The sequence below is a fragment of the Cannabis sativa genome, chromosome 4 (assembly GCF_029168945.1).
Source record: "Cannabis sativa cultivar Pink pepper isolate KNU-18-1 chromosome 4, ASM2916894v1, whole genome shotgun sequence".
NCBI lineage: Eukaryota > Viridiplantae > Streptophyta > Magnoliopsida > Rosales > Cannabaceae > Cannabis > Cannabis sativa.
Genome location: NC_083604.1, coordinates 72,343,320 through 72,415,097, shown reverse-complemented (window position 1 = coordinate 72,415,097; position 71,778 = coordinate 72,343,320). Strand labels below are relative to the sequence as shown.

The following is a 71,778-nucleotide window of genomic DNA, read 5'->3' as shown; positions in this document are numbered from 1 at the left end:
GTCAGCTGCTCGCAACCCAAAGGGGAGACCAAGGAGAATCCTGTGCCTCTTTTCAATTTCTGAATTTGGAACAGGTCTCCTCGTAACTGATGTCAGTACAACACAAACAAAATTAGTAAAGGCCTACATTTATTAAAATTAACATTTAAAACAAAGTTTTTGAGAAAAGGCAATACTTACGTATGATTCCAAATGCAATTATGCTGATGGGAGAGAGACATGATGTCCAAAAGAATTCATCCTTGAATTTGTTCTCGTTGGGTAACCTCACGATAATCCTTTGGTCATTGGTGTGGGTCGTAAGGTAATAAAAACCACCTGCTCCTTGCTTCCTTGTGGGACAGGCCTTCACAAAATAAAAATAAAGGATTTTAAGTGGGGCCAGGCACTCCCACTTCAGAATGTGATATAAAACTTTTAAACTGGCCAATATTCTGTACAGATTCTGTACCAGGTGGAATGGAGCAACACCAAGGTAGTTGCGAAATTCCTTGAAATAATCCTTAAGAGGGAGTACTGCCCTGGCTCTTATATGTTCGAGGCCCCAAGTGCCTATTTGAGATGGCTCGCTAGTGCTATAGCCTTCTTCTTGAGCCACTCTTTCAGAAGGAAAGTAACTGAACTCTCCCTTGATAACGGACCTAACTCGACATCCTTGTTTGTATTTGATGCCACATGATTTTAATACTTCACTGACGTATGATCCAATGGATCTAACTTTAGACTCGATCAGTTTTGCCTCGAAGGTAGCTGCAGGGTCTTGAGAGGTCTTTGATTTGCGTGCTTTCTGGGCCATAATCTCAAAGTCTAAGTCACCTAGCGAAAAAGCAACATTGACTGGAGGTAAAAACAATGGTCTTTTTAAAGGAACATTAATTAATTTAGAAAGTTTAGGCCAAGCTGCTTCTCGCAAATAATGATGCTTACCCTCAATTATCTCTTGCAAAAATTTCCTATAGCGACTAGAAGTTTCATCTTGGTTAATTTTTACGAGGTGATCCCTAATTTTCTCATCATTTACCTTAAGAATGGTTTTGGGTATATGAATTTTGGGTCTAAACTTTAAGGCAAAAATTTGAGGACAAACTGATTCTAAGGATTTTGGGATTGTGATTTCTGGGACAAATTGGACATGATTATGATTAATAATATCCCAATTTCTAGAATAACAGAGCACAAATGAAACCCATAAATTTATGAATCGTAAAACCTAAAATATTCTAGCCCTAAAGTCATTTAGATAAACAAAATCAAAATTACCCAAACATTAAAATAATGCAGATAAGGAAAAACCAACCAAGGAAAAGAAATTATAAAGACAAAGAAAAATCAATAAAGAAAAAAGAGTATATCACTTACTGTTTTGATGGGAATTTCTGGATAGAGGGAAACTTGACGATTGAAGTTCTAAAGGTTGTAAAACTGGGTTTTGATGGCCTCTGGTACAAGAAATAAAATCAACTGAAATGCACAGGAAATATGTAAGAGATAACGAGGGCATGCAAGTTTGGAAAGGAAACAATCGAAGTTTTTTGCAAGAAAGCTCAAAGGTTTGAAAAACAAAAATTGCGAAATAAGATGCTCAGTCTCAAATTTATACTCAATAAATGAACACTGTTTTTTTTTTTTTTTGAGAGAAAAGTAGTTTATTCAAATAAAGATAACATAGTTGGGAATCACAACAGGGGACCCCTCCCTAAGTTTAAAGTCAAGAAAAAGATCATTACTTCTAACAGACTTTGCTAACTTATCAGCTTGCATATTATCTGTTCTATTCAAATGGACAAAGGTACAATTGAGAAACTCCTCTATCATACTCCATATCTTGACCGTTATCGCCCTCGTTTTCAAGCATGGTGGTAATTTACGATTTGCCATAGCTTGCACCAAAAGCAGTGCGTCAATAGCAATGGCAATGGATCAAAAACCACACTCCAGACTCAACTGTATAGCCCAGTGAATCGCCGAAGCTTCGGCTTCCATCGCAGACTCAGCCTCAATCCTCTTAGCAGACCAATACCATTTCTCGATTTGTCTATCCTGGCATCCCACTGCTATTTCCGCTTTCCCATCTTTCCAAGAGGCATCCGTGATCAAGAACCCCTGGGTTGATATGGGAATCTAAAATCTCTCTATACTCTATTATTACTTTCTAATTTTTTAACGCAATATCAATTTAAAAAAATACAAAAATATCAATCCTATAAACCGTGTATTTAAATAAAACTCAAATTATACTATATATAATATAAACTCTAAACTTAATCTAATTAATTTACACGCTCAAATTTATTATAGCCAGGGCCGGCCCAAGCATTTTGGGGGCTTTTTGCGAAATTTTAAAATTGGGCCCTTTAGAAAAAAAAAAAAAAAAAAAAACTATGTACATTAAAACTACAATTTTGTTAGTAGCTTTTTTTTAAAAAAAATTGCTTCATAAAATTTTAATTAATTTTTTTTATTTATGTATAAATAATAGGAAAAAAAAAACATGAAAAAAAAAAAAAATTGGGCCTTAGAAAAATGGGGGTCTTGTGCAATGGCCCAAGCTGCCCAATGCTTGGGCCGGCCCTGGCTATAATAAAAACTCAACTTAATGTTTTCTCACCAAAGATAATTATTTGAGGTCTTCTCTCTTCTCTCTTTTGATATCTTTGTATGAACTTATGATGAGGCTCCAGATCAGGTACCATAATCAGACTTTTCTTAATTGCACACAACACACTTTGTTTAAACTATTTTTTTTCTTCATATCTATGTTTGTATGTTTGGTTAGTAAAATTTTGTAGCCCACCCCAAATTTATTTTTTTATTTACTACTAACAAAATATTATTTTATTTTAAGCTAATTAGGAATTTCGCCCCTGAACTTTAACATGTACCAAATCATGCCCCCTAAACTTGTAAGGTCGTTAAAAATGTCCCTGGCCTGAACTATTGAGATTGTTGCATTTTCAACAACCTTAAAAGTTCTTTATTTTATTATAATACTATTATGAAAATTGTCTTTTAGTTATTCTCTTTGGTTGATGAGAAAATTGGACAGAAAAATAAAACTAACTTTTTGAATTTATGTGGTAGGTCGAAGAAACTTTTGATATGCACTCGTTCATTGTAAATGAATTTTTTTTATAGGGACATCATACGTGCTTTTGAGTTTGGATGAATGGATATGTGGTAAATCGATTATTTTTTTTTACTAATGAATGTATATTGATTGAGTTTTGATTTTTTTTTGGATTTAGTTTGAAATCGAAATTTGAGTTTTGAGTTTAAAGAGAATGACATAAGGTATATTGTTGATCCATTTTTCTTCTTTTTTTTTCTATTTTTTTTTATTTGTATCAAATTCTATTAATTAATTAATATGTTAACAATATATAGATAAATTTCCTTCAAGTATTTTCTTATTAATTTCTTTTTAAGTATTTCTCTAAATTATATAATATATGAATTTTATATATATAAATTAACATTTATCTTCATAATTTTTAATTTCACATTTATAAACTATTATTTTGATATTCAAATTCATACGAAAAATATCTTAATTTAAATTTAAATAAGATATCTATTAGTTATTACTGTAGTTATATTTATTTATTCTCTTTTTAATTTTCTTATTTTTTATTAGGTTTATAAATTCATGTGATATTTTATAGTAGAAATAATTATATCGTCAATTTTTTAAAAAACCTGATTGAGATAGATTTTATAGTCTTGACTTTGAGATTGAGAAAATAGGAGACAAAGATAAAGTTTAGTTTAATAGGATATGGGAAAAATAGTTGTAAATAAGGGTATATTATCAAAACCCATTTACCTATCTACTTACACCTATAAATTTAATTTATAATAATTAATTAAAATAAAAACTAAATTAACTACCTAATTATAATTCTCTAACCATATAATTTGAATATTATTATTTAATAATTAAATAAAACAAAAATCAACCTAATTAAAAATATCTACCTAAGTATAATTTTAATTTATTTATTTTTTATACTCTTTCTTTTTCACACTCAATTATATTACATTTCAATTCCATTTTTAAAAATTTCAGACTTTTTCTTTTTTTCTTTTCTCTTTTTTTTTTGTTGTCGTATAAATTGATTATACGACTGACTTTTTTTATCTGGAAAAAGATTTTTTGGCATACGACTGACTTTTTTAAATTGTATTTATATATAAATATTATTTTTAATTAAATCAAATAAAAAATAGAAAAAAATGAGAAATAATAGTAAAATATCAATTAGTAGATTTATACTCTAATAAAATATTAAAAATTGAGAGAATTAAGGAGAGAAAAAAAAATATCAATTTTAAATTGTATTTATATATAAATATTATTTTTAATTAAATCAAATAAAAAATAGAAAAAAATAAGAAATAATAGTAAAATATCAATTAGTAGATTTATACTCTAATAAAATATTAAAAATTGAGAGAATTAAGGAGAGAAAAGAAAAATATCAATTTTAAATTGTATTTATATATAAATATTATTTTTAATTAAATCAAATAAAAAATAGAAATAAATGAGAAATAATAGTAAAATATCAATTAGTAGATTTATACTCTAATAAAATATTAAAAATTGAGAGAATTAAGGAGAGAAAAGAAAAATATCAATTTTAAATTGTATTTATATATAAATATTATTTTTAATTAAATCAAATAAAACATAGAAATAAATGAGAAATAATAGTGATTAAAAAAAATCACCCAATAATTTCTCATAAACCAAAAATTCTATTATATAGGCACATTTTATATAGAATAGATATATAGATTTAAGTATTTTATAATTTATAGAAAATTTATTAGAATTAGAAAAATAATAAAAGATTGATTTATTAATTTATGCTTTAATAAAATATTAAAAAATGAGATAAATAAGGAGAAAATAGATAGATGTATTTAAGCTAATTTTAAAGTGCCACATCACCGCCTCATACTTCTCCTTTATCTATTCTATATAAATTGTGCGTATATAACAGAATTCTTGGTTTATGAGAAATTCATGGGTGACTTTTTATTTATATTAAAAATAAAATGGTTTATGAGAAATTCATGGATCACTTTTTATTTATATATAATAAAATAAATCTCATTAAATCTAAAAAAAAAATACGATTGGATTTTTGCTGTTGTACATCTACGATAGTATTTTCTTAATTATTTATTGTATTCATTTTCCTATTACAATTTTGACATTCCCATGGGATCACACATAATATTCCAATCCGCACTTCTCTTCTTTCTTCTTCACAACTTAATAACAAAATATATAAGTAATAATAATAATAAAAAAAAAGTGTGACTTTTATCAAAGTTCACAAAATCAACGTTCACAAAACCAAGCATCAATAGCGAAAAAAACCAAACAAAGTTTACAGCTAACAAATGATTGTAAGTGCTCGACATATGCATTAGTTTCTAGGAGCAAAGTTTTTTAAAGTTACGTAATAATTTTAATCGTATAGAGTTTTATTTTAATAAAATATAGTATTTTAAAATAATTTAAATTCAAATAATTTAATAGTATTTTGTTATAAAATACTATCACTTTTTGTTAAACATAATTTTCACTTTTTTGTCGACACTACCATATTCAATTTATCAACGAAAAAATGGACAATCTAGATATATGCGGACCCGACTAGAATGAAAAATATAAAATACAAAAATTACACTATTGTCTCTATCGAAGCAAATGAAGATTGAAATCCACCAATGACTATCATTAGTTTTCTTATCTCCAATTTTTAGACAAATGCTATCTTCAATTATCAACAATTTAGAGATTGATTTTTAATTTTCTTTGTATCTTACACCCGTTTAAGTAATGTTTCTTTAAGTATTGGAACATCAATTTTTAATTTATTTTTGGATTAACTTAAGAACATATTTAAATCATCAAACTTTCTTAAACGCTAATATATTGCATTCGGTATTCACTTTTAATTGACAACATTATAAACTATAATATTTAGATACACATAATAATAATCTCACCTAATAACTAATAATATTTTTCTTTAATTTTTAATTGTTTCACTTTCAAATAACATAGAAAAGAACAAACATAAAATTTAGTATACGTTCCTCGCACGTAGCTTTTTGCTAGTATATATAAATATATCTATTGTATATAAAGTGTGCCTATATAACCGAATTCTTGGTTTATGAGAAATTCATGGGTGACTTCTTATTTATATTAAAAATAAAATGTTTTATTATTAAAAATAAAATGGTTTATGAAAAATTCATGGATCACTTTTTATTTATATATAATAAAATAAATCTCATTAAATCAAAAAAAAATAAAATAATAAACATCATTAATAAAAATAAAAAAATGACTCAACATCAAATCTTCAACTACACGATACATGTAATTACTCAAACATCACATCTTTCAATTATAATAAAAAAAAAATTACTTTTTACGAGGGAAAATATGATTGTCTAATAGAGCTAAAACAATATGTTTTCAGTGTGATGAAAAATTAAAGCAACAATTTTGTTAATATCAAAAAGTTTAATTCAATTAATCTTATAATCTTAATTTTACTCTTTCTAGAATCAATATATGAATAATAATTTGAATTAATCTTATAATCTTAATTTTTTAATTCAATTAATAATTATTTGTCACGTAATTATTAAGTCTTTTTCCTTTAATTTTCCTTTTGTTGATGATGCTAATTTATTCATATTTTGATTTCTACAATTTTTGTGTTCAGACCATTAAGGTAGTGTTCTACTAGGGGATCTAACGAGTTTTGCCTCTTCGCTAATGGCCTCTAAGAGTTCAAATTCCAGTATTGTATAAATCTTCAATTTGTTCTATTTATTATATTAACTGAAATTTTGCTACTTTTTTTTTAATTTACAACTTCATTGTTTATATCTTATTAAAGACATTCATAGAAATTAGAGTTTCTTTGAAATATACAATTAATGAGCATTACTTTTTGATCATAGTGTGTTTTTCATGGCTGAAAACCTCAATAATCTCTATCATTTGATATCAAATAAAATAAAATTATCATGATGTATACATTATGGTTATTTAATGAGTAATTAGTGGGTTAAAATTGTCAAGATGATATTTAGAATTGTTTATAATTAAATTGTTTCTTTGTCAAAATTAATATTAAGTATATTTATATGTTTATAGGTTTATCTATTTTCTCTTAGATGAATCATGCTCATATAGCAAAAAAATCATACTCATATAGACATGTTATTTTCATTTTGTAATTTCGATCTTCTTAGTCATTATTTAGTTCACTTAAACCTTTTCCGATTATGGTAACTGAAGTTTTGTTTCTGTTAGGTACTCTGTTGCTCCTAAATTCGCCCAATATACGTGGACCAGTCGAGAGGGGACACGTGGATCAGATAACTTGGGAAGATTTGCTAAGTCTTTTATGCCACCAGGAAGCGCTATTCGCATGGGTCCCGGAGGATACACCCGGAGTACAAGGTACTCCGGGAAGCTAGCATAGCATGAAGGCACTCCGGGATGTGTCAGGACTCTCCCGAGAAATCAAGTCGCATTTAATGCTGCATGGGAGGAAGCGTGTTGGGACTGTAACACGCAATAAAGTCTGACGGCACAACCCCCGAACAGCAGCGCTACAGTAATGATCATTTAAGTCTAACGACGGCTACTCTGCGAAGAGTCACGTCAATCATAAGGCAAAAAGGACATTCTCCATAAAAACCCTACAGCACCTAGGGATTTGACCATGCATCACCCATGGTATATTCATCGGAAATGCCCAACTTTATGGATACTTACAGACACATGTGTAAGAACAATTCTAGGGATTACCCCACCAAAACACTATAAATACCCCCTCAAAGCTCATTTAATGGGGTAGAGAATCTTGGTTGCTAAAAGAGCAAGAAGAGAACAAACTCACCAAGAACATTCTCTGTATTTAAGAGAAAAACATTCTCTCAAGTGTAGAATCTGTATTAAATACATCCATTAATAGCAGTGGCTCGTGGACTAAGGCTCATTAACGCCCCAACCACGTAAAAAGTCTTCATCTCACTTTCTTACAGCTCGTTATTATAATTATATTTTAATAGTTGCCGAAAACCTCGGTCAACATTTTGGTGCTTTCATTGAGAGCTGAGGAAAGCTGCTTCACAACAAGCATTTAACTTCACGATAATGGTGGAGACAAGAGCTACACGTCATCCTCGCCCTCTAGAAGATGCTCAAGATCCCAATGAGGAAGATGTAGCCTCAAGGGCAGCAGAGGAGTCCGAGGAAGAAGAAGAAATAGTTCCCGAGGAAAACCACGAGGAACACCTCGACGAGTATGCCTATGATGATGGAAGCTACCAAGAGCTGGTGCTCCTCAGACAAAAAGCTATCGATCATGAAGCTGAGATCGAAGCTCAGAAAGTGCAAAATCAAAAAATGCAGGAAGTGATGCTAGCCATGCAGAAAGCCATGGAGGCAGCTGGCATTCACGTGCATCCCAAGGCGATGGCCGCTGGACTCGACGGGGAGCCAGCAACGTCTTCGCCTAATTCCCAGCAGCAAAGGCCTAGGGAACCAAGCCCTATAAGGCACCCTGCTGAGGAAAACCAAACAAAAAACCCTACTTCTGCCCCTGGTCGAAAGAAAAGGGCGCAGGATCCGCGAAAGGTCCGCTCGGATTTCCCTAAAGGGAAAGGTCCGCAGAGGGGCAAGCCCCGAAGAGGGAGTCTTGGCCCTCAGGATCGAGGGGACCGGAAAAGCGTTTCCGTGCACCAGGAACCAGGGGGTAGAGGAGGAGGCGGACAGAGATGTCCACCCGTTGATCTGAGAAATCAAATCAACGGGAATCAAGGTGACCTCCGGGATCACCTTGACCAAAAAAGATACAGACCCGTAGTCTCCTCGGGTACTGTAAACGAAGGGATTATGGCAGAGCTTGCCATACTTCGAAAGGATATTGCTCGAGTCTCCCGGAGGCAGAAGGGAGATGACTCCGACTCGGACAGTGAGGATCGGGAGCCTTGTGCCAAACATATCTTGGAGGCGGAGCTCCCTAAAAACTTCAAAATGCCCGAAATGGCAGCATATACTGGGAACTCCGACCCCAGTGATCACTTGTCACGATTCAACCGGGTCATGACAGTCATGCGGGTCAGCAATGACGCCAAATGCTTATGCTTCCCCCTCACTCTGAGCGGATCGGCAGAGGAATGGTTCAAGAAATTGGAACCAGGATCGGTGGGTTGCTGGAACAAACTCCAAACCAACTTCCGGAGACAGTTTGTTGCTGCCAGGAAGGTCAACCTGGAGGTAAGTGCCTTGACCAACATCAAGCAACTGCCCACCGAGACCTTGAAGAATTACATCAAGAGGTTCCGAGAGGAAGCCTCGAAGACCAAGAAGGTCGACGACGGACAACAGCTTGCGCTTCTCCAAGCAGGAATCCGCACTGGGACTCCCTTCTGGAACGAATTACAGCAAGAAGGCGCTGCTAGCCTTCAGGACTTCCAGAAGCGAGTCCAAAAATATATTAACCTCGAAGAAGCCCAGATCGTGGCTTACGGAGGCTATTATCCTACCGGGATAGCAGGATACATGCCAGGAGTATCGCCCTCGGGTACTGTCCCGACCGCGACCCCTCCGGTAAGTGGCATACAGTTCTCTGCTACTCCCGGATACAGCCAGGGCCAAGTTTTGCCCCCGGCATCTTCCCATTACGGCAACCCGTCCGGGGTAAGTGGACGTACTCCTTCACAAGCTGCCCCGACCGCTAGCTTAGCAGGCCCTACCCAGGGGTCGAGGAGCAAAAGGTCCTCCAAGGGCAGCACCCGAACGGGAGAGAAGCGCCAAAAGAAGGGGTACACACCCCAATACACCCAGTACACAGAGCTCACGGACTCTTAGGAACGTGTATATTTTGCCACAAGGCAGAATACGCATTACCGGAGACCCCAGCCATTGTACAAAGACAGCTCCCGGAGAGATCCGAGTAAAAGGTGCGAGTACCACAACGACATTGGCCACAGCACCAATGAGTGTAAAAATCTCAAAGATGAGATTGAGAATCTGATCCGTTTGGGCCACCTCTATGAGTGGATCAAAAATAGGTTGCCCCACCTTAATCCGGGGCAGGTGGCAGGGGGTATGCCTTTGGAAACACCAGGGGGTACAGCAGGAGTATTGCCTCCAGCTGCTCCCGCAGGTGACACCGAGCATATACCCGGACCACCGCCCCGGCCTAACGGACGGGTAGCCATGATCTCCGGAGGTCCCCATATCGGAGGAAACACTCGAAAGGAGCGAAAGAGATATGCCGAGGCCGCAAGACACAGTGAGGTGTGGGAGGTCGCTCAACTCCCGGCTCAAAGGCCTCAGCTAATGGACCAACCCATAACGTTCACGGAAGAAGACGCCAAGACGGTGCGTTTTCCTCACCACGACCCGCTGGTCATAGAGACCCCCATCGCAAATAAAGTGGTGGCTAGGGTCCTGATTGACAATGGGAGTTCCGTGAACTTGCTCTTCAAAGAAGCCTTCACTGCGATAGGGTTGACCGACCGGGACCTCTCTCCTAGTGGATCGCAGCTCACAGGGTTTAACGGGACGACGCTAATCCCAATGGGAAAAGTCAGGCTCCCGGTTACCCTGTGCCCGGATACCCCCCAAAGCACATTCAAGTATTGCACCTTCGTGGTGGTAGACTGTCCAACAGCCTACAACGCAGTCTTAGGCCGACCGGCCCTCGTCGACTTTGGTGCAATAACTTCAATCCGACACCTATGCCTAAAATTCCCTACCCAGGAAGCCGGAGTCGGAACGGTGAGGGGAAATCAAGGAGAGGCCAGGCAATGTTACAATGTTGCCACCCACTTGCCAGTACTCATGGTCCGGGGCCCCCCTGAAATAGAGAAGGCTGAAGAAGACGAGTTGGATCCTCGCATAGGATCCGAAAGGGTCGTAGAACCAATGGAGGACGTCGAGGAAATACCAGTGTGCGACGACGACTCCACTAAAGTACTCCGGATAGGTAAAAGCCTGGATCCGGAGGAAAAAGATAAAATAATAAAAACACTGAAGGGCGCCATCGACATTTTTGCATGGCGCCAAGAAGACATGACCGGCATCAGCCCTCATGTCATCACCCATGTACTCAATGTCAACCCGGACATGCCCCCTGTACAGCAAAAGAGACGCCCGCTCGACTCGGTAAAAGCCGAGGCCTTGGAGAAGGAGGTGGATAAACTTTTGTCCAATGGCATGATCCGCGACGTATACTATCCGGAATGGCTGGCCAATCCGGTCCTGGTGCCCAAGCCGAACGGGACTTGGCGGGTTTGTATAGATTTCACAGATCTAAACAAGGCCTGCCCAAAAGACTGCTTTCCGCTGCCCAGGATCGACCAGATGGTAGACGCCACGTCCGGATTTAAACTGCTGTCTTTCATGGATGCCTATGCTGGGTACAACCAAATAAAGATGCATACGGCAGACCAGGAGTGCACTAGCTTCAGAACCGATAAGGGGGTATACTGTTACTTAGTCATGCCTTTCGGACTGAAAAACGCCGGAGCAACCTATCAAAGAATGGTTAACCGGATGTTTAAAAGCCTCCTGGGACGAAACATGGAAGTATATGTAGACGACATGCTCGTCAAATCCAAAGCATGCAACAGCCATGCAAGCGACTTAGAGGAATGTTTCGAAGTCGTCCGGAGATACGGCATGAAGCTCAATCCGAAAAAATGCACCTTCGGGGTCAAGTCGGGGAAATTCCTGGGCTTCATAGTCAGCCAAAGGGGGATCGAGGCGAACCCGGAGAAAATCCAAGCTCTCTTGGACATGCCATCCCCCAAGAAACATAAGGACGTGCAGAGTTTGACCGGAAAGGTAGCCGCACTAAGTCGCTTTATCTCACGGTCCACGGACAAGTGCATACCCTTCTTCAACATACTGAAGAAATGCCAAAAGTTCGAATGGACAGATGAATGCGAGGAGGCATTCAAAAGGTTAAAAGACCACATGGCCAAACCTCCTATCCTATCAAAACCCGTCCTTGGAGAAGACTTGTTCCTTTACTTGGCCGTCTCCGAGCATGCGGTCGATCGCACCGGGTCCGGAGGAAGAAAAAATTCAGCACCCCGTGTACTATGTTAGTAAACGCATGGTAGGGGCCGAGACAAGGTACCCGGTTATTGAAAAATTAGTATTCTGCCTCCTGATGGCATCAAGGAAGTTGAGACCATACTTCCAAGCCCATCCGATCAGAATTTTGACCAATCATCCACTCCGGCAAGTTCTCCAGAAGCCTGAAGCATCCGGAAGACTCCTCAAGTGGGCAATGGAGCTGAGTCAGTTCGACTTACATTATGTGCCCCGGATTTCCATAAAAGGCCAAGCCTTGGCGGACTTCATCACCGAATGTAATGAAGCCGAGGCAACAGCCAATACACCGGAGCCACCCATCCCCACTTGGAGAGTATTTGTGGATGGAGCTTCCAATGAGAATGGTTCAGGAGCCGGAGTGGCTATGATATCACCTACTGGGTTGCAGCTCCAGGCAGCACTCCGATTCAACTTCACAGCTTCAAATAATGAAGCCGAATATGAGGCCCTGATAGCAGGGCTGAAATTGGCTAAAGCTGTAGGAGCCAAGAGGGTGGAAGTCTACAGCGATTCTCAGCTGGTCGTAAACCAAGTTTCCGGAGAATACCAAACTCGTGGCGAAAGGATGGCTGCGTACGTAACAATAGTCCGAGAACTGCTCCACGAGTTCACGGACTATAAAATAGAAAGAATCCCCCGGGAAAAGAACGCTCACGCGGACTGTCTGGCTAAGTTAGCCTCGGACAGCGAAATCGAAGAGCTAGGGGTAGTACCAGTGGAACGCTTGGCAGAGCCAAGCATCAAAATAAAAGAGACCACACAAACGGTTGGGCAAGAACCCAGCTGGATGGTCCCCATCATAAAGTACATAACCTCAGGTGAGTTGCCCAAAGAAAGGGCACTGTCTCGAAAGATTCAGTATCAGGCTCATCGTTATGTAATGATGGATCAAATTCTCTACCGGAGAGGACTCAGCATGCCTTACTTAAGGTGTGTATCGGACCCTGAAGCTAGACAAATCATGCTGGAGGTCCATGAAGGGTTCTGTGGAGATCATACGGGAGGACCCAGCCTCTCAAAGAAAATATTGAGGCAGGGATACTTCTGGCCAACAATGAAAAAAGATTGTATAGACTATGTCCAAAAGTGTGACTCGTGCCAAAGGTACGCGAACATACCGAGAGCTCCTCCAAATGAGATCACTTTGATGACCAGCCCCTGGCCCTTCGCGGTCTGGGGCATAGATCTCATCGGGTCTCTACCTACGGGAAAAGGAGGGGTAAAGTATGCAATAGTAGCAGTGGACTACTTCACCAAGTGGACAGAGGCTGAGCCTATGAAGACAATAACTGCTAAGAAGGCGTTGGACTTTGTTATCAAAAACATAGTGTGTCGATACGGCTTGCCTCACAAGATAGTCTCAGACAATGGAAAGCAATTTGATTGCGAGGAATTTACTGACTTTTGCAACCAACACGGAGTGGTAAAAAGCTTCTCCGCGGTAGCCCGGCCTCAAACAAACGGCCAGGCGGAAGCAGTCAATAAAATCCTAAAGGTCACCTTGAAAAAGAAGCTGCTGGCCTGTAAAAATAACTGGCCTGAAGAATTGCCAAGGGTATTGTGGGCCTACCGGACGACCCCCAGAACCACAACCGGTCACTCGCCGTTCTCAATGGCATACGGTTGTGAAGCAATGGTCCCGGTGGAAACATTATTCCCATCCCACAGGAGGACGACTTACGATCCGGCCACCAATCAGGCCCTGCTCCAAGAAGCTCTGGATCAAGTCGAAGAACTCCGGGATGAGTCCCAAATACGGATGGCCGCTTATCAAAAGAAGGTGACCAAGTATTTTAACTCCAAGGTTAAAAATAGAAAATTTGCTATTGGGGATATGGTCCTAAGAAGGGTTTTCCCAGCCACCCAAGAACCCGGAGTGGGGGTACTTGGACCAAATTGGGAAGGACCATACGAAATCGAGGACGAAATCGGTTCTGGCACTTACAAACTGAAAAGAATGGACGGAACTACTGTCCCAAGAGCCTGGAATGTCGATCACCTCAGAAAATATTACCAATAGCGAATTAAACTTAGACTTTGTTCAAAGGGTTTGTACCGTCCAAATGTATGCCTCCTCTATATTAAATAAAACTGAGTGCCTTAAAAACAAAGTTTCTATGCCACTCAGGGGGGTACTAGGGTATACCGCACGGACAAACAAAAACAAACTAAGTAAAATATCCTGACCCAAAGGGCAGGTCAATCTAAGTAAAATATCCTGACCCAAAGGGCAGGTCAATCTATCTAAGTAAAATATCCTGACCCAAAGGGCAGGTCAAAAAATATGCGCAAAAATAAAGAGCGTAAGTATAAAAACCCTGAGCCAAAGGACAGGTTAAAACATATAAGTGTGACAAAAAAAAAGATCGCATATATATAAAAAAAAAAAAATATCCTAGCCCGAAGGGTAGGTCATACACATGTAAATGGCCCGGGGACAGGCCTTAAGATATAACTGTCTCCCCTTCAAATAAAAGCTGCCGCCTATATATATAAATTGTTCTAAGGCAGCAGCAAATATGTACAAACAAAAAAAAAAGAAGTTATAAAAAGAACGGGTAGAATCTGGGTCAGTAATACGGCAGCTCAGTCAGCCCGCGGTGGAAGACGAGGTCCAATCCGTGCCTCAAGCTCAGCATCAAGCCTCTTCCTCTTTTCCCGAAATTTGGCAATCATGTCCTCGGGTTTGGGATAAAAAGTAAGCTTGATACTCTGATCATTGGTGGCCCAAGCCATGTAGACCCCATCATCAAAGCGCTTCGGGCACCGGGCGCAGGAGACAGGAGAAAGGAGCTCGGCCCTCTTGGCCTTCCTGGTAGACTGATCTTTGTAGTCCCTAAGCTCCTTCAACTCCGCAGCTAGAGCGGCCTTGGATTCGATATCCGACTGGTGAGTCTCCTCTAGAGACCTCACCTTGGCGGCCATTTCATCCAAAGCCTCCCTGGCCTCCCGAAGATCTCGCCTGGCCTTCTCGACAGCCTCGGTTTGAGCCCTTAGTTCCTCCTGATGATGGGCCTCCATCCTGTCTCTCCGCTGGGCCTCGGCCTGGATCATGGCCTCCGCCTGAGCCTCCCTCCGGGTGGCCTCCTCTTCCTTGGCCTTGGCCTTCTCTTCCTTGGCCTTGGCCGCTGCCTCCTGGCGCTCGGCAGCCTCCTGGTAGATCTGCCTCTCCGCTGTGAGGTCTTGGAGGACCTTCCTGACGTCGTTCATGTCCCCAAAGTCGGACAGAGCGAAGCCATGATTTATGATGTTCCTGGAGAGGCGACCAGCCTCAGCAGCAAGCTGAACCATAACGAGGTATAAGGAAAAATTTCTCAAAGGAAGAAAACAAAATACAAACAACAAAAAGGAAACGCAAAAAATTGCAAAGTACTTACCACTGTGAGGGAATGGCTGAGGTCCTGGACCTGGAAGATAGAGTTCAAGGAGGCACAAGTGGCAAACCGCTTGGGCGCGCAGCGTGTAAGCTGAGAAGCGAACTCACCGGTCATCTCCGCGGCAAAGGGAGCCAAAGTGGGCCCTAGGAGGGGACGGAACCAGTCCGTTAAAGGGTCCAGATTGAGGTTCCACGGATCATGATAGTCCGGATGGTTGATGCTCGCCTCAACCTCAGCTCGCAGAATCCTCCTAAGAGCCTCCACCTCGGCATACCCCCGGGAGTACTCGTCCATAGCATAGTTGTGTTTGGCTATGCGAAGCTCCTGCCTCACCTCATCCCCCGGAATCGGGGTAAGATCAATGTGGGGAGGAGCAGGATTTTCCTCCATCGGGGAAACCCCGCCGTCTAGGCCATGAGCAGGAGTGTCGGCCCTCCGAGGCCTCTTCGGCTCATCTTGGGCAATCATCTTGCCCTTACGCTTGCGAACCAGAGCCACTTCAGGCTCCTCCTCGTCCTCCTCTGCTACCACTGGATGGGCTTGAGGCTCTCCAGTACCCTCAGCGGCTTCCTCCGAGAAGTCCCACCCTTTCCCTTGGCCTTCTCCCGGAAGCACCTCCTCGTCATCCACTAAGTCAATGGTTTCGGGGGGAGCGCCGGAAGAAACCTTCAAGGAAGGAGCCGGGGGAGAGGGGGTGAAAGCCGGAGGAGCCACGGGAGTATGAACCCCGGCTAGCCGTTCCAGGATGGCATCCATGGAGGTACCTGTTCCAGTAAAATAAGCAAGTGTTAGAAGTTCGTGAGGAACCACTTATAAAAGACGCAACAAATAAGCTACTCCTACCCGAACTCCCTAATTCGGCCCTAGCAAAATCCCGAACTTTAATGCTGGCAGCATCATCTCCAAGATAACTGTCCGAGGGCCGAAACCAGCTGGACGCTATGTAAGCCGACGGACCTAAGGGAATAGGTTCCGGAGGGCCGGAGCCCATCCGGGACCGACCCAGGTAATCTCCTAAGTTCGTAAAATAAAATTCCTTCAAATGATCCCCCCACCGGGTCGACGGCATCTTAAACCTACGGAGACGCTCGTCGAACCCTATGGGCCTATGACTGGTATATTCATCAACGGAAGGGACATAGCGAATTATCAAGGGAGACTTACCACCGGCACCGGAAGTGCTAGCACCGGGAGCACCCGAGTTTGGTTCGGGGGCTGAAGGCTGAGGCCGGGAAGTCTGATTCTCAGAATAACCTTCAAGACGAAGGGGCCTCCCGGCGGAAGGACCCCCAATCTCTTCTTGAAGAATCTTGTCAAAAAATTTTGCCTCGGACTTCCCGCCAATGGCTTGGCTCCTTCGCACCACCGGACTCCCCACGCGAAGCCCTCTCCCAGAGGCAGCCTGGGCCTTAGAGTACGCCTTCTCCTGGGCCTTCCGGTAGAGATAATCTTGGTACTTCTTCTCTGCCGTAGCAATGAGCTCATCCCGGAAGGCCTTCTCCGCAACCGGCGCCCTCACATTAGGGCAGATGACCTTGGAGAGGTTGGAGTCATCCACGGATTGATGAGAAAGGATAAGTTTAGCCTTCCTACAATTCTCCGTGGTGACCAGGCCCCCGACATCAAGATCGGCATGGTCGTAGGAGGCGAAGGCTTGGGCCCTTCGAAGGAAAGCCTGAGTGGGGAGCGTCCGCTGGTAAGGTGGGATCCGCACCCACTCCATGAGAAGCTCCGGGTGGTCCACGGCTCTGAACCCGGACGAGAAGAAAAAGCGGTGGCGGTACTCCTTAACATGAGTCTGCCTATTATATGGAACCACCCCCTCGTTAGCAGGGTGGATCCGGAACCCATAAAAACCATCCTTAAGTTTGTCCCCTTTCTTGGGGACGGATACAAGTTCATAAAAATATAAAATTTCCGCCGGCCGGGAGACCCCCGGCCCACGGGCGGTGTAAAAAATGAATAAGCCTGAGAGCAGGCGGTAAGCTTGAGGAATAAGTTGGTATGGCGCAAGGCCGACAAATACAAGAAAATTCACAAAGTAATCTTGGAGCGGGAGCATGGCACCGGCCATCAAATGGGTCTGACTCCAAGCCCCGAAGCCGTCATAGTTGTGATTAGGCGTCTCCGAGTCACGAGGAGGCCGGTGGAAGGTCCCTGAGGTAGAGGGTTTGATCCCAGCCACATTAATAATGTTCTCCAGCTGGTGAGGGCAAGTCAGGGTCGATCGAAGCTCGGCCGCTTCCCAACCAGTTGCGCGGGACTTGTACCCCTCCTGGGCAACGGGTCCCAGAGAAACCTCCTCCAGGGTGGCTATGTTTTTCCCTTTCTTCCTCGAAGATTTCGAGCCAGAAGCAGACATTTTATGTTCTGAGAAAAACCAAAAGAAAAAACCCAGCAGTTAGGCCCCATACCAAACCCTAAATCAAGAAAAAGGGAGTGGGGGTCCCCTAACCGCTGGAAAGAGGCCCCCTCCGGACACGTGTCACCTGGGAAACTCTGGAGAGAATCCCTGAACAAGTGTCGGGTGCAGTAAAAACGCAGAAAGTGGTTTTGCAAAAAGGAAAAGAAAAGAGAAAAGCCTTCCTATGCCCTAAGCAATTGTTAAACGAAGAACACATGGCCTTCTTCAAACAAAGCTGTGTGCCTATAACAAAGGCATGACAATGGCGACTCTACAACTAACGCAGTAAACATAAAGCAGAACTCGAAGAACTTAAACACTCACACACCCAGAAAACAAACGAAGTAAATATAAGCATGTTATTATCTAAAGATGCAAGAAACTTACAGTCGAATGTTGAACTGGGGGTACTGAGTGTGGTTGAGTGAGAGTTGAGAAGCACAGGCGAAGTCAAACGCTGGAAGGCTGAAAGAAGTGTTTAAGTATTAAAGCAGTTTGTGCTACTTTGAGAAATTTTCTCTCTAGGAAATTCAAGCAGAAATGGCAAGGAATGGAAAGTAACCGAAATGAAGGAAAGGTGGTGGCTTTTATAGGCAAAAACGCATGAGGAACAGGCGTCATCACCTACCAATCGCACGGTGGGGGAGACGCACGATTCGAATTCCTGAAAAATCAACGGATCAGATCGATCTACCATTAAGGCGGTGGAAACGTTTGAGTATCCGTCTGACACCATCAATGCGCCGCATCAATCATGGGGCGTGAAACGAATCGACCTCTGCAAAGGCGAATCGCTGCATTTAATGCCATTATTAGACACACCTCCACGCACCCCCAAGTCGTATCAGAAGACCGAGGAGGCGGCTGGAAACATTCCTGCAAAAAGCATATTGCTGCATTAAATGACATCATTCAATTTGCCCCCACGCGCTCAAGGCTTGAGCTAGGAAAACGAGGGGTCAACCGGAGACACTTGAACAAGCCTTGGTTTATTTTTACTAAGTAAACAAGGCTTGGGGGGTAAATGTTGCTCCTAAATTCGCCCAATATACGTGGACCAGTCGAGAGGGAACACGTGGATCAGATAACTTGGGAAGATTTGCTAAGTCTTTTATGCCACCAGGAAGCGCTATTCGCATGGGTCCCGGAGGATACACCCGGAGTACAAGGTACTCCGGGAAGCTAGCATAGCATGAAGGCACTCCGGGATGTGTCAGGACTCTCCCGAGAAATCAAGTCGCATTTAATGCTGCATGGGAGGAAGCGTGTTGGGACTGTAACACGCAATAAAGTCTGACGGCACAACCCCCGAACAGCAGCGCTACTGTAACGCCCTAAATAATTAGGCACGCTACCCAAAGTGATTATGAAACCCTAATCCCCTAACCGGGATTACTAATTAAAAACAGCGCAGAATTTAAACTTTTATATTAAACAGACTGAAAATAAACTTGTAATATATTTAAACTTTTTCAAACATAGTTGGGATCCCAAAAAATGTTTACAAAATTATTACAAGCTCTTTCTTACTAGCCGACCTAAGCGGCAAAACAGAATACAAAAGTCAACACTGTTAGACCCATAACCCGCTTGGTCTGATGTGGCATGAACATGTACATTCTTCGCCCTGCTCCTGAAACTCATGGCTGATCAGCTAATGCCTTACCCTTTCCTGCACAGTAGAGCACCCGTGAGCCAAGCCCAGCAAGACAGTATAAATCATAACAAATATATTATGCTCATTCACATATGTCTGTATAGCACAGACCTGATCGTTATTTCATCATGCCCATTTATGTCTACATGGCGTAGACCTATGTGTTGCGCTCACACATCTAATTAAATCTACATGACGTAGACCCACGTGTTACTCTCACACGTCTAAATACATTAAGGCCTTAGAAGCGGTTCATCTCGGTTATGAGTACCGAGTCCAACCTGATTATGCCTTGAGCACATAATCCTTAAATCTCATTTCAATTAACATGGCATGGCATTTATACACATATATCACTAGGGTAATAACCCTAGGCTATTAGACCGTTCCTATTAGGGTAATAACCCTAATCCCGGTTACTTAACATTCATGCATATCATTCTCAACATAAGCGCCACTGCGCGTACTCTACGTGCTAATCACTGTCTTACCTGTTGTCCCGCAATAGTAGAGATTCCAAATCCCCGGGTGCTCCTGACCAGGTGCCGGTAATCCTAGTCACAATACCGGGATTTACACAAATAGGGTTAATCCCTAAATCTCACTTCCACAAAAATATAAAATTGGCATCCAAATCACATATAATCACATAGAGCTCGAAAAGAGCTTTCCAACGGTATAAAGAACGTCCCAAACGGAGTCCCGAGTCAAAAGTTATGGCAAAAACAAAAACTTAAAAAAATAGCAATCTGTCATTATCATGGTCGCGACCGCTGGGTTTAAAAACCCAGAAAACTCAGTTTCAGCTTCGAAAATTATGCCCAAAACACCACCAAACCCAAATCAAAACCTAGAACCATCACATAGGTTTTCAATCATTAAAAAGAGAGTTTAAAACACCATTTCATGCATTAAACATTAACAACAAACTCTCCAAATTTCAGATTGCTAATTAACTCATAATCATGCTTCAATTTCACAACTCAACAAGCTCATAAACATGAACTTCAATCTATTCCAACCCACAATTCCAGCTGCAAACTCAACCAAACAATCACATAATTTCTGACCTAGCAAGTACTTAATAAACTCAACCAAATAAACACATATATCCTCACAACAATATCTTGAAATTCATAACTAAGACCACAAGATCAAGCCAAATTCCTCCTATCATGCACATCCAAGATCAACATCCCTTTTCATGCTTATCAACAACTAAAAACCAGCAAGAATCTCAATTAAATTCAAAGGAGGAGAGTTACCTCAAGCCTTAAGCAAGAATTAAGCAAAAACACACCAAAATCCAAGTTCAACTTCAAACAATTCCTCCAAATCAAGAAATTGAACCAAAGAGGGAAAGGGAGGAAGAGGGTTCGGGTGAGGGCATGAAACAACCAGAAAAATACTTGATTTTCTTAATAAAATCCAATTTTCCAAATATAATAGAAAGAGGTCAAATGACCAAAATGCCCTTAGGGCCAATTAATCATGCATACACATTTTCAAGGGCAAAAATGCCATTCCACACTCATTTAATTCCAAATAATTTCAGATTTCATATTATCAAATAAAATGCCAAATAATTCAATTCAAATTGCATTTCGGACCCGAACCCCGTTCGGTTCGAAATACCCGGTTGTGACTATACCGCGCCAACCTGTCAGAACACACCTGAAAAGACAACACAAGTATACTATATAATAATATAGTTCTATTAAGCACGTAATTAAATTAATTTCATCATTTTACCCTTCTCGGGTCATAATTACTAAAATGCCCATGGCTCACCAACGGGGTCTTAACATAATAAAATTCATATAATTTCACATATATTGAACTATATAATAATATAATTCCTCAATTATACATAATTATCTAGTTAGGATTTTGCTAATCCATTTCTTAATTCCGGGGTATTACAATTACCCCCTCCTTATAGAAATTTCGTCCCGAAATTTACCTGAACAACTTCGGATATTTCTGTTGCATATCCGTCTCGAGTTCCCAGGTTGCCTCTTCTACTTTACTGTTCCTCCACAGTACTTTCACTAGTGCCACAGTCTTGCTTCTCAAGACTTTTTCTCTTCTATCAAGTATTTGCACTGGTTGTTCCTCGTATGACAAGTCTGACTGGAGTTCCAATGCTTCATAACTCAGAACATGGGACGTGTCTGAGACATATTTCCGAAGCATTGAAACATGAAACACATTATGTACAGCTGCCAGCGTTGGGGGCATAGCCAACCTGTACGCTACTTGCCCTATCCTTTCTAGGATTTCAAAAGGTCCAATGAACCTCGGGCTAAGCTTTCCTTTCTTCCCAAAGCGTTTTATGCCTTTCATCGGGGATATTCGGAGAAATACCATGTCCCCGACTTGAAAATCAATATCTCGACGCTTTGGATCGGCATAATTCTTTTGCCTACTCTGAGCCGCGAGCATTCGCGCTCTAATCTTATCAACTGCCTCACTTGTTTTCTGAACAGCTTCGGGACCCAAGAACTTTCTTTCACCCACTTCATCCCAGTGAATGGGTGATCTACATTTTCTTCCATATAAAAGTTCATAAGGAGCCATCCCGATTGTTGCGTGATAGCTGTTATTATAAGAAAACTCGATCAGGGGAAGGTACTTTACCCATGATCCTTCAAAGTCAAGCACGCATGCCCGTAGCATGTCTTCTAAAATCTGAATGGTCCTCTCGGATTGTCCATCCGTCTGAGGATGAAAAGCTGTGCTGAACTTTAACTGAGTACCCATAGCTTGATGCAGACTTTCCCAGAATCTTGATGTAAACTTCGGATCTCTATCCGATACAATGGACTTTGGGACACCATGCAGACGAACAATTTCTCTGACATATAACTCAGCATACTGATCAATGGAGAAGTTCGTCCGAACAGGTAAAAAGTGAGCAGATTTTGTAAATCTGTCCACTATGACCCACACAGAGTCAAACTGTCCTGTGGTTCTAGGCATACCTACCACGAAATCCATAGTTATATCTTCCCATTTCCATTCTGGTATTTTCAGCGGTTGCAGCAACCCTGCAGGTCGCTGGTGTTCAGCCTTCACTTGCTGACACGTAAGGCACTTTGCAACATACTCAGCGATGTCATTCTTCATACTTGGCCACCAAAACATGGCTTTTAGGTCTTGGTACATCTTTGTCGACCCTGGATGAACTGAATAAGGAGCCGTGTGAGACTCATCCATAGGCACACAAATTCGATTCCCAAATCTCAACATTCCCGTTTCATCCACTGAAAAATCACTAGCCTTCCCGGCCGAAACCCTGGCTTGGGTTTTTATCAATTCTGAATCCTGCTTTTGTGCTTCTTTAATTCTCTCGAGAAGAGTGGATTGCAGGGTAATATTAGCCAATTGCCCCACAACCAACTCAATTTGAGCTCAAGTCATTTCATTTGCCAGTTGTTGAGAGATTTGCTTCATAGAACTTAGCTGACTCTGATCTTTTCTACTCAGGGCATCAGCAACTACATTGGCTTTACCAGGATGATAAAGGATCTCACAATCATAATCCTTCACCAATTCTAGCCAACGCCTCTGTCTCATATTCAAATCTTTCTGGGTAAAGAAATACTTCAGACTTTTATGATCAGTGTATATCTCACATTTCTCGCCATAAAGGTAATGCCGCCAAATCTTTAGCGCAAATACCACTGCTGCGAGTTCTAAATCGTGAGTAGGGTACCTCTGCTCGTACTCCTTTAACTGCCAAGAAGCATAAGCTATTACCCTCCCAGCCTGCATAAGCACACAGCCGAGACCCTGTCTCGAGGCATCACAATATACCACAAACTTTTCCTTACCTGAAGGAAGAGTTAGTACAGGAGCGGTAATCAAGCGTTGCTTTAACTCCAGGAAACTTTTCTCACACCGATCAGTCCAAACAAACTTCTGGTTCTTTCGGGTCAGCTCCGTTAAGGGTACAACAATCTTTGAAAAACCCTCAACGAACCGACGATAATAACCAGCCAAACCCAGAAAACTTCTGACCTCTGTAGCTGACTTCGGTACTGGCCAATCCCGAACAGCTTCAATTTTGGCCGGATCCACCATGATTCCATCTTTATCCACTATGTGCCTCAGAAATGAGACACGGGATAACCAGAATTCACACTTTTTGAACTTAGCATAAAGCTTGTGATCCTGTAACCTTTGCAAAACCGCTCTGAGATGTAACTCATGCTCTTCTTCGGTCTCAGAGTACACCAAGATGTCGTCAATAAACACAATCACGAACCTATCCAGGTAATCTTTAAACACTCGATTCATCAAATCCATGAATGCCGCCGGGGCATTAGTGAGTCCAAAAGACATCACAAGAAATTCATAGTGTCCATACCGAGTACGGAACGCAGTTTTCGGAATATCTTCCTCCCGAATTCTCAACTGATGATAGCTTGAGCGAAGATCGATCTTGGAAAAGACCGTCTTCCCCTTCAGTTGATCAAACAGATCATCAATCCGAGGTAAAGGATACTTGTTCTTAATGGTAAGCTTGTTCAACTCCCGGTAGTCAATATACATCCGCAGGGTTCCGTCTTTCTTCTTCACAAATAGAACCGGAGCTCCCCAAGGCGAGTAGCTCGGTCTAATGAATCCCAGATTCAGCAACTCTTGCAATTGTATCTTCAATTCCTTCAACTCAGCTGGAGCCATTCTAAGACGGCAAGCTTTAGACACTGGATCCACTCCCGGAGCCAATTCAATAACAAATTCAATCTCCCGCACAGGTGGCAATCCCGGTAGATCTTCTGGAAAGACATCAAGAAACTCGCATACCAATCTCGTATTTTCAGGCCCTGATGTCACAGGTTGGCTAGTGTCCACTGCAGTAACTATGAACCCTAGACAACCTCTACCCATCAGGACTTTAGCTTTCAACAATGATATTCTCGGTATGCGTACCCCCTGAACTTTACCCACGAACACCGCTGGGTTAGCACTCTCGGGCTCAAACACTACCATCTTCCGTTTACAGTCGATCATTGCTCCATACTTAGACAGAAAATCCATTCCCAGGATTATGTCAAAATCAGACAATTGTAACTCAATTAGATTGGCGGTCAACTCACAACCGTCAATCCAAAAAGATAAAGACTGAATCCACCTTGTGGACACTATCAGGTCTCCCGAGGGTAACAGGGTTCCAAACCCCGAAACATAAATATCACATAGCTTATGTAAACTTTCTATCACTCTACTCGATACATATGAATGAGTAGCTCCCGAATCAAATAACACAGTATAAGCACAACCATTAATAGATAATCGACTCCGTCACAACCGACGTACCAAGCATCAGCATCTGCCTGAGTTATAGTGAAAAGTCGCCCCGGGTTCTGAGCAACATTCTTCTTAGGCTCTTCTCTCTTGGCTTGGGGACAGTCTCTGATAAAGTGGCCCACCATGCCACATTGGAAACATGCCTTGGCTCGGCACTCACCCGAATGATGCTTCTTGCATTTAGAACATTCTGGATATGATCGGAATGAGGACCCGCGACCCTGGCAGCCACCTCTGTTTCCCCGAAACTTTCTATTTCCCCCTGAAGCTCCGGAAGCCTCAGCCTTTCGTTTGTGCCCAGGGTTGCCACTGTCGGTCCCCTTACTGACATTACCACCAGCAGGAGGGTTTGATGCCATGGCGGCATCCTTTGCAGCCTGCTCCTTCATTACTTGCTGCTCGACCTCCTCAGCAATTAAGGCCAAGTCTACCACTCTCTTATACAGAGTGTCATGTGATGTGGTAATCTTCAAGTCCCGACTAATTGTAGCATTTAGTCCTCGAACATATTTCTGCTTTCTGGTAAAATCTGTAGGCACCAGATCACCAGCAAATTTAGATAACCGATCGAATTCCAGAGTATATTCGGCCACAGACATTTTCCCCTGAGTCAACTTCACAAAATCTTCTTGATGTGAAGTCCTCACTGCAACGTTATAAAACTTTTCTTCAAAAAGTTTCTTGAACTCTTCCCATGTCATCACACTGACATCTCGAGTCTGATTCACTATATCCCACCATACGCGGGCATGATCTTGAAACTTAAAGGCCGCACAATTCACCCTCTCAGTTTCCGTCTCCCCCATATTATCGAGGATACGGGTAACAGTGCTCATCCATTGATCGGCCTTAATAATATCAATGGCTCCCAGAAAAGCTGGAGGTTGCAGCTTCACAAACCGCTCGAACACAGAGTCCCAGTGCGGCATAATATACCCTTGGTTACCCACCACTGGCACAGGAGCTGGTGGTAACCCTTGATTAACTAGGGCAGCCTGTTGCCTCAAACGTTGCAACTCTTCTTCTTGACGAAGTATGACACTTCGCATTTCACGAAACATCTGCTGCCAGTCAGCAGGAGGATTAGCATTAACAGCCCCCGCATTATCCCCCGGATTTCGCAGAGGTGGAGGCAGTGCTGGTGGATCGGTTCGGGTAACCCCGGGCTCTACTTGCTCGCCCTGTGGTCTGGATGATTGTGGAGGGTCCATTACTAGTACCCTTGTAATCAACAACCCCAGCGAGTTAAGCACCAATACCACACTTACGCACTTATTGCCTTAAACCCTAACTCATCTATTTACCTCATACATATTTACCTAAACAAATAACATTTATACCATGGCATCACATAACACATACATACTCTAGATGCTTGGATACTGCCTAAAATGGAAAGCGGTAAACAAATGATCACACATACAGTCAAGTATTTACTCTCAATACTTACTGCACCATGAGTCGAGCTTATCTCTGACGACGAATGTACATGTTCTACGGCTTGCTACATTGTGAAGTTTAAAAACCTTGGCGCTCTGATACCAAATTGTAACGCCCTAAATAATTAGGCACGCTACCCAAAGTGATTATGAAACCCTAATCCCCTAACCGGGATTACTAATTAAAAACAGCGCAGAATTTAAACTTTTATATTAAACAGACTGAAAATAAACTTGTAATATATTTAAACTTTTTCAAACATAGTTGGGATCCCAAAAAATGTTTACAAAATTATTACAAGCTCTTTCTTACTAGCCGACCTAAGCGGCAAAACAGAATACAAAAGTCAACACTGTTAGACCCATAACCCGCTTGGTCTGATGTGGCATGAACATGTACATTCTTCGCCCTGCTCCTGAAACTCATGGCTGATCAGCTAATGCCTTACCCTTTCCTGCACAGTAGAGCACCCGTGAGCCAAGCCCAGCAAGACAGTATAAATCATAACAAATATATTATGCTCATTCACATATGTCTGTATAGCACAGACCTGATCGTTATTTCATCATGCCCATTTATGTCTACATGGCGTAGACCTATGTGTTGCGCTCACACATCTAATTAAATCTACATGACGTAGACCCACGTGTTACTCTCACACGTCTAAATACATTAAGGCCTTAGAAGCGGTTCATCTCGGTTATGAGTACCGAGTCCAACCTGATTATGCCTTGAGCACATAATCCTTAAATCTCATTTCAATTAACATGGCATGGCATTTATACACATATATCACTAGGGTAATAACCCTAGGCTATTAGACCGTTCCTATTAGGGTAATAACCCTAATCCCGGTTACTTAACATTCATGCATATCATTCTCAACATAAGCGCCACTGCGCGTACTCTACGTGCTAATCACTGTCTTACCTGTTGTCCCGCAATAGTAGAGATTCCAAATCCCCGGGTGCTCCTGACCAGGTGCCGGTAATCCTAGTCACAATACCGGGATTTACACAAATAGGGTTAATCCCTAAATCTCACTTCCACAAAAATATAAAATTGGCATCCAAATCACATATAATAAAATAGAGCTCAAAAAGAGCTTTCCAACGGTATAAAGAACGTCCCAAACGGAGTCCCGAGTCAAAAGTTATGGCAAAAACAAAAACTTAAAAAAATAGCAATCTGTCATTATCATGGTCGCGACCATGGTCGCGACCGCTGGGTTTAAAAACCCAGAAAACTCAGTTTCAGCTTCGAAAATTATGCCCAAAACACCACCAAACCCAAACCAAAACCTAGAACCATCACATAGGTTTTCAATCATTAAAAAGAGAGTTTAAAACACCATTTCATGCATTAAACATTAACAACAAACTCTCCAAATTTCAGATTGCTAATTAACTCATAATCATGCTTCAATTTCACAACTCAACAAGCTCATAAACATGAACTTCAATCTATTCCAACCCACAATTCCAGCTGCAAACTCAACCAAACAATCACATAATTTCTGACCTAGCAAGTACTTAATAAACTCAACCAAATAAACACATATATCCTCACAACAATATCTTGAAATTCATAACTAAAACCACAAGATCAAGCCAAATTCCTCCTATCATGCACATCCAAGATCAACATCCCTTTTCATGCTTATCAACAACTAAAAACCAGCAAGAATCTCAATTAAATTCAAAGGAGGAGAGTTACCTCAAGCCTTAAGCAAGAATTAAGCAAAAACACACCAAAATCCAAGTTCAACTTCAAACAATTCCTCCAAATCAAGAAATTGAACCAAAGAGGGAAAGGGAGGAAGAGGGTTCGGGTGAGGGCATGAAACAACCAGAAAAATACTTGATTTTCTTAATAAAATCCAATTTTCCAAATATAATAGAAAGAGGTCAAATGACCAAAATGCCCTTAGGGCCAATTAATCATGCATACACATTTTCAAGGGCAAAAATGCCATTCCACACTCATTTAATTCCAAATAATTTCAGATTTCATATTATCAAATAAAATGCCAAATAATTCAATTCAAATTGCATTTCGGACCCGAACCCCGTTCGGTTCGAAATACCCGGTTGTGACTATACCGCGCCAACCTGTCAGAACACACCTGAAAAGACAACACAGGTATACTATATAATAATATAGTTCTATTAAGCACGTAATTAAATTAATTTCATCATTTTACCCTTCTCGGGTCATAATTACTAAAATGCCCCTGGCTCACCAACGGGGTCTTAACATAATAAAATTCATATAATTTCACATATATTGAACTATATAATAATATAATTCCTCAATTATACATAATTATCTAGTTAGGATTTTGCTAATCCATTTCTTAATTCCGGGGTATTACAGCTACAGTAATGATCATTTAAGTCTAACGACGGCTACTCTGCGAAGAGTCACGTCAATCATAAGGCAAAAAGGACATTCTCCATAAAAACCCTACAACACCTAGGGATTTGACCATGCATCACCCATGGTATATTCATCGGAAATGCCCAACTTTATGGATACTTACAGACACATGTGTAAGAACAATTCTAGGGATTACCCCACCAAAACACTATAAATACCCCCTCAAAGCTCATTTAATGGGGTAGAGAATCTTGGTTGCTAAAAGAGCAAGAAGAGAACAAACTCACCAAGAACATTCTCTGTATTTAAGAGAAAAACATTCTCTCAAGTGTAGAATCTGTATTAAATACATCCATTAATAGCAGTGGCTCGTGGACTAAGGCTCATTAACGCCCCAACCACGTAAAAAGTCTTCATCTCACTTTCTTACAGCTCGTTATTATAATTATATTTTAATAGTTGCCGAAAACCTCGGTCAACATACTCCATTACAAAGATCTGTATTACATGTATTATTTATTTTTGACTATGAGGAGGTGGATTTTTTTATTGAAAAACATATAGCGTGACAAATTATTGTTCATTATTGAATAATTATTTTTGAATAATGAGATTCATATATATAACTGTGTATATTGAATTCTTTATTTAAATAATTATTTTTGATTTTTACGTGATTATTTATTGTTCATATATCTAGAACTTTATTTGATTAAAGTTAAGATTATAAGATTAATTAATTTGTGATATTTTCCTATACACATAATAATAATCTCACCTAATAACTAATAATATTTTTTTTCTTTAATTTTTAATTATATAACTTTCAAATAACATAGAAAAAAATTATAGCATAAAATTTAGTATACGTGCCTCGCACGTAATTTTTTGCTAGTATATATATATATATGACAAACTTAACACCTAATCTAATTGTAATAACTAAAGAAATTGGCCAAAGAATTTTCTAATGATCACTTTTTCATTTTCTTTTTTTCTTTTTAAATAAAAACCAAATGGGAAAATAGGAATATTATATCTATTTGAGAAACAAATTACTTATATATATGTTGTTGTGCCCCAAATAATTATTATTATTATTATTATTATTATTATTATTATTATTATTATTTTAATAATATTGAAATGACCATATATGAATTCCATGAATTTGGAATAATGAAGAATAAACAAAATAAAATAAAATTAGTTCTTATTAGAGATACGTTTATAATGCTATGTTAATGTTTGATTGGACAGCAAGCTCACAACCAATGACAACATAGATATCACATGGTCTTGCTGTATATATACATTACATGCCCCTTTTATTTAGTAATTAACAATAATAATAATCCATTACATACCTCTGTTTCTTAATTATTTAGTCTTCTATATAAACCCTCATTTCCTAATTAAGTAGAGAGACATAAAAAAGAAAAAGGCACAGTACAAAATATATTTGGAAAAAAATGTCAAAGGCAGAAGAAGTGATAGAGGAGAGGAGAGACTACGTAGAACCAGCCCCAGTTGCTCTAATAGACGTGGATGAGCTAAAACGGTGGTCGTTTTACAGAGCTCTTATAGCTGAGTTCATAGCTACACTTCTTTTCCTTTATGTCTCAGTAGCCACAGTCATTGGCCACAAGAAACAATCCAGTTCCAACGAATGTGATGGTGTTGGCCTTCTTGGCATTGCTTGGGCCTTTGGGGGCATGATCTTTGTTCTTGTTTACTGCACTGCTGGAATTTCTGGTAACATATATAGCATTATATCGATAAAACAGTCGACTAAGCAGACCTATATAACATTTTTTTTTTTGTGTAATGAATAGGTGGTCATATCAACCCAGCCGTAACACTGGGGCTGTTCGTGGCGAGAAAGGTGTCGCTTGCGAGAGCTGTGGCGTACATGGTTGCGCAGTCCTTGGGAGCCATATGCGGCGTGGGATTAGTGAAAGGGTTCATGAAGCACGAGTACAACACCTTCGGAGGTGGGGCCAATACCGTTGCCAGTGGCTACTCTAATGGGACTGCTTTGGGCGCTGAAATACTTGGTACTTTTGTGCTTGTTTACACCGTTTTCTCAGCCACCGACCCAAAGAGAAGCGCACGTGACTCCCACGTCCCTGTAAGTACTCTCTCCAAATTCAAATTAATCTCAATTTTGGACAAATGTTCACATTGCATTATGGGTTCATGACCACAGGTTTTGGCTCCCTTACCAATTGGGTTTGCTGTGTTTATGGTTCACTTGGCCACCATCCCTATTACTGGTACTGGCATCAACCCTGCTAGGAGCTTTGGCGCTGCAGTGATTTTCAACAATGAAAAAGCTTGGAATGATCAGGTAATTATATATATATTTTTACTCTATATGTATAATTTTTGTATGATATATTGAGTTTAATTTGTTTTTGTGGTGAGTAGTGGATTTTCTGGGTTGGACCATTCATTGGAGCATTGGCTGCAGCATTATATCACCAATATGTGTTGAGAGCATCAACCATTAAAGCATTGGGATCGTTTCGCAGTAAACCCAGCAACTGACATGTCTTATAATTATTCTATCATCATCATATTATTATTGTTTTAATTAATGGCCATATATATGTGTTTAGTCTATGGTAAATTAATTGTATCTGCATATTTTTATTTACTTATTAACTATGTACTTTATCAACGATCGTATTATCTATCATTATGAATTAATATATTAATATATCTATCATCTTCATTCATAATTAGTCGTGAGTTACCTGCTGTATATATATTATTATATACTGTGCAGGTTCATATCGATGATATATCTACTTTTTTTTTTTTTTAAAAAAAAAAAGAAAAAACGGAAACATGCATGCACAAATGCATTTTATAAGAAACGACATAGTATATTGTTAAAACGATAATAGTTGAAGGACATATAATGATACAACACCAACAGGATTCACGAACGTGACAAGTCAAAGAACCATCTCATATAATAATAATATTGTATCGTGCTTATATAATTATATCGTGTCTAAATATGTATATAATAAATATTGTCATTTGCCAAACCGAAACACAACCTAATATGTTTTAATAAATATAAATACTCTACATTATATATGGAGATTATAAATATGAGTCCCACTTTTGACAGGGCCCAAACTTGATTGGCAAGAGCACGGTCTGAAAAATTAAAATGTGTTATTGGGTGTATTATAATAATATTAATATATAATTAAATTTTTACAGGCTAATTAGAGCATCACTTATAAAAAAAATATTGGTTGCACTGGTATCGAATAACAATTGCTAAAAAAAACATGAGTCTTAATAAGAGCCACAACACCACACGTATATGCATTAAAAAGTGCAATAATTTTTAACTTTTTTTTTACAAAAAGAGTCCAATAATTTTATAATAATAAATTTTTATTTATTACTTATACATATATTAAACAACAATAAAATTTAAATATAATACTAAATATTATATAAAGTGTTAGAAAACATAAAAACTATTTCTATATAAAAAAACTATATATTTATTTTAAGTCATCAATTAAATTTTTGAATATTTATTGAAAATATTTAAATTTTAATAATTATAACTACTTTTTATATGATTATGTATAAAATATTATAGAAAAATTATGTAAAAATAATTGAAAACATATCTAATAGTGGTGAGCGTATTAATTGTAAGAAAAAAAATCAAACACAGATTTGAGTTCTCTTATAAAAAAAATGAATCGAATTATTTAAAAAAATATAAGTAGACATATATGACACGAATTATAATACAACATGAAAATACTAGAATTATAATACAACATGAAAATACTAGACTAATATTGGTACGAAACGACACTATTTTTACATTTCTTTTTTATAAATTGGTACAACATAACTCATATTTTTTGAATGTTTTCCAAAATACAAATTAGGTCAACCCTTTCGAAATCGAGACATTTTTAATCCGTTATTTATATAAATTATATTTAATCACTACTACAATATGAGTCTTTAGCTTCCCTTTTTTTAACTCATTTTATAGAAAGGGAAGCTAAAGGGTGTGAGAACACCCACCAGATTCGAAATTGACATTTAGAGGCGGTTTTTCGGTAAAAACCGTAGGTATATATATTACTAAACCCTATCCCGTCGGTTGAAAATTGGGATTTTTTAAGGGTTTTTGGGAGACCCTATGCCGTCGGTTCCTAGCAAAGAACCGACGGCATAGGTGCACACTTTATTGACACGTGTGCACCTATGCCGTCGGTTCTGCCTGCTGTGAACCGACGGCATAGGGTCTCCCCTCAATAACCCTCTGCATCGTCTTCTTCTTCCTCACTTCTTCTTCTCCAGCCTACCCAGCCACTTACAGCAGAGAGAAACCCACGAAAAACCCACGAAAACCCTCGCCAACCACCTCTAAAAACCCACATATCTCTCTCATTTCTTCACCATTTCACCTCATTTTTGTCTTAAAAGTTTCTATTTTCAATATCTAATCCCATACACTAAAAAAGTTTTGTTTTTTCACCCATTTACACTGTACCCGAACCTATTTTAAAAAAAGGTGGTGGTTTAACTCCGACCACCGCTTTTAGCGGAGAAATCGTTCAATCTCAACGTTCATTAAGGTATAAATATGAATTCTGTTCATTTTATTAATGTACATTGGTATTATTTCGTTTTTGTAAATTTTTTTTAGGATTTTTTTATTTTATTAATATTATATTGTGTGTGCTATAGGTGGCCGGATTTTTGGTCGCAATTTGTCGCCGGATTGCGTTTATAAGGTAAATATTTATTTACTTGATATATAATATATATGTGTATATTTTGTATTTTATTATTGAATATGTGTTTATATATATGTTGTGTGTATATATATTGTGTATATACTATTTGTGCATTTTGTGTATTTGTATTGTATATATATTTGTTGTGAATGAGAATGAGAGGTAGTAGGAATTTAATTAGTTTAGAGTTAAAGTTTTTAAAATAATGGTAGTGTGATATTTAGTTGATTATATATGTATATATGTATGTATATGTTATTTTTAAAAAAAATTATGGAAATTAGTAACTAGTAACTTGCTACTTTGTTTAATAACTAGTAAGTAATTTAATAATTAAAATTTTAATTTGGTTGTATATTGCATTATGTTATAGGTTGTGTGCTAATATTTGAGAGTCGATCGACATATTTCGGTGTTGATCGGATTTGCAATAGGTATATCCATCCGCTAACCTTTTGTTAGTATAATTAATTATCAATGTATGCTTAGTTGAGTTTGAATATCTTAAATATTCATCCGTAGTGAAGTAGGTTCTGCGAATACATGTACTGCGGTCGGATTGGTGGATAAATTTTGTATTGTTTATGTTAGTTTCTTTGTTCTGTATTGTTATATTTGTTCTGTTTGTTACTTTAGGCACTTTTAAAAATTTTGGGAACGTCCAATTACAAACTCGTTATGCCGCCAAAATTTCGGTAGAATTTGGATCAAATTTCGGTAGAATTTAGTGTTATTAGTAGCATGATATTCAATTTTGTTTGTTAATGGTGTAGATATGGCCAACTCGAGTTCGGGATCTGATTCAGACCCAGAGGCAGAGTGTCCAACCACAATACCTACACGAGGGCCGACGCAAATGAATGAAATATATCCAAACTAATGGATCAGGGCAAAAGAGTGGCCCTCGAAGTTAATGATAAAGGTCAATACTGTGGAAAAAGCTATGCGAAGCTCGTATCCACTCTAGGAGTCAGATGTCGGCAGACAATAGGGTTGGCTTATAAAAACTGGAAAGAAGTCAACCCGACTCTGAAAAATAAAGTTTGGAAAGACATTCAGGTAAGCTATTATTTGTTAGAATTTTGATTTGTTTTTCTATTACTCCAAATGTTGACTCTAACCGTGTTTGTTTTCCTTCAAAATAGACGGGGTTCATTGTGCCAGACACCTTCAAACATGATTGTCTCATCCTAGCTGGGAAGTTAATGAAAGACTTCAAGAATAGGATGACAAAAGACATCATAATGCCCGCGTTGAAAGAGAATGATCTGGGACGACTGGCACAAGTCCCTGAAAAGCACCCCGAGATCGACGCTGCTGATTGGTGCAAATTTGTTGAAAGTCGACTAACTCCTGAATTTCTGGTACGCTAATTATATTAACACTAAGATAAACTCTTAAATACAAGTACATGTATCTAATGTATTTTTTTGGCATTGTAGGAATTGAGTAAGGTGCAACGTGAACGTTCCTCAAAAATTCAATCCAGACATCGAAGTGGTCGGAGTGGAATGGTGAACGTACGGGAAGTTGTGGTAAGTAATACTTAAAATTTAATGTGCTATAATGTGCTATACAATTTAATTGGTACTCATTTCATTGTTATAACGTTATGTAGAAAAAGGACCTCGAAGTTGCAGATCCCCCCCGCCACCGTGTTTGGATTAAATCTCGCACCAAGAGTAGAAAACTTGTCACTGATTACGACAAGGAAATTGCAGAGAAGATAGTAAGTATATATTAATCCTTAATTGAGTTCTACTCATGAGTTAGTGTATATAATTCATATACTAATTGCTTGAATATATGCGTGCATTAGGCTCAATTAGAAGAGAAGCTTAGTCAGGGACAAATTCAGGTCCAGGGCCAAAACGATATCCCGACGCAGTGCGCTCGGACACCGCAGCATCCCGGACGTGTCGTGGCCGCCGGGTATGCTATTACTTCAAATGTTATTTATTTAGTTACACAAATAAAATCGTTGCTAATTTGCTTTTTATGATTTGTAGGTTCCCGACTGTGGCATCTCAACTCGTTCTACAGAAGAAAAGGGAAGTGTCTGATGTTGTGGCTCGGCAAGCGAAGGAGATTGAAAAATTAAAAGCCGAAGTCCAATCCCTTAAGCAGCAGAGGAACGCTGCCGAACAAGAGGAAGAAGGAGAGGTGGCTGGTGAGGCGTATGTTCCACAACCATACGCTCCTCAGGATGAGGTACAACCACAAATTTATGCTGAGGAGTTTATTTCCCTCAACGACCAAGGTATCCTATACAATTTTGATGACCATGCGGCCCTTAATCAGCAAGTACATCTCTGCTCTGACAACATCGACAATATTGTGGCCCGAGGGTATTTGTACGAGCATGTGGGTACGATCAAAGTTCACTGCCAGGATTACGATGATTCACATGCCCGGATCATGGTTTCGGAAATCCTGCAAGAGGACGCTGAAATCCCAGTCCCAATTGAAGAGTGCAGATATGTTAGGGACGTATACCAGATGTTCCTTCCTTGGCCTAAACACTTAATTTTAACAACCGAGGTAACTTCTCAACTCAAATTAATTATTAATGATTAGTGGAGTTTGAATATCTTAAATATTCATCCGTAGTGAAGTAGGTTCTGCGAATATATGTGCTGCGGTGGGATGGATGAAAAAAATACTGTTATATATGTGTTATTTGTCATTATACAGCTATGTTCAAAATTTTTGGGGTCATTCAATTACAACCGTTATGCTGCCGAAATTTCGGTAGAATTTGGATTTAATTTGATATATATATATTATGTTCTGTTTTGTTTAGGGTCCACTCGCTCAACCGCCCTCAAGACGTGATGCGTCAAAGGGGAAAGCTCCGATGCTTTCTCCACAAGGCCGTGGTGCACGGGAAGATGACTTGTTCACGGAAGAGAAGATGGCGTTGATCCCTAATTCGCTAAAATGGATGATTCATGAATTCCTAAGGCTCAAAGATAAACGTGATATAATCACAATTCCCCGTCCCCCGAGGATTCATTGCACCGCGTACCCGCATCACGTTATCTCTGGAGAGGATTTGCGCAGTTGCTACGTGTGACTACATCGGCAACTGTGGAATGCTGTTTGGAATGATGTATACTCTTCTTTAATCTAATTAACCTTATATCAAATTATAGTTAAATTATTATAAGGCACTAACACTTTTTTTGGCAGGCACATATGGGAGAGCATCAACGGTCTGAGAAAAATTTTCAAGTTTTACGACCCAGAGCTTCTCACAAAGGTAATGGGATCAACGATGAAGAACAGTAGTCGGCCTTTTGACGATGCGGCAAGACGATTGGCTAATTGGTTATCATTAATGAACAACAACCACCAAATGTTCTTTATTCCTTGGAATATCGGGAAACTTTATTAAATTCTTTAGTGCTAATTGTTCATTTCTATATTATGTCTTCAAATTATTTTTATACTATCTTACTTATATTCCAATATAATTTTCTAGGATGCATTGGACGCTAGTGGTGGTTGCGCCAAGGAAAATTATCCATTTAAACCCTGTAAAAGGCTGCCCAATTCCCGAAGTAATAGAACAAATGATCTAAGGTAATAATTTAATGACTTCTTATGTAACGACTTTAAATTAACTAACGAATTGAAATGCTAATATAATTTTCCCAAACAGGGCATTCATGTATATAGGGAACGCACATGAGTATCTTGGCCAGTGGCAAGGAATTAACCAAGCAAACTGTCCAAGACAACCTAAAAGCCAAGAATGCGGATTTTATGTTTTGAAATATATCACTGACATCGTCGCACGTGCCAACCCCAGCCGTTACATACAAGATCAAAAAGCTGTAAGTTTTAATTATTGATTATAGTATATAAATTCTATAATAATAAATATATAATATACATATACATAAACTAATATAAATTTTTAATTTTTTTAACAGTTTGGGGGTAAGAAGCAATACGCCAAAAACAGAATTGTTACCACTACAGCGAAAGTGGATCGAACAATTGATGGCGGTGATTCACGGTGACGATTGAGGTTGAAAGGTCGAAGAATTTTTCTTCATTATGTAATTTTTATAGATTAACTTGTAGTTAGATTTATTAACTTTAATATTTTTAACTAATTTTACATTAGTGTTTGTGTAATATTTAATTACTTTTATGAAATTAAATTATGTATTTTACCCAAATTTAAATAATATTTGATTCACATTTTAAAAAATAAATATGTAATTTATATTAAATAAAATAATATATAAAATTATTAAATATATAATTAAAATGAAATTAAAATTATATAATTAAATAAAAAAAAATTTGAAAAAACTGAAAATCGCTTGCTTTTGGCGTCGGTTGGTAATTCCCCTATGGCGTCGGTTATGAGCTAATAACCGACGCCATAGGGGTACCTATGGCGTCGGTTCATATAAACCCTTTAGCGTCGCCCTGATCAGCGTCGGTAGCGAATTTCGCGAAAACCGACGCTGAAAGGGCTTTAAAACCGCCTCTAAAGGGGGTTTTTGTAGTAGTGAATCTAGTAAAACTTACTTACATTTATTATCTTTAATGATTTTTTTTTACTTTGTTAAATTAGTTCACAAAATTTTAATAATTTTTCTGTTTAATATACAAAAAAATATGTCGTATTTAGGAGCGTTCATTTAATTTAATCCATACTATTTTACTTATAGTGCATCTAATTTACATTAAGTGTAGATTTCATATTTTAAATTCAATTCGCATAATAATTCAAATCCGATCCGTAACAGTGCAGATTAGATCAGTTATTTTAGATTAATTACTTTTTAATATGAAATTATTTAATATTAAAATATATATTTTTTACATTACCAAAATCACTTAAATATAAAACATAAAATATATTTAAAAAAAAATTATCAAACAACAAGATAAAATAAGTTGTTGCTCTATGTCTGTAACAACAAATTAAAATAAGGTGCGTGTGGGAGAGGAGGATCCTAAGATCAAATCTGAGCTTGTGCAACTCAAAAAGATATTTATCAGATGCTTTAATTGTGAATAAATAAATAAACAAAAAATAATAAGGGAAACTTACAAAAATACTGATTTTTAGCTTAATCTTTACAAAAATACTGCTATACGGCAGATATTACTTTTATACTGGATTGGGCTTTTTTTTTTCTTTTATACTGTGGACACACCAATGACTTCATCTTCGTCCCTCACACATAGAACTTGCCCGACAACACTAAAACACCCGGAAAATACCAATTAATTCTGGTGAAAGAATAAATGAAACAAAAAATTTAGACACTATAAACCCACCAGATTATTTTAAAAACGAAAATAAAAAATAAATAACAAACTTATATCTGAAATTCATAAATAAAAAACAATCATTAGCATCTGAATTGTATTAGAATACATCCTATATTGAGAAAAATACAAATTAATATTGCACAAGTATTGAAACAAACAATCGATTATTAATTCACGTTGAAGTATTCAACGTTGTTCTAGAGTCGTTCTTGCTTAATAACCTACATTTTAATGTAAATTGGGGATATGAATAATAAGTAGGCAACCAAATCATAACAGGACCACAAAAAACAAAAGAAGAAACGACGAGTTGTTTTCTACTATTTTTTTGATGTTGTTGTATGTCAATTAAAATGTTTAATTACTGATATTCTGTAAAAATATTTCAAACAACTGTACTTGGGAGTCCAATCCTATAGAAGGAACATCAAAACTACTAAAAACAACACTAAAACAACCCCAAAACAACCCCAAAACAAATGAAGCATAAATAACCAGTAACACAAAAATTAAAAAACAACACACCTCTACAACCTTTTTTACAGTGACATTGTCAAAAATATCACTTGATTCAACATTTTTAACTGGGATTTACCCTTCCTCTACATATAAACAAAACAATAATAAACAACACAAAAACAACTGTTAAACAACAAAATACTACATTCAAACAAAACAAACACACAAAGACAAGATAAAAAGAAGAAAAAAGACATATTACATATGAAAGTAATACATCCCATAGAAATATAGGAGTAAGTAAGATAAATTACAAGAAAACCCCTAAAACAACACAAAAACAACTAAAAAAATACCTTATCAAGCTTGGACACATGTAAAAATTCATTGTCCAACTCAAAATCTGAGTCTGAATTTCAATCACAGGACAAGGATGTTTGGACATCCTCCTCTTCGAAGTTTCACCAAGAAATTTACGTTTGCTTGGAACTGGTGAGGTAAGGCTTGGGGGTGTTCCTTAAAATTCCTCTTACCCATTAAGGATCGACACAAGTTTTTCTGAGGCATTTTTGGGGGTTTTTTTACAACTGGAGAAGAAGACTTTGATAGAGTAATAGCCATAGATAATGAACAAGCAAAATATTTATATAAAAAACCAACAAATAAATAGGGAAAAATATAGAGAGAAAATTATAATTTGAAAACAACAACAACAAAAAAAAAATTGTATAAAGTAACCACCAAAAATTTGACCCTAAGACAATAACTGGATGTGTTTTTTTTTTTTTTTTTTTTTTAAAAAAAGAAGAACATAAGAAGAAGAAGATGAATAATTAAATGGGATAGTAGGTATAACTATAAACCACCAAAACGTGGTGTGAAAGAGAGAGTAATTGTATTGAAATGATGATTAAATTGAATTAAAAGAAAAGAAAAAAAAAAAAAGCTGCCACAAATGTGACAATACCCCGTTACATCAACTTTTTATCACTTAAAATACAAAAAAAATAAATAAATAAAAATAAGTAAACACATCAAAACTCTAGGCTGACACAAAGAATAATTTTTTTTTATCAAATAGTATTAGAATACACAAAATAGGAAGACAGTATAAAAATGTACAGTAAAAAAGAAATTATTGCCGTATCACAGTATAATTGAAATAAATGGAGAAAGTATAGTATAGGGTGTACATTTCCTAATAATAAAGGAAGAGAAAAAAAATTGTATGTAGAAAAGAAAGATAGGTTGTAGTTTTAGATTATGTTTTTGTATATATACATATACATTTGATATGTTAAGTTTTGAAAAATAAATGTACCATGAATTAGTTTTATTTAATTACTTTAAAATATTATTAATATATTTTGTTTATAGTGCATTTGATCCGCACTAAGTACGAATTTCATAATCTAATTCAATTCGCACTAGTTTGCTCATAGTACATCTAATCCGCACTGAGTACGAATTTCATACTTTAGATCCAATTCAATCCGCATAATAAAAGTGCAGATTGGATTGGTTACTTTTTAATATTAAATTATTTAATATTTATTAATTTTTTTTCACATAACTAACAACAAATTAAAATAAATTATAATTGTTTCATGTCTTCAAGAACAAATTAAAACAAAACAAAGCAAAAAAAAAATAACAAATTTAAAGGAAGATGAGAAAAAAATTATATGTATAAAGAAATGTTTAGCTTTGTTTTAGATTATATTTTCTATATAAATAAGAATAAAATATACATTGATCTATTAAATTTTAAAATATATTTATATCATTATATATGTAGTACATTTATTATTATTTTTTTTATAATAAAATATTAATTATACATATATAATTTTTTATATATTTATTGTATGATATTCATATATATTAAAATATTAAATATATATAAATGTGTGTGGACTCAATTAGTTACTATGTTAATCAAATTTTCCAATCTGCGCAACTGTAAATATCTTAGATTGTATCATATAGGTTGGATTGAGTATTTTATGACCACCCTATCTTTTAAGTTTTAACAAACAATTTATAACGGGAGGCATAATAACAAATTAAACTTACGTTTTGGTTCTGTCGAATAAGTAGAACTCTTGTCCAGTTGATACTAGGAAGTAGGAAACAAGATGTAAAACGACTTGTCACTTCGTGATCGATTGGGTGTTATCATTAGTACACACATTTCCAACAAATTTACAATCTATAAGAGAAACAACAAGCTTATCTTGGAGCCACTGCCATGTTTTATTTAAGTTTTTAACTCTCCACAAAGTCCAAACACAGCTACTACAAACAAAACACAAACCATTTCCAATCAAACCAAGCAAGCATGACACATGACACAGATAGCAAAAGGTCTCTCTCTCTCTCTTTGTTAGTCTGAGCAAAGAAATGGAGATCAAAGATGCTATCAAAGTTAAATCCCTTAGATCTGAAATGTTACAACAGTTTATAATGGTAAAAGAATGACAGGGCAAGGAATGAACTCAGCCAGTAGGTTTGCATCCACATGTTTGGAATGAATGGCTTCCATGCTTATAACCACTAAATCCAGATTAAGGTCATCAGCAACCTCACCAATGATGGCTGTTGGCTTTGTCCCGTCTCCTAGTTTCTCTAGCAATTTGAATTCCTGGAATCCACCTATCATATATATACACACGCCACACACATGTGCACGGGCATAAGAATAAATAAACTTTCAAGGGGTTGGATTAATGATATTTCAACACAGGTTTGTGCAAATATATGCAACAATTACATATATAACAACATAGTTTATCCAATAAAAGCAAAATGAAATCTGTAGTAGTAAAGCAAAACTACTCACCAACTTCCTTGAAAAAAAAAACTACTTACCAACTAGAAAGGAGGGTAGCTCTTATTTGAAAAGGTCTGGTTTAAATTAAGTCAGAAAAGAAAGAAGGAAAAGGAAAATTGGAGATAACATCACCAGGGCAAAAGGTTCGTTCACCACTGTCTCAGGTGCCCAATTTGCAACCTAACTTTTTGGTTCAATTTGTTCATGAAGGACTTCATTATGTTTTCTAGGCATATAATAAAGGTATGATGAAGCTAAGGAGAAGACTTTGGTATGCTTTATTTTCTTTAATTTTAAATTTATGACAGACCTTAAATGAGCATTTGTAGTCACAAGAGAATGCACTAACCTTCAGAAAGATGCCATCGGATGCTAGAGAGCTGGTTCTCGTGCTCTGGCAATGAGTCTTTCGGCCTCTCATCAATAACTGCAAAGAACATTAACTTCTATGTTCCTTGAAATCTTCTTAAAAAGCTTCATGAAAGGGTGGGGGTGATGCCTCAACAACTCAGTTTCCATTATTACCAAATAGAGAATATTATGAACAAAGGTCAGCACACATACCCACAACAGTGATGTCAGCCCCATACTTCTTCGCCAAAGAAGCAGTGGTTCCTATAGCCTGTAAAATTTACAAATAAGGGTGAGCAAGCACACAAATAAAGAAACAACGGTTTGTTAAAGAATAGTTTTTTTTTCTTATATACACACAATGAGAATCTGAAACTCTTCCCATCCCACACAACATACCCAACCACTTGATCTAGCCACTAAGCTGTATGTTCAAGAATAGTGCTCACCATTCTCATAAACCTTTCCCCAAACTTTATTCTCTAAAATTTTCAACAAGGATCATACAATCTAATTAAGGCTGGTCTATGCACAGTGCAAAGCAATAGATTTCTTAGATAAATCCGTAAATGTTCACCTCACTACACAGTACACTCAGACCTGTTCATATTTAAAATACTTTTAATATCTGCAAGGTTCATTGATTCAACAAACTTGAGCAACAGTGCCTTGCAACCACAGTTGATCTTACAAATTCCTAAGCCAATAAATATAGATCGAACCATAAGTTTGGAACCATTTTTATGAAACATCCAACACTTGTTCTCTTCAATTTTCCAATTAAACAATTTTTTCTAATAACAATTCCTATTTGTATATCATGTTGAAATATCCAAAAAAAAAAAATGGTCCACAGCTAACACTAAAAAAAACCAACAGCCACCCAAATATACATAAACTTGAAACAAATTAAAATAATGAAAATTAAGGGAAATTTCAGAAAGAACAAAACAAGTAAGCCCTTAAGAAAGTTTTAGGTCACCTGTCTTGTTCCCTCGGAAAGAAACGGTTTTCGGTCTGTAATTGGCAGGAGTAAATGCTTGAACCCAGTAAAGGCATCAGCAGAAGCTGAGCTCACATCAGCTTCTTGAGACTGAGCTTTTGCTGATACAAAATCAATTGACACACAATACAATACAGTAATAAGTAAGTAGGAAGGGAAGTAGAAATAATAAAAAAAGATGATAGTTTTACAGAAAATTACCCATAAGACCCATCCGACGGAGGCCGTTAAAGATAGAGACTTGAGGAGAAGCTCTAGACCTGAGAAAAGGAGAGGAGAAAGGTGGAGAAAAGAGACGATCGGAAGAAGACAATGCGGGAATCGAAGTTTTTGGGTGGGTTGAGGTTTCGAGGGGAATGGGAGGAAGGAAGTGAGCGAACGCCATGGGAGGTGGGAGTGAGGTGAGAATAGTTTGAGTTGAGAGGAAGAGGAAGAATGGAAATGGGGATTTTGGGTCAATCGAGAAAGTACTGCATAAAGCTCTGTGGAGCCCATGTGCATAGGATATAGTATATACTGTGTACTAGTATTGGCCCTTGATAATGTTTACTCTTTTTGTTACCAATTTAAATCACTATTCTTACATTTTATAGTTTTATATAATTTAATATAATAATTATTAGGGTAAACACCATTTTGGACCCTCTGTTTTGCAAAAATTACTAATTGGATCTTGTGTTTTGTTAAATGACAAAATGGACCCTGTATTTTCTAAAATAGTACAAATAGGACCCTGAATTGATTTATTGTCAAAATAAAGTTTAATTATAATCCGATCTAAAAGTGCTATGACAAAACTGTTTACATTTTTTGTATCTGTTCGTATTAAGCATTGTCTTTCAAGTTGGTTGTATTAAAAAAAAAATTGTCAAAAATTAAGCTCAGGGTCCTATTTTTACTATTTTAGAAAATACAGGGTCCATTTTGTCATTTATTAAAATACAGGGTCCAATCTGTAACTTTTGCAAAACACAGGATCCAAAATGGTATTTACCCTAATTATTATGAAATATAGTTAAATAATTATAAAGTGTTACTTTTGAATTGTGCTAATAGAGTGGTTAAAAATTTCGCCGAACTATTAAGATTGTTAAATTTAAGGACTTTTGTCTAATTTCATTCAATTTTACTGTTTCAATGATTATTTATGTACTAAACCATGCTCCCCAAATTTTGATATTTTCCAAATTATACCCCTCAAACTTTGATATGTACTATAAATCATGCCCTTTGAACTTTCATCCATGTTAGATTTTTTTTTTTACTAAAATTAGACAAAAGTCTTTAGATTTAACAATCTTAATAGTTCGGGGGAATTTTTAACGGCCAAAAAAGTTTAGGGGGCACGATTTAGTACATGTCAAAGTTCAGGGGGAATATTTACTAATTAACCTTTTTTAAATTATATGAAACTTGATACTTAATTACACCAATAACAGTATAACATGGAGCAGGATGCTAGACACCAATAATATTTTTTAGTAATTTTCTGCAAAGTCTATAGCAATGAATGTTCATATCGAGGAGACGAGATGCCCTTTGTGTGGGAGGGAGGAGGAAACTATGGAACATTTATTTCTTACTTGTGATGTGGCTTTCCATGTCTGGCGATCTTCTCATTGGGGTATTTATCCGATCTGTGACACTGGTATCTCGATGTGGGACTGGGTCAAATTCATTTGGGACCTGAAACATAAAGGGACTGATGTGGATGAGGTTTTCCTGTATGCCTCACTTGTGGTCGACATTATCTGGCGCACTCGAAATGAGAAGGTTCATAATAATCTCACTTTAGATGTGAGGAAGTGCATTGACTCTATTCGATTTTCTTTTGCAGAATTACATGTTACTGTTTTCCCTTCCCCTGTCCCTTGCCTGAAGGAGTGTTGGTCTCCCCCCCCCCCCTTCAGGATTGGATCAAACTGAATTGCGATGTTAAAGTGGGGTTTGATAGCATGTGTATAGCAGTTGTTGCCAAGAACCACTTAGGCGAGGTCGTTCGAGTTCATACGGCTTGTCTTAACTTTTTTGATGCTCTTTGTGGGGAACCGGCGACGTGTTGTTTGGCTAATTCTGTTGCTTTGGATTTTGATGCCAAGTTTATCATCGTGGAGAGCGACTCGAGGATAGTCATCAATGCTCTCAATGGGAAGGAGTCTCATTAGGTTATTGGAAACTATCTCTCTTTTTGTAATAGTCAATCTTCTTTATTTTCGAGTTATATTTTCTCTCATATTACCAGAACTTGTAATTTTGTTACCCATAATGTGGCTAAGTGGGCAATTACCCACAAGTTATTTGGTGATATTCCGCTACCTACCATTTCGTTAAACTTATTATGTAATGACTGTGAGGTCTAACTTATTCTATTAATGAAATACGCTTTTATTTTTTTAAAAAAAACAATTATTATACTTGCAAATATCTAATTATAACTTGCTTAATTAAAAATAATTTTTTTTAATCCAGTGTAATAATTTTTTTTGTTTGGTCGATTCTTCACACTGATCTTTTTTTTTAACTATTTATTATTATTAGTAGTTTTTAATATTCAAATAATTAAATTTAAATAAGTACATATGTAATATCTATATATTTCAAACTTAGATGTGTTATAATTTTTCTTTAAAATAGATAGGATAACTAATATTTTTTTATATGATAATTATGCTTCAACATAGCAAAAATCCTAAGTGTCACTGTTTGTGACTCATAGTCACGTTAGTATATAATTTTGAAAAGAATATTGTTATTGGACACCAGTAGTGTCTAGAGCCTCTAGACATATATCTTCTTACGATTAGCTAGCAATATTCCTTAAAAGTTATTACATTAAACTATATGAGACCTGATACTTAGTTGGACTAATAGCGATATTGACACATAGGGGAGTGCTAAGTACCACTGGTGCCTTTTAGCATATTTCTCTTTTAAAAAATGAAAGAATACAAAAGAAAAGTCATATTTTCAATAATTACTACATTACTTTTTTTTTTCTTTCACAAAAGAGTATTAAAACTATATAATTTCACAGTTTGTTTGATGGGTGAAAATTATATTTATTTTTTTCACAAAAATACAACAACTTTTATGCCCATTTGAAAATGTCATTTTTTAGGATGTAAATTAGAACTTCATAGTTTTAACTATTTTATTTGAAAAAATATACTTCATTAACAAAAAGTTTAATACATCAATAAGAAATGATAGAAAATCATTCATCTAAGTCAGTTTACCATCTACACTAAGTACATGCACAACTAACCCATGCATAAATTTATTACCTCAACTAAGAATGCCTCATAAAACTTGAAAGCAAACTGGCAATATCCTCTAGTAAAGATCCTATTTCATAAGCAAACTGGTACGATTCAACTTGCTTCGAAGAGAGTGGAGGTAAATGTCTTATCATCTGTCATATGAAGGAGCAAACCATCGTCCATTGCCTTGTGACGTGTCAAGTTGCCCAACTTTGTTGGAACTAGGTGGGGATTGAAACTCACTCATACTGCTGCAGGTAGTTTCTTTGACTGGTTTGTATCATCTTTCAAGGCTTTGGATTGGATAATGATAAGAGGTGTTTATTGGCTGTTGTTTGTTGGGCAAAATGGGGAGCTAGGAGTGATATGGTTTGGAATAAAAAAAGTAAAAAGGGGCTTTTGAGATTATTACATCTGCCACAAGGTATCTTCAACAATGGAAAAATGCTCAAAATTCTAAACATCTTGGTCTGGTTTGACAGCTTAAGATGATTGGTGGGGTTTGGTTTTGGGTAGCCGCTAGAGACCACAGAGGGTTTTTGATAGAAGCTTGCACCAGATTTTTCAGTGTTCGAGTTGCACCAGAAGTTGCTGAAGCTGTGGGAGTTCGGGAAGCACTTAGCCGGATCAAACAACTAACAATGGCACCAGGTATTGTTAGAGACAGACAACTTAGTTTTAGTGCAAGCTTTGGGGAGCTCTGTGAGAATTTGGTTAAAGATTGTAAAGATTTGGTTGTTGATTTGAGAAATGTTCATATGGTGTTTAATAAGCCTCTGCAAATGTAGTTGCTCATGAGTTTGTTCGAGTGTCTCATTCTAATCCTAACCCGTTCTTTCAGCTCGGGGATGTCCCAACTGAGTTGCTATCGGTTTTGATAGCTAATTACTTTTGATTTCATGAAAACCAATAAAACACATAATAGTACTAAATTGAATTAGGCAATTTCCTCCAAAATTTGAGAAGGACGCCCCTGGACTGGATCACCATCAGTGCAATTTCCATTCACTTAGAATATTAATATAGACAAATAGGACAACATATATTTCATAAATGTTTCAGAATAGCAAGTAGTAATATATATATATTTTTTGATAAGAGTAAACTTTTTCTACAAATGTTTAAAAATTTCTACAATTCTACAAAGAACACAACCTTCGAATCTTAATTCATATAATATGACCAGAATCAGCAAGTGAGCAAAAAGATCAACATTTACAGTCAAAACATTTAACATCAGTCACTTAGCTCATCATCATCGATGCCAGAAACATTCATCCTTGCAGAGGCTTGTTTAGCCATCTTGACAATTTTTTGTGCCTCTCGACTGATCTTCTGTTGTTCCTTCATTGCCATTTTCAGTATCTTTCGTTGCTCTTTAAACGAGAAAGACCCCAAATCGGACAATAGCTCATCGTTCTTGCTCCAATCATCACTGCTTATTGACCAATCTTCTTTACTCCTCCTACGAGGAGCCTCCTTTTTCGGAGAACACCATAAGCAACCTGCTCTCTTCGGCGGAGATGGAGAAGAAAATGACCGATTTTGCAATCTCGAACGACGGCGTTTCTTCTCATCCAACCCTCGTTTAGACACCGAAAACTTGACTTTCTCTGGAGACGAATTAGAGGAATTCGAAGAAAACGAAATCGGCCCCCGATTGGATTCTTTTGAAGTTGAAATTCCCAAATTTTTCAGTGACGATTCCACAGAGTCAATAGGTGATTTGGACTTGGAAGCGATTACCTTTTCTGGGTTTCGTTTGGAAGGCGAGAAAATGGTAGAATCTTCGTCAGGCGACTCGGTTTTGGAAGTGAGATCAGATACGCAGCGAGCTGAACCACCGTGTGGTGGCAGCAGAGTGGACTTTGTATTTCTGACCGGAAAGGATTTGAGTCTGTTAAAGCGGGACTCGAGGTCATTAGGGAGAAGAGTATCGACAAAACCAGAGCAGTTGATGGCGGAGACTTGTTCAAGAACGCAAAGGTCTCGGGTTTGGGAAATGAGTTCTTCCACCGCAGAATCGTCGGTATCTGAGAGGAAAGAGAAATCGGCCATTTCAAAGGTTGTCACTGCACTGATAACTTGTAATGGAGTTTTGGGATCCTTCTTAAATCTTAGTATAAAGGATCTTCAGGGGAGTAGTAGTAGTAGGAGAGTAACGGCTACTTCATGATATATATAATATTAATTATATAATAAAGTGGGTGGGTCCAATATGTATATATATAATAAATAATAAATAATAGATATATATAGAAGGAGTTTCTAGAATTAGAGAGAGCATGGAGGAGGAAGTAGAAGAAGAAGGCCCGATGACGACGATATCTCGTCACTATTTTGGAGATGAACCGTTCTGTTCCATCTCCATAATCGAGGTAATATTCATTTCTAGAAACTCCCTATCAGCCATTAACGAAAAAAGGTTACAACTTTGTGTAATTTGTGCTGGTTCAGAACATTAAGGAAGACTATGGACAATTCGTGTGGCCTTGTAGTGTAGTCCTAGCCGAGTACGTTTGGCAACAAAGATTCCGCTTTTCTGGAGCTTCTGTAGTTGAGGTGGTGATGATTTCATTCCTCCTTTGGTCAAAATTGAAGATATAGGTAAACTGTGTATGTGTTAAAGTTGTTAGATTTGCAGCTAGGAGCTGGGACTTCATTGCCGGGCTTGGTGGCAGCCAAAGTGGGTGCAAATGTCACTCTCACTGATCATGCCAATGGATTAGAGGTAATTCTGCCTGCATTTGTTACTTTTCTTATTATGAATCGTTTCATTTCTCTTGATTATAGATATTCTAGAGTCTCTGTCTGTTTGGTTGGACTGAGAAGTTGTGGCAAAGAGAGGGGATGGGTGATGAGATTGTTGGATGGAATTCTAGTTGGAAGGAAAGATTTTTGGAGGGAAAAGTTTAGGCAATGGATTTTATTTCCACATTTCTAATATGGAGAGAATTATCCATTCCACAACTAAAATTTCTCATTCTTTCATTTATTTCATACCAAATGCAATAACACACGGGTAATTTCCTCTTACTCCCATTCTTTCCATAATCTGTTGGTGATATGCATTTGTTTTCTTCTTATTTTCACTTCCTCCTAGAAAAGGTAGGTTTAAAGTGAGTTTGACATGAGAGAAGTAAAGTAAGAGATTGTATAATAACATCTCTCGTGGCTTCTGCTTCTTCCTACAAGATAAAAGAGAGGATATTGGTCCTCTCTCCCTTCAACCTACTTGATAAATGAGCTCCCTTTTATATTTTGATTCACACTCTTCGTATATGGCTAGGCTTGATTGTTTTTGGTCATTGTAATGCCAACGTTGTTGATATTGTAGATATATAGGTGTTGACTTCACATTGTATTAGTTTTTACATTTGTACTGTTTTTCTGGTTTTTACTGTAGTGACAGTTAAGTTAGTTAGTCTAACTAACTTAACTGTCACACTTAGTCTAAGCCTTTTACTACCCTATCAAATATACCTATAAATAGGTAATTACTTGTACAATGTAGACATGTTATGTAACACACTTATTCATCAATAAAGAAAACATTAATTCATTACTTGTTAAGATTACAAGTACGTTTCAGTGTGTGTATGGCACAGCTGCCATAAGAACTGGTTTTCGATTGTCAACAAGAAAGAGAGAGATCATAGTTACTGGATTCAAATCCAACAATTGGTATCAGAGCATTGGAGAGGAAGTTCGAAGAAGATCGTCTTGATCTCAGTTCAAGAACCTGGTGAACATCCAAGAAAATGGGCAGTGCGAAGTATGATCTTGAAAAGTTTACTGGAAAGAACGATTTTGGTCTATGGAGGGTAAAGATGAGAGCAATGCTGGTTCAGCAAGGGATCCAGGGAGCTTTGCTAGGAGAAGAGAACTTACCAGGGAATTTGACAGAGAAAGAGAAGGTGGAGATGCTCGACAAAGCTCACAGTGCTATAATTCTGAGTTTGGGGGATAAGGTTCTGCGTGAGGTGTCGAAGGAGAAGACAGCTTCTGGGATATGGTCAAAACTGGAAAGTCTCTACATGACAAAGTCTTTAGCAAATAGCGGTTTCTTGGCGAAATTGTACTCTTTCAAGATGTTGACTGGGAAAAATGTTGAAGATCATCTTGATGATTTCAACAAGATCATTCTTGATCTCGAAAACATTGGAATAAAGGTAGAAGATGAAGACCAAGCTATTATAGTTTTGAACTCTCTTCCTACAGAAACCTATGAACACTTTGTGGATACTATGATGTATGGCAAGGAGTCATTGACTCTAGAAGAGGTTCAAAATGCTCTAATGTCTAAAGAATTAAAGAAGAAGTCAGAGCAGAAGGTTGATAGCAATGGTGATGGACTGTTTGTTCGAGGAAAGAATTTCAAGAAGGGAAACAAAGAACACACAGGGAAGAATCAAGGAAAATCAGACTCAAAATTTAAAAGAAAATGCTTTGTCTGCAACAAAACCACACACCTAAGGAAAGACTGCCCTGTTCTTAAGAATTATAACCAGAAACAGTCATCTGGTGATGTTGATTTAGTTTCTGATTGTGATAGTGATGGATATGGTAGTGCAGGGGTGTTGGTAGTGTCTAAGGAAAGTTCAAGAACTGACTGGGTACTCGATTCTGGGTGTTCTTTTCACATCCGCCTGCAATGCTCGCCCGCAATTACAAACAGATCAATGGTGGTATGGTCGGGCTTGGTGACAAACGGATCATGCCCCATAACCGGTATAAAACCGTCAAATTGCAATTGAAAGGTGGAGGAGTTGCGAGCTAAAGCATGTCAGACATGTTCCAGAAATAAAAAGGAACTTAATCTCAGTAGCTATGTTGGATCAAGAAGGACATTCTGTGAAAATTGAGAATGGCATAATGAAGATTATCAAAGGGTCAATGCTAGTAATGAAGGGTTCAAAAGAAAATGGCATTTATGTTTTACTTGGGAGTACCTTGGTAAATCAAGCAAATGTAGCAGAAGATGAAGGGAAAAAGAAGACAGAAATCTGGCACAAGAGGCTTGGGCATATCAGCAATGGTGGACTTAAGATTCTCAGCAAGAAAGGTGTGTTTGGGAAGGACAAAATCATGGATTTAGAGTTCTGTGAGCAATGTGTACTTGGAAAGGCTACAAGGATAAAATTTGGAACTGGGAAGCATGTTTCAAAGGGTATTCTCAGCTACATTCACTCAGATCTATGGGGGCCTTCAAGAATCTCGAGGTGGTGCTGTGTATTTTCTTACCCTTATAGATGACTTCTCAAGATTTGTTTGGGTCCATATATTGAAAACCAAAGACTTGGCTTTGAAAATTTTCATAGAATGGAAAACAATGATTGAGAATCAAACTGGTAAGAAAATTAAGAAACTTAGAACTGACAATGGATTAGAGTATTGCTCAGATGCCTTTACTGATTTTTGCAAAAAGGTTGGAATTAGTAGACACAAGACAAGCCAAGAACACCACAACAAAATGGTTTGGCGAAAGAATGAATAGAACTATTCTAGAAAGGGTCGTGTGTCTACCGATTCACTCAAGTTTACCAAAGAATTTTCGGGCCAAGTCGTTTCAATGTACTGCTACTTAATAAATCACCGTCCCTGTTCGCAATTGGTTTCAAAACACCAATTGAGGCATGGATCGGAAGAGATGCAAAGTATGAACACCTGAGGGTATTTGGTTGTGTAGCATTTGCTCATGTGAGGCAAGATAAACTCGAACCAAGAGCCAGAAAATGCATTTTTCTGGGCTATCCCGAGGGAGTTAAAGGATACAAAATGTGGAGTATTGAGAGTGGAGATCATCAAAAGTATTTTATCAGTAGGGATGTTACTTTTGATGAAAACAGGGTGTATAGGGATACTCTCAAAACTCACAAGATGTACCAATCTCTTCCGAACCCGAACGAATATGGATAGCCGATTTGAGGTGGAGCTTAGAAGTTGATCAAACACAGAACCGCAGAGAGATTCAAGAACAAGGAGCAACCGAGGTTAATGAAGATATAATTGAAGATGATGATGATGCTGATAATGATGAAGAAGAGGGTCAGGACTATCAATTGGTGAGAGATAGGAAAAGAAGAGCCATCAAGCCACCAAGTAGATTCGGCTTTGCGGACACAGTTCACTATGCTCGTCTATTAGATGAACCTCTGAACTATAGAGAGGCTATGAATTCAGCATACAAGCATGAGTGGAATCAAGCCATGGAAGATGAAATGACATCACTTAAAAGAAATCATACATGGATCCTGATCAGAAAGCTTGCTGGTATGAAAGTAGTGGGATGCAAATGGGTACTAAAGTACAAAGAAGGAATTGAAGGAGTGACACAAGCTAGATTCAAGGCCAGACTTGTAGCAAAGGGGTACTCTCAAAGAGAAGGTATAGACTATAATGAGATTTTTTCTCCTGTTGTAAAGCATACATCTATTAGGTTGCTGTTGAGCCTAGTAGCAAGTGATGACTTAGAACTTGAGCAATTAGATGTGAAAACTGCATTCCTACATGGAGATTTAGAAGAAAAGATTTTCATGAAGCAACCAGAAGGTTTTGAAGAAATAGGGAAGGAGGATCATGTCTGTTTATTGAAAAAATCTCTATATGGCTTGAAGCAATCACCTAGGCAATGGTACAAACGTTTTGATGAGTTTGTCACCAAAGTTGGGTTCAAAAGGAGTGCCTATGATTGCTGTGTTTATGTGAGAAACACAAAAGGACCAGTGTTCTTGCTGCTATATGTCGATGACATGCTAATAGCAAGCAAGAGTAACACTGAAATTGACAAAATAAAGAGATTGTTGAGCAAAGAATTTGCTATGAAAGATCTGGGGGCAGCAAGGAAGATTCTTGGAATTGAAATAGTCAGAGATAGAACCAAAAGGAGAATCAAATTAACTCAGCAAGGATACACTTCAAAGATTTTATCCAAGTTTGGATTTGCTGATGTAAAACCAGTCTGCACCCCAATCAGTCAACAATTCAGATTGACAAGTGGTCAATCTCCATGCACAGAGGAAGAAGAAAATTACATGGAAAAAGTTCCATACACAAGTGTAGTGGGAAGCATCATGTATTTGATGGTCTGCACAAGGCCTGACCTCTGTCATGCAGTGTAGTTAGCAGGTTTATGGGAAAACCTGGCATTGAACATTGGAAAGCTGTCAAATGGATCATGAGATATTTAAAGGGCACTTCTGAAGTAGGACTTGTCTATGGACCAAATACTGAAAATACAGGTGTTGTGGGGTTTGTAGACTCTGATTTTGCTGGTGATATGGACTCCAGGAAATCTCAAACTGGTTATGTATTCAAAATGAACAATAACACAGTTAGCTGGAAGGCAAATCTTCAGTCTATTGTTGCTCTCTCAACAACTGAAGCTGAGTATATAGCATGTACTGAGGCAGTCAAGGAAGCTTTGTGGATGAAAGGCATCACCAGGGAACTCGGAATTCAACATGAAACTGTTGAGATTTTCTGTGACAGCCAGAGTGCTCTACATCTCAGCAAGAATCAAGTGTTTCATGAACGAACCAAACACATTGATGTGAGGTTCCATTTCATTCGAAACACCATATCAGATGGAAAAGTCAAGCTTCTGAAGGTCCATACCAAAGACAATCCCTCTGACATGCTTACAAAAGCTTTACCAAGAGACAAATTTCAGCATTGTCTCAATCTGTTGCAGATCTCGAATTGAAGTGTTTAGGATCTGCTATGCTTTCTAAAAGTGTTAAACTCCTACATACAATTGAAGCCAAGGTGGAGAATTGTAGATATATAGGTGTTGACTTCACATTGTATTAGTTTTTACATTTGTACTGTTTTTCTGGTTTTTACTGTAGTGACAGTTAAGTTAGTTAGTCTAACTAACTTAACTGTCACACTTAGTCTAAGCCTTTTACTACCCTATCAAATATACCTATAAATAGGTAATTACTTGTACAATGTAGACATGTTATGTAACACACTTATTCATCAATAAAGAAAACATTAATTCATTACTTGTTAAGATTACAAGTACTGCTCTTGTGTGTGTATGGCACAGCTGCCATAAGAACTGGTTTTCGATTGTCAACAAGAAAGAGAGAGATCATAGTTACTGGATTCAAATCCAACAGATATCTTGTCTCTTATTGCCTTGTTGCTTTGTATGGTAGGTGCTGGACAACATGAGAAGAGTGTGTCACTTGAATGAGCTTAACTGTAATGTAAACCATCTTCTTTTATACGTTTTTCTACATTTTTATTTCTCTTCCTGTGACTCTTCAGTTGCCTGATCCTCATTGCTTACTCAACATCTCGCGGAACAATTTTGATGAAGTTTAGAATATGTTTTTGTATGTCATGGGGTTTGAAATGCTTCTCAGAAGTTTTTGTTTTGTTTTGCAGATATTGGGATTGACATGGGGGGTTTGGGATGCATCTATATTCAGCTTGTCTCCAACAATTATTCTTGGTGCTGATGTATTATATGACACTGGTGGTAGGATAATTTAATTTTAAATCTTTCCCTCAATCTTTCTTTCAGTGTGAACTAAAATGTGTTAATCTGTGGTGGTAGCCTTCGATGATCTCTTTGCAACCGTCACTTTCTTGCTCGAAAGCTCTCCTGGAGCAGTATTCATAACAACATATCATAATAGAAGGTATTTTCCTATGGCACACATTTTTCATATATATATATATATATATATATATATTTTCTTTGTTTAAGTAGTTCTCAAATTACATGCAGTGGGCATCATCTTATTGAGTTCTTGATGATAAAATGGGGATTGAAGTGCGTCAAGCTTCTAGACAGCTTTTCATTCATGCCATCTCAAAAGGCATCTGGGCTTAGTGGCAACCTTCAACTGGCAGAGATTGTTCTAAACACTAAAGTGAGTGAGCTTAAAGTTTAGTTTTTAGGATCTTTATTTCATATTTATATTTTGTATTGATGGTTCTCCTAATAGTAGATAGAAATGTATTAGTCCATCACACACATAAATAATATTGGCATCTTCTGCTCATTTAATGAAAGAGGGCTCTAAGTCAGTATTTTCTTCTTGGTGCAAGTGAGATTTTTCCTTTTTCTCTTCATTATTTAGTTATTTGGAAAAACAAGTTTGAAGAAAGAAATAAGAAAAAGGAAATGGAAATAGATATGGAAAGAAGATTAAGATCATTCACTGATAACATATAGGAACAGGGGAAAAAAAATTAACTTCAATTTTCTTCATCCTTGTAACTTTTTACAGTACTGATTTTATAAACCTTTTAATTCCCGACATTGGAATATTGATCATCAGTACTTTTATCACTAACAAAATAGCTTCCATTCTCTTTGCCCAACAGGGTGTTATTCCTGTTCACATAACCTATTATTATTATAGAAAGATCCATTTTATGATTACCCCTGATCTCAGTAATTTACCACAACCATGCAAAAGACCCTTAATTTACTACCCTGCAATCTTTCCTAATTTCCCGTCCACCACCACTGATGTTACTCATCTTAGTAACAGACTTCACAAAAGCCTTCCAGAAGGCATGCTTTGATCTGGCAAATCTGTAAACCAGCTCTTTAGTCTTAGGAAGTTCGAGCAAAGAGTGGTCTGAAGCGAAGAGGGTTTTCCTCTGCAAGATCAGCTGATAGTAGGTGTTGTCAAAAGTTTTTGAAGAAGGATCCATGGGGACACCGGCATTCTTCGCCTTGTTATGAAGTGGACACTTACCCTTCAACTTTGATGCAAAAGTTGGATGTAAATTAGGGTCGACATCGTGTGTGGCACTGAAGTTGTGGATTCTGTTTTGGAACGAGGCACAGTGGGAAAATCCTAGAGTATGCGCTCCTGCAGATGAGTTGAAAAAGAATCAGATAAGCTGATTAAAGAAAGCTAATGGAAACTTAACTTCTAGGCTGTTGATTTGGCTTACCTGAAAGAGCCGCTAGATCTTCCAATGAAAGACCTCTTTGACCGAAGCTCTGCTGCAGTTGAGCTAAGTTGAAGGCTGGAGATGGCAATGTGCTGGTATCACTAGCCCTCGATACTCTCCCGTCTTTCCTTCCTTTTGGCACATACCAATTTGGACCCCCAGACTGCAAGGATTAGATGATGATGATGTGAGTAAGATCTTAAACTTACCATTCTTCTTTGCCGTTACTGTAAAGTATAGTTGCATGATATCATACTAATAATACTGAGTTTGTTAGCTTACCAACACAATAGCATCCCTTGCTGCCATAGCCAATATATCAGCACAAGAGACCACACCAGGGCAGGCCTTTTCCACTGCTTTCTTTGCATTGTCAATGACAAAAAATCCATGCAGAGAAAGATTTGGCGTTGCATCTTTCTCAGCTTTGTTGTTCCCCTTCGAGTCTAACAACACAGAACCATCACAACCCTATAAGAAAAAGAACAAGTCAGAATTAGGGGAGAGAGAACTCAGTTTAGATCAATCAAAATGAAGGGTAAAAACTACATTTGACAGTTAATTTCCTCTGCAGTATTACCCTTATGAAACAATCATGGAAATGCATCCGGAGGAGTGTGGCAGGGATAGTGTTGTCTCTGGAAACTGCAGCCTTGACGGCGTTAGTGACAATTGAATCAACATTTGGGCAAGTTTTCGCATAATAATTCCAGTCGAGTGCATTGACCCCTGAGAAAACCACTGAAAAGATGAGAAGTGAAGAGAAGAGTGCAACACCAAAAGCCATACTTGGAACTCTGTTACTACTGTAATTGCTCTCTCTCTCTCTCTCTGTTTCTTTTTACTTTGCTTATGGAAAGTCATTAGGATCAAAAGGGTATTTATACTGAGAAAAAGTGATCATCACTGGTGATTGAAAACAATGAAGGTGGCCCAGACGTTGAACAATTAGTTAAGAGAGTAGTAAGAATGAAGCAAAAAAATCCTGATAATTAAGACTACATGACAATCTGCATCACATCACATCACTACATGCAACCTCTAATATTCTCTAATTATTTATGGTACCATATTTTTTATCATATAAAATTAGACTAACTTAGTAAATCTGTATTTTGTTGGTTGTAAATTAAGAAATATAGTGAACTAATTTAGTTACATCTACAATTGTTTTGTTGCTAGACTAGTTTCTTGATGATGAAGGTACTAATAATTGAGTTGCTCATGCGTTGGAGACATCATGATAAAAGTACTTGAAAAAAAATGAGAAAATATTCTTGGTGGTGCATAGTATTATGATCATATGGAATGGCTTATACTTTTCACTCTCTTAATCACTACACAACAAAAGATGGATGAAATAAATAATGATTTTTCTTTCTTTTCATGCACCATCATTATTTCTAATCTTCTAAAATTTTCACTTCAACAGCTATTTTTTGCTATGTAATCAATCCATGATCAGTAAAAGCTATCAATGATTCAATTTTTCTTTACTTTTTGGCCATGTGGTCGGATAGACATAGAGTGATATAATTGGATTTTCTTATATATTTTGATTATGAAATTGAAAGACATATTAGAGATATTAACTCAATTAGCATTTTAATTCATTTAGAATGGAATAATTTAGTGTAATGATAGTTTAATGCTTTCTAATGTTCTATATAAAGTCTTTCAAAGATGAATTTTGTTGCAATTGTCCAGTCAATTAAGTGAAATATAATAAATTTAAAATCTCACCTCCTATAAACTCTTTATGTATTAATATTTTAATACTCTCGGATAGTTATTACTTTGTATACATATAGCAAATTTTTGGAAATTTAAAATAATTTATAATGCTAGTTTGGTTGTTTTTAATGAATTTATAATACTAGTTTAAATCCTAATTAAATAAAACATATTAAAATTTATATGATATCTTAAATAACTATATTATTTTTTATTATATAAAAACAAATCAAAATTAGAGTTAATACTATTGGGTCTGCAATGCACCTTCTTAAAAGAATGTACTGATATACTTTTTACTTATTTTAGTGCTCAGAAAAAAATTTAGTCTATTTTTTTTATATTCATGTATGTTATAGCTATTTAAGATATTTTATAAAATTTTGAGAAATTCGAAATAATTTATAATATAGAAAATAATGTTCAAACAATCTATTTTACACGCTATAAAATAAAATAGTCACACGTACAACACACTGTTTGAATGCAATTTTTGGCGTATTAAACTTTTCTGTATTTCTTAAAATTTTGAAAGATGTCTTAAATAACTATAATTTACATAGCCACGAGAATAAATTTGACTAAAAAATTATTTCGAATACTAAAACAGATAGAGATGTATCGGTGCATCCCTTTTAAAGGGGTGCATTATAGAATTTTTCAATATTATTTTGGACCTTATATTTATAAAAGTTACTGATTCGACTTTTTATTTTATTAAATTATAAATTAAACCTTGTATTTTTTAAAATAATACAAAATAATTCTCAGAGCTCAAATTTTTAATAATTTTGTTTTAATAAAGTCCAAAATAATAAAATTATTTACAAAAACACAATAAGGGCACCGATACATCATTCTTGGGTGCACCCTAAAACTTTCAAGATAAACCTCAATTATGAGAAATTTCAAAAGCCATATATATGTGGCAAATATGAGTAATTTTCTTATTCTCTCTTAGGCTTTATCGTCTAGTACAATAGTATATCCTATTACCCCACCAAACGAGACCTAAAAGTACTGTAAATTCAAGATCAATTGTCAATAGGCACTCTTTTTTTTTTTTGGTGTGGTACCCATATAAATCTAAGCTAATGAGGAGAAAAATGTTTAATACACATGGATGAACAACAAAACAAATCCATTATAGAGACCCACAGCTTCGAAAAGAATATGCCTGAAAAGTAGTAGTTAGGATTGAGCCATCAAAGTTTGTTATTAGTGTTGTAAAAAGCTTATTTTCCAAGCCTTGAAAAAAAAAAAAAGAAACTTTGTTGGGTAGCAAGAGAAAGTCTTAAGGCCTTGGAATAAGCCATAATTAGTGAACTTTAATCCCATAACCACCATGTTCCCCCTACTTTTTGCTGTTTAATTGTGTTCATTGCATATGTATAATCAAATTTGTTTTATTCAAATCAATTACCACCAAAGAAAAAAGAGCAAGAAATTACAGTGAAATTAGATCATGATTTTGTGTCAAGATTATTATGACCCCTATGATTTAAAAGGAAAAAATATATATAAAGCGACCCACATTTTTGAGATAAAGAAAAAAGAGTGAATATTGCACCACTTAACCACATAATTATGTTTGATCTTAATTGGACTATTTCATAATTATAGAAGCATTTGATAGTTTTTTTTTTTTTTTAACAAAAATGTGACCGTTGAAGTGGAATCTCTCCATGCCATTTTAATTTTTAAGATGTAAATGAAATGGTAAAATATTTTTGTTAATTAAGAAATTAATATCACAAATATATATACCATGGTGGGAGAGATGGTTGGAGACTTAGAGTGGCAGTCACTCACTCACATAGAGATGTAACCAGAATATTATTAGGGCAACCAATTTAAGATGACACACTACAATTAGGTTATACCTATTTTATATATTAAGGTACCTTTTTCTAAATATATATATAATACCCTTAATAGTTTATAACTATTAGATTCTATTTTATTTGATCAAGGGTTGTTATTAAATAATATTTTTTTAGGTTAATTAGCAATTTTTTTACTGAATTTTGACATGTAATAAATTATGCCCTTTGAATTTAAACGACCAAAAAAGTTCAAAGGACATAATTTAGTATATGTCGAAGTTCGGTGAAATAATTACTAATTGGCCTATTTTTTTATAACAATTTGACTGATTACATCCACCTTAATCCAATTACTCCTTTTTTTCTTTTTTTTTTTTCTCTTTCTTCTTCAACAGTCCATTTTTTGCTCATAGAATTGATAAAAATAGCCTAAAAAATTTGAAACAGTAAGAAAAAAGTGTTTATGATCTAGAAGGGTAGAGAATTGATTTTCTCTTTAGGGGTTCTTTTTTTTGGGAGAAAGAGCACGAAAGTAGACGGGAAATTAAAAAGAAAAAATCTTAGGAAAAAAAATTAAATTAAAAGGCTCGTTAAAGTATTTTTCGATTTTGTTTATCTCTTAGTATTTTAAAATAGCACATATTTTTGTTTAATTTGGGTATAATTTTAAGGTTGAGCTTGTTTCATTCTTTTAACGAATATATGAATTATTATTTTTTAAAAAAATCAAAAATTTTGATGTCTAACTAATTTGTTTTGGCCCTTTTGGGTATATAATTTTTGGTGAGCAAGCTTTCCTATTAGCTTTGTTTTTGGTATGACCTCCTTAGCTTTTCAAGTTAGTTTTTCTTCATATAGAATCTTTTGGGGCTTTCGGATCTTTATTACTTTTAGTTTAAACTAATAATATATGTGCATGGATCGATCTTCCTCTATTCCATCCCATGTTATGAGATAATAGAGATATATCATTCCCTCAAGATCTTGTTTGTTTGCTGAGAAAAATACATTAAGGCTAAACATGTTCATTATTTAATAGTTATCAAGATTCCTATTAATTTTTGTGCTTCATTTCTGCCAAAAAAATAAAAAATCAAAACCATTTTATCATATATTTATTATTTTTAATTTCCCAAACTAATTCATTATTTAATTATTATTTTACCATTTGTTAGATTTTGAACCAAAATTGTTTACTATAATTATTGCATGATTTAGATTATGAAAAACTCAATGACTTGTTTCCTGATAAATATGATTATAATAAACTGAACTTTGAATATTAAAACTTCAAATCTCTCATTTTAGTTCTTGAAATTACTTAAAAATATTGATTATAAGATCTTCAAGCCAACTTCACCCACTTTAAGTATATATTTATAAGTGTATGTTTATTGGTATTTTATTAGCATTTAGCATTTATATTAGATTATATTGATTGCAATTTTGATTTCATTTTCAGTTCACTAACTAGTTTTATTTTTCTCATTTAAAGTAAATTGCCGTCTTATTTTGTTAAAACTTACGATTACACTGAATCACGAGCTATTTTGAAGTGGATATATTTTCTTTTGTAATTGTTGATTTTTGTCTTTTTTCTTTACTGCTCTTTTAGCTGTTGAAAGGGTGAATATATTTCTATGTTTTGTATTCTTATGTTTTAGAAGATATCAACGCTGTAATTTGAAAAATAGTTTGGCTTGCCAAGTGGTATAATATCACAATACTAAATCATGTAGTTTTTTGTTGTTGCTCCTCCTCCTAACGCTTGTCTTTGGTAGTAAAAAGTATTTTAGTACTTAAATCTTTTTAAAAGAAACAAATTCTCTATAATCTCTTTCCTATTTTAGTTGCTTATAAACTTTGGGCAATTAACATGCTTGGCTAATTTGTGTTAGGGGTGTACATCAAATCGCTCAAACTGCTCAAACCGTCCGCACCGCAAAAAAAAAATGCGGTTTAAAATTCTTCGCGGTGCGGTTGCGGTTTGAATTTTTCCCAAACCCCACAGTGCGGTGCAGTTTCCAATTTTGAATTATTAAACCGCGATTCAAACCGTGCTGCACCGCATGTTTTAAAATTTCAATTTTTATATTTATTTAATTAAGCCCATACATATGAGCCCAATCCAAGCCCATAAATCTTAGGGCAAAATCCATAACTCTTCACAAACCCTCTCTTCTTAGCAACAAACCTAAGCCCATACATGTGTATTGAAATTTCGAGTTGGAAGTTTGTGTTTGTACATTTATGTTGTTGTTGGAATTTAATTAGTTTCAAGTTTGTTATTTTGATTTAGGTGTGTTGTTGAAACTTTAAAAAGATTATTGACTTATTGTTGTTATAATTTTTATTAGTCTCAAGTTTGTTGTATTTTTTTTTAAGTGTTTTGGAATAATTGTATTAATGATAATTTAATTATTTTATGATGATTTCAAAAAAAAAATTGTGATAGTTCAAACTGCATAAACCGCGCCGCACCGCATCATTTTATGCGGTGCGGTTTTTTAGTATCGTGGTGCGAGTGCAATTTGGAAAATTAGAAAAACCGCATGTGCGAGTTGGTTTGAAAAAATGGTTAAAAACCGCACCACCCGCACCACGAACACCCATAATTTGTGTGGTTAACTAACTTTTACGTACACTTAATTCGTGTTTAACTTGTATTATTAAAAAAAATGAAAATATTTTTAACAAAACATGTTTGGAAAATGTGTTTTTATTTTTTATTTTTTAAACTAAGAATAAAAAAAAATTTGAAGAAAAAAAAAATACTTTTTAAAATTTATTTAAACAATTTTTTTTAATCATAGTATATTTTGTACATTTCTTTCCTATCAATATTTTCTTAATTTTTCTCTCACCATTTTCTCCCACTTCACTTTTGTTTATTAATTTCTCTCTCCTTACTTAAATACATAAAAAAAAAATACCAAATACATTTTTATTTTTTGAAAACAAATTTTACATAATGCACCCTTATTTTATTTGTTTTTCAAGGAAAGTACTTCATTTAATAGAAAAGCACTAGAAAGGAATGTGCAAATGCCTCAAAGACAGAAGAAGAAGCAAAGAAAACATGGTTATTTCATCTCTAGAGCTAACTTTGGTAAACGATGAGTTGATCTATTAATTAGTTTCTATAAAAACAAAACCTTAATGATAAGGTTTTTAATTTATGCCCCAAACAAGACCTTCCAAGTCATTAAAAGCAGTATTCTTTCTTGTCAAGAATCACAGCAATAGGAATAGCATTAATACAACTATCAGACTCTAAAGTAATCACATTCTTAAGAAATATCACATGCCATAGTATTTTAGTAGAGGAATATCTTTATATACAAGAGTGTGAATTTGTGATGCTAATTAATTGGGGCAGTGTGTTTTATACTTATATATATATCCACTTTGGCAACCCCTTCCAACAATTTTTTTTTTTGACGCGGTGATCAAAATCACACATGATTAAACAAAGCAGCAATCCACAATCGGCAGAGACACCTCCTCGAACCAGAATAGCTCATCATCTAACCGAAGGGCATGCTTTGCCTTCCAATCAATTTTCATAAAGAAAATATTGCATATATGTAGGGACCTAATTCTGAAATTAATGACTTAATTGATACATTCTATAATTCAGGGACCACTTTATTAATCTACGGCTTGCCATGGTATAAATCCAAAATAAAATATTTATAAATATATTAAAAAAATTTACATAAAAAGTAAATAGACTAAGTAAGGTCACAATAGCAAAATTTTCAATACAAGAAAAATGTTAGGACGAAAAATGAAAATTTAATCCAAGTTCCCTTTGTCAACGCATAGGGTCCGCCTATGACAATAACTTTAGTTTTATATGTGTAAAACAATTTAAATTGTACAAAGAGTAATAATTTGCACGCTCTTAATTTATATAATTTTTTTTAACTAAACGTATTCATACATTAATTAAATAAGCATTTAGACCTCGCGGTCATTACAAAATAGATTCTCCAGTAAAGAGGAGATCGGAATAGAGCCGTACAATTGGTGGATGAAAGTTCACTTAGCCACATTATGAGCAACATAATTACAAGTTCTGCTAACATTAGAAAAATTACAACTAATAAAAGAAGGAGATGACTTAATACAAAAAAGACAGTTCTCAAGAGCCCAATAGAGCACCTTCCCATTGAGCGCATTGCCATTGAGCACATTGATAGCTAGCATCAAGTCACTCTCCACAATAACATACTTATACCCTAAATCCATAGCCAACAAAACAGCCAAACAGCATGTCGTAGCTTCTCCACATAACGCATTCGAGAAATCCAACCGAGATGTGTGAACCCGAACCACCCTGCCTAGATGATTCCTTGCTACAACAGCTGTGCACATACTCTCTAAGCCCACTCTAACATCACAATTCAATTTTATCCAATCTTGAGGAGGAGGAGACCATGTCTCTCTCAATATCGGTGTAGAACTAGGCAAGAGAGAAGCATGTAACTCTGCAAAAGAAGTATAAATATGGTCAATACATTTCATCACATCTGGAGGAGAATTATTGTGTACAATTTCGTTGCGCGTCCTCCAAATGGTGTCAACAACAATCGATGCATAAAGAAATACATCATCAACTCGGATTCCCCTATTTCTAAGATCCCATATGAATTTAACCCGGTCCGAAACACGAATACCAGTATCACAAGGTAAATGCCCCAAGGCAAAGATCGCCATAAGTGTAACACCACATCGCATGAAAGAAATAAATGTTCAATAGATTCCTCCTTCAACCCACACAAAGGACAGCTTGTATCCTCCATCTGAAATCTTCTTCCAAGCAATGATTTAACAGGGAGCGCATTAGAAAGGATGCACCACCAAAGACTCTTATGACGCTCCAAAATTTTGCTATTTCATAGCTTATTCCAAAATTTAAGATTGTCATTCCACTCATAAATATTTATGTTTAAAATTACATTAAAATTACGTATTGATTCTTGTGACAAGCTAGTCTGGGGCCATGTAGATTGTTCTAAAGGTAAAAAATTTTGTTTCTCAAGAGACTAATGAGTAGCTCCTTTCCTTACACTGTCAAATCTTTCTCATCATGGTATTAACTCTGGTACCTTGTGCACAGTGTGTTCCCAGGGGCTTGAATCCACTTATCATGCTTTGTGGGGATGTCTCTCTTAAGCAAATCCACATTCATCGGGGGAATTTTTATTGGGATGAGTAGTCAGTCTAGTCTAGTGGTTCGTAACTCTGATGGCCAAGTCCTAAGTTTCTACAGTTTGGCACTTGAAAGCTGATTTCCCTGCTCTCTTGGCTGAAGCTCATGTTGTCTTCTATGGTCTTTGCCAATGCCACCAATGTGGGTTCACTAATCTTGTGATGGAAGCTGATTGTCAAGTCCTCAGCTTTAAACTTTTACATAAGCCTTTATCTGATTTTTATTTGGGTGTAATGCTTTTGATAATATTTCCTTTGTGTATGTTTCCAAAGTTGTAAATTGGGTGAATAGCATTACATAGTCATATAAATTATAAGAGAGAAATAATAGAATCAAAATATCCCTAGTCAAAATTTAATTATTCGGTTTCTACGAGGACATAATGGCATTTCGACAAATTGTTGACTGAAAATTGAATTGAGACTTGTAATTGCAGCAATCATCACATGTGATGCCAACTTTGATTAAATTGCACTTCACCTTAAATGGCCTTTTTTTTTCACCTGTTGAAACTTGAAATTGAATACTTTTGCTTTTATTTTTGACAAAGATAAACTTCTCTGCTCATTATGTAAAGGAAAAAAGGGATTGATAATATAGATTTTTACAACACAAAACTTTACATTAATCAATTTTGATACACAAAGAAACAGAAAATCAAAACATAGCCAAAGGACAATACTTCAATAACTCAACTAGAATCAATATAAAGATGTTACTTTTTCTGCTCATGTTCAATGTATATTTACAACCCCATGTTTATACTATTACCAACGTTACAAATATACCCCCCAAAAAAATAAGGATGTTGTCCAACTTCCTATTTGTTTGTAGAATATGCCTCGATACAAAAAAAAAAAAAACCAACTAATACATATGAATATATTATACAGGGGCTGAGAAAACCTGCCTAAATAAAAAGAATGATCAAACAATGACAAAGAATTGACAAATAATCAGTAGAATGAACATAAATGAGAAAGAGTTAAGTTTCGACGAATGGTTTCTGGGCGGCGCAGCTTCTGGTTTGATAGTATTGTTGACACTGCCTGATGTAGCTTCTGGGCTTAGGGTGCCAGCAGGGGACATAGCAGGAGAACTAGATGGCTTGATCGGAAGCGTTGAGGTTTCTTCTTCATCGAAACCTGTTGGTAGAGATATAGATTGCCATTGTCACATAACATAATAAATTAGAAATCTTTCTGAACATGAATCCAGAAATGGTACATTTTACTCACAGTTAGAATCCTTCCAGCCCAAGATCAATTTCTCACGATCAAAAGTTATACGATAACCAGTCATGAAGTTTTCTGCATGAATGTCAATAAAGTCTTATTGTAAATAATGGCACAGATGCAAAAACCTATGTTAAACAAATTCAAATGATTATGCAGAAATGCTACGAGGAAAAAAGAAAAGGATAAGTCAAACAGATACTCACGTCCAATGATATTAACATTTTCGCTTTTGACAACACCCAGACAGTAGATAAGTGTACCCTGGAGATCACAAGAATTCAGTTTAGATTACACAATGCAGTATAGGGATATCAGAATTCTAAATATGAGTCCCCACATTATCAGAAGCCACAACAATTGACTCCTTCACAGGGTAAACATGACCGCCTTTCATCGTGAAATTCAGGGCGGGATATTCAAAGGAAGTTTGGTTTGGCCTGTGGGTAGAAACCAAGTCAGTCATTGGAAGGGTGTGCACCAACTCATTAACCATGAAAAGAAATAATAATAATAGCTGACCTTAAGACATAACAATACTCAAAGGGGATACTAGAATTACTTGAATGCCGATCTTCGTTTGCCATTTTATTAAACTGCAAGATAGCCAAAAACTACAAATGAGACTACTGAAGCTTTGAATGATAGGCCAAAGCAACTAATTAAACCACTTACACTCTCAGAGATCTGTGTATAAGCCGGATCATTTAGATATGTAAATGAGGTACCAGAGTCAAATATTGCACTGAATTCAAGGTTAGCATCGGTACCTCCCACATTTATTTGAGTGATAGTGACATTGTAAGTTGGACTGTTAATGATTGCCAAAGAAAAATTAGTACAGATATTACACAACTTATCTTAGAAATACACTTGAATTAAGCTTACTAAGAGGAGACCACTTACTGTGTTTCTCTAAGACTAAATGGTGTTTCTCCTTGGTCCACGCTTCCATTGTCTCCAAATCTGATTCTGCCTAAGCCCTCGCGTCCAAAACACATGGAGAAAGAATTTGAAGTGTACCCTTCTTTTGCTAAGAGACTGGGGACAGATATAGCCTCTATACCAAGCCCAATTAAACCGTTGGGAGCAGCACCTTCTAAAAATGAACCAGTCTGAACTGTACCACAACTGCAATCAAATAGCACATTATGGCGTGGTTGCTAACAGAGAATGAATGATAATGATGAGAACATTACAAAGCTCCACAAGCAAGCACATGAGATCAGCTCGAGTAATTTCAGTTAATTAACTACCCTGTAGTTAGTTATTGATACAAAATCACTTCAAAAACTACTTACCCAAAAGTAATGGGAGCCTTAACACCTTTCAATTTAGAATCATCAGTAGTCAAGTGTAATACATCCTCTACCAAGTACCCAGTAGATGATGTGCCATTAGAAAGATACACAACTTGATAAGGACAAGTGCTAGTTTGGGAAGGGCATCGTCGTTGTAGATCACACAAGCTGCTGTTGCAAGATACTTTCTTACTTGTCGATGATGCATTGGGGCTGAAGATGTTAAACTCTGTTATCTGTTTGAGAGGACAAAGAATTTTAAGAAACAAATAAAGCTATTTTGCAGATTGATCAAACAATAAGCAAATCTCTCCGAAAACTATGCTGATTGAATACAAATCTTAGAAGCCTATTAAGAAGCAGTTATTAAGTATGTTACTAAATTCAGTTGACTGATCATAACATATGTTATAATTAGCTTCTGAAAAGACCAATTTTAGTACAAAGTTAACGACTATGACTAAAATTACAGTTAGAGGAAACAAATTGGAGATTTTTTCACACGATAATATCCATATTAAACACCATTGAAAACTCTGTAAACAGAGCTATTTTTGTACTGTACTAAGCAGAATGACTACTAAGTCAAGAGAGCTATTTTAGAACGAATTCAACAATTATGACTAAAATTACAGTCCAGAGGAAACAAATTGGAGATTCTTTCACAATAATATCCATATTAAACACCATTGAAAGCTCTCTGCCTCTCTGAATAGAGCTATTTTTCACTATACTAAGCAGCAGATCAATGACTACTAAGTCAACGGTTATGACTAAAAATTACAGTCCAGGAAAACCAAAATTGGGATTTTTTCACGCAATTATATGAGCTTAACCAATTTTCACAACTACATTTCCTCGTTGAAAATTTTGACTGCATTTCTAGTAATCTAATCTAGGTAATATTCGGCTAAATCCACGAAAAACTAATCAAATTCAGATAGTCAAACAAGGTAGCATACGAATACTAGATCCTGAAGTTAAATTAATGAAATTCATCATCAGCTTTGATTTTTTTTAGCAGTAGATCAAATCGCTTACCTCATCTCCAGACCTTATTCCACGCACACAACTGGTACAATCACATGGTAACCAGAATAAATCGCTTCCAGTGTCTAAGGCCACAAGGTATGATGAACTGGGCGTCCCCACTGATATATTGGCATAATGCAAACTGTAATACAAAACATTATAAAAAGAAAAAGAAGATTAAAAGCTTGAAAAATAATAATAATGATAAATGAATATAAAATAGACCCTTTTGTTTTGTTTTTGTTTTCCTCCACTTTCTCACCAACCAAACAAAACCCAGCTCGAAAAACAAGAACTTGAAAATCGTGAGAGAACATACTATCCAAACGGGCCACCAAGCTGTACTGTGTCGTTGCCAGGGTAGAAGGCGAGGGGTGTGGTCTGATCATCAGAGGCGAGGTGTCGACCCTTGATTAGATGGTCTCCATGGACCAAAACCTTATAATAATCCACAGTCCCCTTCTGTGGCACCTCATCGAACCCGAGAATTCCCCTTACGGGATCCGAAAATTTATGGTGGATATCGAAACCGAAAGTCCCGAAACCATAACAGCTCACAGAACCCCTACACAATACTACTAAAAATAACGTTAAAAAATATACTAGAGCTTTACCTAAAACAAAGTTAGAAGTAGCTGCCATAACTGATCAGCTGAGAGAGAGAAAGAAAGAAAATTTTCCCGAGAAAATATCAAATTTTTCTGGGAAAAGTGAGGCATGAAAATGAGAATATGACAAAAAAAATGAAAAATAGTTTTTAAAGGTAAAGACTTGAAAATGAGGGTTCGTGTAATTGAGGCGAATTCTCAATTCCCACCCAAGTTTAAGAGAGAGAGAGAGAGACAGAGAGAGAGAGAGAGAGAGAGAGAGAGAGAGAGAGAGAGAGAGAGAGAGAGAGAGAGAGAGAGAGAGAGCTTGCTGTTCTGGTTTCTCTGTTAAGAAAAAGTCAAATATTTCTCTGTCTACTTCATTATTCTGAGTGAAGACGAAAGCCGCGGGTGTACGGTAGGCCCGCAGAACGTAAATAATAATAATAATTATTATTATTATTAATAATAAATTCCATTTTTAATTTTAATTAGTAATAATAAATAAAAAGGCAACGGTATTTTTAAATTTGCTTACTTACAGTTGTATTAAATAAATAATGTAATGGTTATGTACTTAGTATTATTATTAATATTAATATGAGTCAGATTATTGGTGAGCAATAATAAATAAATGTGAATACAAATGAAGTACATGTACAGAGTACTTGCCATAAATATATATAAATTATAATCTAATGAAAACGAATAAAATGAGAGTAGAAATGAGAGTAGAGGGGTATATATGCAATTCAATAAAAATACAAGGATGAGAAGAGAATGTCGTATGAGAATAAAAGAAAATTCGGGATAATATTTAATAATATATAATATTGGTTAGGTAAAACCGTTGACATCAGAAACCCATGATTGACTCCGAAACTTAGAAAGACAATATTTGATTATATTATTATAATTCAATGATGCCACTTGTCACACAATCACTTCCGTTGATATCTCATTACTTTGTTAAAATTAAATAAACAAATATAATTATATCACTCGTTTATATGTAAAAAAAAATAATAATATAATATTTATAGTTCAAGAAATACTATTTATTAAGATAAAAAAAATGTATAGTAAATCAAGTTTAACTCATTTGATAACACTTGTTAAAAAAAGTTCATTTAATACTATTTTACTACTCTTTATTTATATTTTAGAGAATTAGCTAGCTTAAATTTAGCTATAAAAATCTTACATATTTTTATGTTAATAATTATTTTTTAAAAAATGTTAATTATTTTGACAAAATAATAATAAATTAGAAAAGTGATTCAATAAATAAAATTAAAAACGTCACTAACACCTTCCTTGGTTTGTTTCCTTCGTCTCTACTACATTCATTTACACACAATTTATATCCATTCATTCTTACCATCATCGCTTTCTGTCACTTTCTTTTTATTATAATTATTATTTTGTACTTTGCTTAAAAAAATCATTTTGTTTCGAAAAAGAAAAAAAATTATTGAGGTTTGAAGCTTTGATTGGAGATACTTCCACTAAAAATTTGGGTCGAATTTTTTATTTTTATTTTTATCCTCTAATTAGAGTTGCAAAAAGTACAGTAAAGAATTAAAAGCTGGAATCATTAAAATGAATTATAATTGAAGACTATTTCAAGGCTTGAAAACGTGGCACTTTTCCCACACAGTAGAAATTGCTACATTATTTTTCTTTGTAATATCATTTTATGTTTATAATATGAATCATTCTCAAATTTATATACAAATTTTGCTCAATACGGTGCTACAATATCCATAGAAGGAAGGAAGAAGAAGCTTTTTTATGATGGGAGAAATAGAACCACCACATTTACCAAAGAGATCCGCACCATAAAAACAAATGGGTGCTTCTACAATGTATGTCGACCGAATCACTATTTATCTCTTTAGAATTTTTTAGTCCAATTCAAAAATAAGTTTAAATAGTTTATTTTACATGCGTATAAAATAAGAGTTTCGCTTGTAAAAGATTGTTTGAACCCTATTTTCAGGGTGTTAAATTTTTTCGAATCTTTCAAAATTTTACATGATGTTTTAAATAACTATAACGTAAAAAACTATTAAAAAAATTAGACTAAAAAATTCTCTCAGATGCCAAAACAGATAGATCACTAGACCCACTTTGGGGTGCATTGTAAAATTTTTCAAAACAA

General features: G+C 36.4%; 6 protein-coding genes across 7 annotated transcripts; 3 read left to right on the top strand and 3 right to left on the bottom strand.

The window, feature by feature from the left end:
• The first annotated feature begins 30,142 nt into the window (after nt 1–30,142).
• LOC115714533 (aquaporin PIP2-7-like) lies at nt 30,143–31,492 on the top strand. Its single transcript, XM_030643265.2, has 4 exons — nt 30,143–30,506; nt 30,587–30,882; nt 30,961–31,101; nt 31,182–31,492. The coding sequence occupies exons 1-4, from the start codon at nt 30,224–30,226 to the stop codon at nt 31,299–31,301; spliced, it is 840 nt and encodes a 279-aa protein (XP_030499125.2). The 5' UTR covers nt 30,143–30,223; the 3' UTR covers nt 31,302–31,492.
• Nucleotides 31,493–33,677: 2,185 nt separating this feature from the next.
• LOC133037133 (uncharacterized) lies at nt 33,678–35,610 on the top strand. The gene is made up of 6 exons (XM_061113966.1): nt 33,678–33,981; nt 34,321–34,911; nt 34,990–35,082; nt 35,166–35,276; nt 35,367–35,498; nt 35,557–35,610. Exons 2-6 carry the CDS (start codon nt 34,753–34,755, stop codon nt 35,608–35,610), a joined length of 549 nt encoding a protein of 182 aa, XP_060969949.1. The 5' UTR covers nt 33,678–33,981; nt 34,321–34,752.
• A 5,929-nt stretch (nt 35,611–41,539) lies between these two features.
• On the bottom strand, nt 41,540–43,993 carry LOC115715065 (uncharacterized). The gene is made up of 5 exons (XM_030643858.2): nt 43,696–43,993; nt 43,474–43,595; nt 42,705–42,762; nt 42,490–42,567; nt 41,540–41,962 (listed from the first exon to the last, which is right to left on the bottom strand). The coding sequence occupies exons 1-5, from the start codon at nt 43,877–43,879 to the stop codon at nt 41,769–41,771; spliced, it is 636 nt and encodes a 211-aa protein (XP_030499718.2). The 5' UTR covers nt 43,880–43,993; the 3' UTR covers nt 41,540–41,768.
• A 3,806-nt stretch (nt 43,994–47,799) lies between these two features.
• Nucleotides 47,800–48,812, bottom strand: LOC115712776 (uncharacterized). The gene has a single exon (XM_030641134.2). The coding sequence runs from the start codon at nt 48,810–48,812 to the stop codon at nt 47,991–47,993; it is 822 nt and encodes a 273-aa protein (XP_030496994.2). The 3' UTR covers nt 47,800–47,990.
• Nucleotides 48,813–48,993: 181 nt separating this feature from the next.
• Nucleotides 48,994–58,088, top strand: LOC115712777 (uncharacterized). Of its 2 annotated transcripts, XM_030641135.2 has the most exons (8): nt 48,994–49,132; nt 49,212–49,316; nt 49,399–49,485; nt 54,920–54,970; nt 55,152–55,245; nt 55,324–55,408; nt 55,498–55,642; nt 57,256–58,076. In XM_030641135.2, the coding sequence occupies exons 1-8, from the start codon at nt 49,040–49,042 to the stop codon at nt 57,355–57,357; spliced, it is 762 nt and encodes a 253-aa protein (XP_030496995.2). In that variant the 5' UTR covers nt 48,994–49,039; the 3' UTR covers nt 57,358–58,076. The 2 variants fall into 2 exon arrangements, with proteins under 2 accessions (XP_030496995.2, XP_030496996.2); XM_030641136.2 differs by lacking the exon at nt 54,920–54,970 and having other exon boundaries at nt 57,256–58,088.
• Nucleotides 58,089–66,141: 8,053 nt separating this feature from the next.
• On the bottom strand, nt 66,142–70,018 carry LOC115714318 (aspartyl protease family protein 1). Its single transcript, XM_030642972.2, has 10 exons — nt 69,347–70,018; nt 69,037–69,169; nt 67,996–68,231; nt 67,601–67,825; nt 67,370–67,505; nt 67,217–67,290; nt 67,035–67,134; nt 66,901–66,958; nt 66,698–66,769; nt 66,142–66,604 (listed from the first exon to the last, which is right to left on the bottom strand). Exons 1-10 carry the CDS (start codon nt 69,667–69,669, stop codon nt 66,387–66,389), a joined length of 1,575 nt encoding a protein of 524 aa, XP_030498832.2. The 5' UTR covers nt 69,670–70,018; the 3' UTR covers nt 66,142–66,386.
• Nucleotides 70,019–71,778: the final 1,760 nt, after the last annotated feature.

What these genes read in the sequence shown, in the direction of transcription:
- LOC115714533 (XM_030643265.2), top strand. Translation starts at nt 30,224, where the DNA reads ATGTCAAAGGCAGAAGAAGTGATAGAGGAGAGGAGAGACTACGTAGAA. An exon ending in CACGTGACTCCCACGTCCCT is followed by an intron (nt 30,883 to 30,960) that starts GTAAGTACTCTC and finishes TCATGACCACAG; the next exon opens with GTTTTGGCTCCCTTACCAAT. An exon ending in AAAAAGCTTGGAATGATCAG is followed by an intron (nt 31,102 to 31,181) that starts GTAATTATATAT and finishes TGTGGTGAGTAG; the next exon opens with TGGATTTTCTGGGTTGGACC.
- LOC133037133 (XM_061113966.1), top strand. Translation starts at nt 34,753, where the DNA reads ATGAAAGACTTCAAGAATAGGATGACAAAAGACATCATAATGCCCGCG. An exon ending in GACTAACTCCTGAATTTCTG is followed by an intron (nt 34,912 to 34,989) that starts GTACGCTAATTA and finishes TTGGCATTGTAG; the next exon opens with GAATTGAGTAAGGTGCAACG. An exon ending in AGGAAATTGCAGAGAAGATA is followed by an intron (nt 35,277 to 35,366) that starts GTAAGTATATAT and finishes TGCGTGCATTAG; the next exon opens with GCTCAATTAGAAGAGAAGCT.
- LOC115715065 (XM_030643858.2), bottom strand. Translation starts at nt 43,879, where the DNA reads ATGGCGTTCGCTCACTTCCTTCCTCCCATTCCCCTCGAAACCTCAACC. An exon ending in TTTCCGAGGGAACAAGACAG is followed by an intron (nt 42,763 to 43,473) that starts GTGACCTAAAAC and finishes TAAATTTTACAG; the next exon opens with GCTATAGGAACCACTGCTTC. An exon ending in GGCTGACATCACTGTTGTGG is followed by an intron (nt 42,568 to 42,704) that starts GTATGTGTGCTG and finishes TGTTCTTTGCAG; the next exon opens with TTATTGATGAGAGGCCGAAA.
- LOC115712776 (XM_030641134.2), bottom strand. Translation starts at nt 48,812, where the DNA reads ATGGCCGATTTCTCTTTCCTCTCAGATACCGACGATTCTGCGGTGGAA.
- LOC115712777 (XM_030641135.2), top strand. Translation starts at nt 49,040, where the DNA reads ATGGAGGAGGAAGTAGAAGAAGAAGGCCCGATGACGACGATATCTCGT. An exon ending in CTGGAGCTTCTGTAGTTGAG is followed by an intron (nt 49,317 to 49,398) that starts GTGGTGATGATT and finishes TTAGATTTGCAG; the next exon opens with CTAGGAGCTGGGACTTCATT. An exon ending in TGTATTATATGACACTGGTG is followed by an intron (nt 55,246 to 55,323) that starts GTAGGATAATTT and finishes CTGTGGTGGTAG; the next exon opens with CCTTCGATGATCTCTTTGCA.
- LOC115714318 (XM_030642972.2), bottom strand. Translation starts at nt 69,669, where the DNA reads ATGGCAGCTACTTCTAACTTTGTTTTAGGTAAAGCTCTAGTATATTTT. An exon ending in TTTAGTCTTAGAGAAACACA is followed by an intron (nt 67,506 to 67,600) that starts GTAAGTGGTCTC and finishes AATCATTAACAG; the next exon opens with TCCAACTTACAATGTCACTA. An exon ending in GGGCTGGAAGGATTCTAACT is followed by an intron (nt 66,605 to 66,697) that starts GTGAGTAAAATG and finishes CTCTACCAACAG; the next exon opens with GTTTCGATGAAGAAGAAACC.